At 41.2% G+C, this 50,659-nt stretch overlaps 1 protein-coding gene across 1 annotated transcript; it reads right to left on the bottom strand.

The window, feature by feature from the left end:
- Positions 1 to 14,919: 14,919 nt before the first annotated feature.
- On the bottom strand, positions 14,920 to 45,762 carry LOC104511016 (tyrosinase-like). The gene is made up of 3 exons (XM_010153458.1): positions 45,619 to 45,762; positions 24,529 to 24,710; positions 14,920 to 15,394 (listed from the first exon to the last, which is right to left on the bottom strand). The coding sequence occupies exons 1-3, from the start codon at positions 45,693 to 45,695 to the stop codon at positions 15,171 to 15,173; spliced, it is 483 nt and encodes a 160-aa protein (XP_010151760.1). The 5' UTR covers positions 45,696 to 45,762; the 3' UTR covers positions 14,920 to 15,170.
- Between the last annotated feature and the right edge of the window lie 4,897 nt (positions 45,763 to 50,659).

Here is a 50,659-nt window from a genome sequence, read left to right on the forward strand (position 1 = left end):
AAAACTGAATTTCCAATTCTGTAATTGTGTATTTTTTCCACTAGAGCTGAAATAAAAATAGTGTATTAAAAAGGAAGGCAGCATTTACTTTTTTATCTCGTTACAATATGCAAGATAACCATTTTGGAAAGTATTAGCATAAATGTCCACAATTTTGAGTACTCAATGTTCTTTTCAGAGATGCCTGTTTACATTAATGTAATTTCAATCTGTTCTTATGTTTTTATAGATCAGGATGTGGTACAATTCTTTGAAGAGAAATGTCTGCCTAGTTTCCAAGTGGAACAGAAAGCAAAATTTGGTCCTGAACTTTCATTTTTAATTTTTTTCCCCCCAGGCTTGACTTTAAGAACAAGAATAGTAATTAGTGGGTTCCTGCCCATAACAAGTCATACTCTTGTCATATGAAACAGCCTGTTTTGTAGCTTCAGCTTGCTGCCCCCCAACACAACAGAGGAACTATGTTTCACTGGCTGGAAGGATTTAAATAGGTCACTATTGTTAACTGCATGCCTCAAACCTTCAAAGAGTAAGCAATAAGCTTTTCAACTCTGCTAGTTCCCATCAAATGAAGCAAAGCTTTTACCAGTTAGCTGTATAATAAGGCAGAGCTAGAAAATTGATCATAAAAAAAACTTCAGGGTTTTTTTTCTTTGTCTTTTTCCTGAACCCTTTGGGATATTTTTTTTTCTTCTTCTCTTTTTCCTGAGTCATGTGCATAAATCTTTTCCCCTGGTATCCCTTTCTTAATTGTGAGGGTAGGTGCAAACCATGGACTAAAAAGGATCAGATAGGGAGCATCCTGGGCTCTATCCCATTTTCTTACAGTTTCTTTACAAGCCAGTCACTCTACTTAGGATTTTCAGAGCAGCACAAATAATTCAAGTTCACTGAGGTTTTGATACCCAGCTGCGTTGAGCTTCCTTCTAAGATGCCACATTCTTTTGGCCAACCTGTAAAATGGAGACAGTCATACCTGAAGAGAGTTTTGTGGATTTGCCTTAATTTCAAATTAGTACATTTAAATTGCAAAATCCTGGTTGCAGTATGGAGAGGATGCTTCTTTCCAAAAATACTAGACCTGATTACCTATTTTATCTTAATGGCAATCCTGAGAAGTAAAGTATTTGGCTGCTGAGTTCTGTTGCTGTTCAGATGTTATTTTTTCATCTGTTATATTAGCAGGATACCCTAACGTGAGTTTATGTCTCTTACTGTATTTGACAAAGCACCATACATTTATTCATCATGTAATTATGGCACTGTACTCTCAAGGTATTTTCATGACTTTGGAATAAACAACCATTCCAAGACTGAGCAAAACATGGTTGAGTTGCTGTTTGTGACCTGGTTTTAATTAACAACCCACTGCTTTAATCACAGAAGCATTGTGTGTGTGCATATGTGTCTGTGTATTACTTCTGGCAGGGGAGCTGGGATTTCACAGCTTAAACAGGTGCTCTGATACTGTTTGAGATGCCCTAAACTCTCCGAAACATCCACAGACAGATGCACTACAGGAGAACGAGGATCCTCTGGAACAACTGGAATCTGGATAGGATACCCAAACTACCAAAAATTGTAGTAGGCACCCTTATTTAGCCATCCAGTGTCATTTTCTGACTTAAAACATTAAGCACATTCTTACTTCATATGCCACCTTTTGAAATTTCTGATACATCCAGACCATTCAAAATGAAGGACTGTGCCACATCCATGACATCTCAGCCCACATCTCCTGGGCTGTATCCAGAGAAGTGTGGCCAGCAGGTCGAGGGAGGGGATTCTGCCCCTGTACTCTGCTCTGGGGAGACCCCACCTGGAGTGCTGCGTCCAGCTGTGGAGCCCTCACTATCAGAAGGATATTGACCACTTGGAGCGAGTCCAGAGGAGGCCACGAAGATGATCAGAGGGCTGGAGCACCTCTCCTATGACGAAAGGCTGTGAGAACTGGGCTTGTTCAGCCTGGAGAAGAGAAGGCTCTGAGGAGACCTCATTGCAGCTTTCCAGTACCTGAAGGGGCTACAAGGGGGCTGGGAGAGGACTTTTTACAAGAGCCTGTAGTGATAGGACAAGGGGTAATGGGTTTAAATTGAAATCAGGGAGGATTAGATTAGATGTCAGGAAGAAATTCTTCACAGAGAGGGTGGTGAGGCACTGGAACAGGCTGCCCAGAGATGTTGTGGATGCCCCATCCCTGGAAGTGTTCAAGGCCAGGCTGGATGAGGCTTTGAGCAACCTGGTCTAGTGCAAGGTGTCCCTGCCCATGGCAGGGGGGTTGGAACTAGATGATCTTTAAGGTCCCTTCCAACCCTAACCATTCTATGATTCTATGACTTCTGCAACTGTGAGACCATGTCAGCAGCAAAATATGTTATCTCATTCCCATACACAGTCATCCCACCACTGGAAATTAGAACCCGTCCTCTGTGCTCTGCATGTCCTCGTTTAGAGGACAGTGAAACAGAAAGCAGCACCTGACCCTAACCCACCAAAACCAATGAGGAGCAAAGTTCCCCCCCATACCAGAAGCGTGTAGGCGGGAACTTTGCTCATCCCTTGCCACTTAAGTTGAGCCCTTGAGAACCTGACTGAGTGAAACACAATCTGGGGGTGTTTGCTTTAGTCTGCTCAGTCTGGTAAAGTATTTCAGTGTGTTTTGTACGAAGCACCTGCTCCGACTACTGCTTTTGATAGATCTTACTGGAGAGCTGGTATTTCGTTGTGACTGTCAAGACACTGCTGATTCTACAGCAAATCAGAAACAATTATTTTAAAACTCATAATCCAGTTCCCTGTGATGTGGTTGAGGTCTTTCTGGTGCGCTGTGGACCAACAAACACAATCTTTATGTGAGACGCTGAATGTCCTGGTAGCCGTCCACCTAATAATTTCTGCATTTGGCAGGGTTGTGGGGTTTTTTTAGGAAAATTACTTGTGAAACATCGATTAATACAAACACTCAGAATTCTATGAGATTTTTCAGAATAGCTGGCAAAAGTTCTGGTTAATTATTTATTTTTTTAGAAGTAAGGATACCAAATTAAACAGCATAAATTAAACTCAAGGTTGTATTTTTTGCTTTCTCATTCCAGAGTGGTGGTGATATAATGATCGCAAAAAGTACCATTCCTCCAGAATGAGGCGTTTAACTACAGGAAGATGAGAAAAACCCCTTGTATATTCCTTCTCATTTATTTTTAGTTGTTAGGTTAGCAACATCTAGAGAAAGTTGATGACTCCATGTCAGAGAAATTCCTGAGCTGTGGAACTGTAAAAGGTGTTTATTTACATTTAGCACAGGGTTAGTGACACACTGGGCAGAACTATCAGAGGGAAAACTGATAACTTTCAAAAATTATTATGGCATTTTTCATTATGAAAAATATCCTTTCCCATTTGCTTGCCTCTGGCCAATTAATGGGGCTTGGCAAACTATGTTTTGGCTCATGAGCTTTGATTTTTTGTGTTGTATTTGGAGAGATTTTATGGGAAAAAATGCATTTCACATTGCTTTTGATCAAGAGGGAAATACCAGTCATTGTACAAGAAGAGTAGGGGAAGGGGAGCACAAAAACTGGGGGGATGGGGACGGGTGGCAGCATTTATTTTGACAAAACCTGGTTAAAAATGCTGAAGCAAAGAAACTCCTTACACTGGACAGCAGAGAAAGTATTGCAGCCTGCTCTTCTCCTAGCAGAAGAGAACATCTGTGCTCCAGCACTATGCAGGCATCTTTGATCATGACACCTTCTTGATAACACGGTGAGCAGGAGGGTGGGCAATGGCAGACAAAGACTGCTCCGGTTAATAAATGAGCCTTTCTGGAGAGAAAAACAGCCGCTGTGGGCTGAGCAGCAGCTGTCTGCCTGATCCAGACACCAATCTCTCATGAACTGCAGTTTTTTAATGAACCAAATATCCTCAAGTGCATGAACACCTTTCTGACATAATCAGTGGGGAGACATGCAAGCCTTTGAAGACCTCCAGGGACACCTGAGTCACCTGTCTTGGATTTTTTATTTCAAAAAATATGTTTCACAAACTCTTCTTTCCCCTCCACTGATGTTATAAGGAACATACTCATTTATTTGGAGAACACAGCATATAATGGGCTGCAAATGCAGGTGCTGGTTAGGTGTGAACTGGCTCCCCTGTCCTAGAACATCTCAGCTGGAGAACCACCTGAAAAAGTAGTGTATGTTACAAAATTGCGACCATCTGAGGAGCACACGTAGGTGATTCTTCACCTGTTCCTGATTCTGAATCCTGGGGTGAAAGGGATAGGTACCCTGTTGCTGGTCCCACCAGCCTCCTGAACGCTGGGGAGCAGCCGTGCAATCCAGCCAGAGCCTTGTTCACTGCAGAGAACATGCTGCTTTGCCTCAAACATTCCCTAAAGCTCATTATAGCCATGTGGATGTTACAGGAGGTCTGAGGAGTGGCACGTTGAAATAATTTCTAATCAATGCAACTTGGATTGTTTCTCCTGAAAATCCATAATAATTTTTGTATGTGAGATGACTTTGTGCTTTTCATCCATTTCTCTTTTCCATCTCCTCCAAAATTTAATTCTCATGAATTTAATGGCTCCATGATTTATCATTACTCTTTATGGTGTCTTGTTTAGCATATGCGTAAGCATTAGTCTGAGCTTAATAACGGTCCACTTTCTAATCTGAAGTCATGCATTGTGGACTGATGACTGATGGTCTGAATAACCAACAACTTGTCCTGTCTCCCTCCCCAGAACTGTTTTACTGGTTCTCCTGAAAATTAATTTTCTTAGGCAAAACTTTCTGATCTCTCTACAGATTAATTTTCCAAATGAGCCTTCCTGTAACTTTTTACAGTAGTATGTCTCCTTGTAGGAGAATGTCATCTTAATTATGGTGACTGCAGTAATTCCTTGTTCTGTCATCTGTGTCCAGACCTCTAAACACAATTTCTGAAGTGATAGCCTCCCTGCAGACATCCGTCGTCAGTGGTCCAGAGTGCCATGGCTCCTAGGATGAGACAAAAGGCCATAATTTTTAAGTCATGGTATCTAGACTTGTGGATTTAAGCATATTTGTTCAACTGAAAGGGAAAAGTCTTTCTGACTGAAAGTGATCTGATTTTCCAAAGCGACAAGCACCTTCTCTTGTAGCAGTAGGGAAGACACAAATGCCTCGTTTTCATTTAGGTTCTTAAATGAGAGTTGTCAAGAGCCTGATTCTCCCTGAATGTTAATAGGATATTTATACTTTGAAAGTCAACCCTCTGGATTAAATAATTGTGACCACAGGCTATAGAATGAAAAGACTAAAATGAATTTTGAAGAAGCATCTCAAGTCCATGGTGGTGTAGAATAGGACATGGAGCCTGGATTCTCTGGTGGTCTATCTTCCATGGTCCCTATGGCATTAATTGACAAGATCAAAGTAAAAACAAATTGCTGCTGTTCTGACTTGAGAAATCATATATTCATTTTCTCTTGATACAAATGTAATGTCATCCATATGAAAGGAAAGCAGGAAAAGAGTCCTTATCGGGCTTGTCTACACACATATACATGCATGGTGCACAGCTTTTGCTGCTGTAGTAAGAATAGAGTTATGTAGCACCTCTCTGTTGCCATAAATATACGTATATTGCTATCAGCTAATGGCTGTAGCTTTGTCACTCTGGGATGTGTGTTGCACTTATTGTAAAAAAAAGATAAATCACATTTTCTCAAAGTTATACTAATTAATTTGTATACAGATACTGTCATGATCTTGGTCATTTCATATTTTTCCAACTATTTAACCATGTATATATTTCATTCTATATAGGCAGGTCATCTGACAGTGAAATCAGTCCACAGTAAATTTAGCAGAGCACCATTAATGGACCAGTGTTTTCCACCCTGCCAATCACCCAGTAAATTTATGAGAAGACAGTCCAGGTCATCAAGTTCTTATTAGCAGATCTTCCCGGCATGTTCAGCTGTGTGACAAAATAACCAGCTCATTTTTGTAATGTTCTTGTCTTTGCATGAAGGAGTCACGTGCAAAGAACTTAATCTTTTAGCCCTTCTCCCAGAAACGTATTTTCTTCTGTGGCATGCAATAATAAATTGCTATTTACTTGCAATAGCATGCACAAAGGAACGAAGGTGAGTAATGACAGATGTTGCAAAAAAGCTCATCAGCATCAGTCAGTGGTGGAGAAAAAGAGAATCTGATTTCAAGGAGGGTTGTGTTGGTATGCAAGGCAAGGCAAGTCTGGTGCATGGCTCTGCCCTACGAGTTAAGAAGCTCTGCAGACTCCTTTATTCACACGTATGGCACTGCTCTCAGAAGTGCTTGGAAAGAGGTACAACACTTCGAAAATGCAACACAGTGAAATGGCTGTGCTTAAATTTTCCAAGAAGCAGTTTGAACCAGAAACATTTTAACATTGTTATGATTCCATGAAAATGTGTGAAAATGTGTCCATCATACATAAGCGACCTAAAAATACCTTATTAGCTTTTTATTGCCTGAGCATGTTTCTTTCACTAGAAAACAATGAGGAAAAACAGGGAGGTGTTTTTGGACATCCAAATTCCTTTGAAGCCTGTATGACACACTCAGAGAGCAACGGTGTATGTACCACCCTCTGTGGGCTGTTTTGCATTGCCATCGCTACACCAGCCTCAGCAATGTGGGACAATCCCCTCACTGAGCCCTCAAGATTCCCTTTTCCTGAGGGATAAAACAGTGCAGTGTGGGGTGGCAAGCAAGGGAAGTCAAGTAAGGCTGAATCAAGTGGTATAAAGGGAGATGATGCAAAGTGCCAAGCCACTGTTAGAGTCCAGAATTAATTTTTATTGCTGAATTCTTGTTTCAAAGGGGATTTTGCCTGTATGCAGAGAAAGAACTAGTTTATCCACATATTTTACTAATCCATCAGGTTTCCAGAACTTTTTGGCACCTTGTGAATTCTGCATGCCTGACACCCTCAAGAGAAGGCAGTAACAGGCAGACTCCTGGAGAAATGTCCATGTATAAAATGGAACATCAGAAAGCCTAATGGATGCAAGATGGATATACAGAAATAAGTTGGGTTTCTATAGTTATAATAGCAACTTCATAACTAATTCAGTGCTTATTACAAAAATTACAGTAAAAGGCCATTTTTAATGACAAGGTCTCATTGCTGCCAATTTTCAGCTCACTATGGAGACTGATTCAAAAGGACTTGCATCCCTGCACACATGTGTATACACAGATGGTGAATTACAGATTTAACTCGAGAGGACATGTGCTAAAAATACAAATTTGGGGAAAATGTGGGAGGGAGAACAGAACGAAAAAGACTGACAGCTGCTCATTGTCCTGCCTTGACTAAATGTGGTTCTTAACAGTTTGGAGAAGAAAGACACCAGGCTAGAAAACGACAAACTTCATGGGGGTAACAGTGTCCTCCAAAGTCCAGGGACAGACAATACTGAGTACATTTTAATGACGCTGCTAGATACCCTATACAGGATTTCTGAGCATCAGCCATACCGTATTTTTGTTTCGTTATGTGAAACCACACAGTTGCTGATACTGCAGATAACGTCCCTGGATGCTGACGGTGGTGGGATCCTCATCTGACAAGTGCTTTCAAACAAGCCTGACTTCAATGCCCAGTGGTATCAAGGTAGCATGTGGTGGCAGGGGCTACATGCACAGGATCTACATTTTTATGGCACCGAGCACTGTGATGCCCCATTTTCAGCACTGATCCTTACAGAATGGATGCCCCAAGCCTCAGCCAGCTGCCTAATGCAGCTTTCTTTTCTCAGAAGGGGAAGCACAGTGTGGCAAGTCACCTTGAACAGAGGAGAAAGTAAAGGCAAGGTTGCATTTAAGTTGTGCCCAATCTGATTTGATGAGGTTACATGGCAAACACATCCTGTAGCATTACATTATTCCCAATAAAAAATAAACACAGGATCTCCAGCTCCCATCTCAGGGAAACATCTTTAAAGAGAAGAGGTCCTGCAACACTTAACCTACATATATCAGAACCCAGAAGTAAGCACAAGCCTGAACATAACCTGAGAAGAAGAAAGATGTGCCATTGCTCACAGAAAGCAGAATGTCTCCTGTCAGTGTGGGTGAGGTGTGCCAAGAATACATTTAGTGCCATGGTGCTGAAAGAGTCGTCTCCCTCCTTCTGACCCATCCAGAAACTAGATGGCTAGTCGAAGTTATTATGTGGGGTCCCAAGAAGTCAGTGGGAAGGATTAGACACATCCACAGGACACTTTCTCCTCCCCCAAAATAGTTGCTTGAATATGGGTACATTAAATCCCCACCTGACAGTGGTGTTCACTTCCAACACTGGAAGAAACTTAACAGGTTGCTCAGAAAACAGGACTTGTTGGGTTTTCTTGTGCTCAGTCAGACACACTTCTGAAGAGTTTTAACTCCAAAATATCATCGTCAGTGGTCTAAGCAGAAACTCCACAATGGAGAAAACTGGCATGTGTTGCTTGTATCAGTTTTCACAGAATCATAGAATGGTTTGGGTTGGAAGGGACCGTAAAGATCATCTAGTTCCACCCCCCCTGCCATGGGCAGGGACACCTTGCTCTAGACCAGGTTGCTCCAAGCCTCATCCAGCCTGGCCTTGAAGACAGCCAGGGATGGGGCATCCACAACATCTCTGGGCAACCTGTTCCGGTGCCTCACCACCCTCTCCAGCAACAATTTTTTCCTGATATCCAATCTAAATCTCCCCTCTTTCAATTTAAACCCGTTACATTCCTTGTGCCCCAACCCAGGTGCAGGACCTTGCACTTGGCCTTGTTGAACTCCATGAGGTTGACAGTGGCCCACCTCTCCAGCCTGTCCAGGTCCCTCTGGATGGCATCCCTTCCCTCCAGCGTGTCAACTGGACCACACAGCTTGGTGTCGTCGGCAAACTTGCCAAGGGTGCACTCAATCCCACTGTCCTTGTCGCTGACAAAGATGTTGAACAGTGCCTGTTCCAATACTGACCACTGAGGAACGCCACTTGTCACTGGTCTCCAGTCAGACATTGCGCCATTGACCACAACTGTCTGAGTGCGACTATCCAGCCCATTCCTTATTCACCGAGTGGTCCACTCATGAAATCCATGTCACTCCAATTTAGAGAAAAGGGTGTCATGCAGGACAATGTCAAATCCTTTGCACAAATCCAGGTAGATGATGTCAGTTGCTCTTCCCTTATCCACCAACACCATAACCCCATCGTAGAACGCCACCAAATTTGACAGGCATGATCTGCCCTTGCTGAAGCCATGTTGGATGTCATCATTCACCTCCTCGTTTTCCATGTATGTTAGCGTGATTTCCAGGAGGATCTCCATGATCTTGCTGGGCACAGAGGTGTCCTCTGGTTCCCTGGGTCTTTCTTTGTTGCCGTTTTATAAATGGGTGTTATGTTTGCCCTTTTCCAGTTTGTCGGAACTTCACTGGAGTGCAATGACTTCTCAGATATGATGTGTAGTGGCTTGACAACTTCATCAGCCATTTCCCTCAGGACCTGCAGATGTAGTTCATCAGGTCTCATGGACTTGTGAACCTTCAGGTTTCTTAGATGGTCGCAAACCTAATTTTCTCCTACAGTGGGAAGTTCTTCATTGTCCCAGTCCCTGCCTTTTCCTTCTGCAACTTGGACAGTGTGACGAGCACTTCCCAGTGAAGACTGAGGAAAAATGTTACTGAATATCTTATCCATCACCATATCCTGGGTAAACAGGTTTTCCTTTTCCTTCCAGAGAGGGCCCACATTTTCCCTAGTTTTCCTTTTATCACTGATGTATAGAAGCTTTTCTTGTTGTCCTTTTGTCCTCGTTGCTAATATTAATATACACTGTGCTATTTATTCCCTGCCACAGATCATGCTGACTGTTTGAATAAGGACTGCTATGTTCTTTGTTTTCTCTCAAGGCAGACATGGTCTCCAGGTCATATGGTGAGTTGGAATGAAAGGGGAAAATTGCTTGGGGGAAAACTTGCCTACAAGTATGAAGAGGATACAAATTCACTGTCATGAGTTAGAGCTAGGTTGAGGTCTCTGTGATGAAACTTCTGGGGGAAGAATACAGGCTGTTAGATCCTCCACTGATGAAAAGGGAAAGGAAAAACTTGCCTGGGAACTGGTAGATGTTCTGAGAAGACCACAGAGACTTTCACTAATGGATCACAAGGTTTGGTCACAAGGTATGAATTATGATTCCATGCTTTTGGGAAAGAAGGGATGATCAAGAGCTGGGAAAAAATAGGATTTTAAAGACTTTATGAGCCAAAGCTCCACTTTCATTCTTCCACAGGTGATGAGTTGCTGTGATTAAAGGAAGGAGGCTCAGGGAACACTGGCACAGAACTTCTGTGGAGAAAACACCAATCAGAAATTAATTGTTGGCCATGTCCTTTGCAAGGGGATGACATTTGGTAAAAATGACCTGGTAAAAATGAGATACTGTCACCAGAGACAGTGAAACACCCATGGATTATTGCAAAGGCTGACATAAACTTGCTTAATATAGTTAGGATTTTTCTATCAGAACTTTTAAAAGGAAAATATCGCTTTGCTGACATAAAATATTTTACAAAAAGGCATTGTTTTCAACAAACTTCCAGTGAAACACAGAAGTTGTCTTCCTGAAAGGGCATCCATTCAACAAGGGATCATGTCTCTGCTGCAGTCTGTCTCAGAATGCTGCAGCTGTTCAGACTGTCTCAAAGCTGGACATTTGGGATTTTTAAGGTGCAGAACTCCAACATGTCCTGTAACATTCCAACACCAGGACTGGGGACCCCAAAAGCATACCGGCTACGGACTCCAGCAGGAAACACCCCTCTTCCTGGGAAGCCCCTGGGAGCTCGTGGAATTTCCAGTCTCCCTCCTGAAAGTCTTTGTATCTCAGCTACACTGTGGCTGCGGCTGTTTGTGTGTGCTCAACTTTTCATCTGGCACTGCAACTGGTTGCCCAAAGAAGCTGTGGATGCCCCACCCCTGGAAGTGTTCAAGGCCAGGCTGGATGAGGCTTTGAGCAACCTGGTCTAGTGGAAGGTGTCCCTGCCCATGGCAGGGGGGTTGGAACTAGATGATCTTTAAGATCTCTTCCAACCCAAACCATTCCATGATTCTGTATTTGATCAGTAGAATTGTGCAGAATAAGAATTATGTAATAATTTTAATATTTTAGCCAAATCATGGTTACTGAACACAACAAGCAAGGTTTTTAGAAGAATCCCTGAGCACCAAAGGTGTTTTACACCGTGTGCCTATCAGAGGTTTCTTCCCTCCTATTTTGATTAGTCCAGATAAATTAAACAAATAGTTACTAGTTGTAGAATTTGAGTGGAGTCTTCAAATAGACTGCATAAAAATCTTTGTGTTTGTCTGACTTTGAAACTAAGCAACATTTTTAAGTGAAAATTTACATGTGAGTGGGTTTTATTTATTTCTACCCAAAGAATATTCTGAGTATATAAAATATAAATTAAATGACTGAACTGACCACTTGAAATATTATCAACATATTCCTTTCTTCTTGCCTGTGCCCCAGTGCCAAGAAGCATTTAAAATCCCGTGCATTGTGTTTGTTTTTAATACTTTCTAAGATACTGGAGAACATTCATCTACTGGCATCTCAGATCATTAGTTAGAAACCATAGGAAAAGAGACAGCTCTTTTGGATTTAAGACCGGAATCTTTCCTGTGGGAGAACAGCTTCATTCAGCAAAAGGCCTACTCTTGGCTAAGCTGGAGGCAATGTTAGAACATGCTTTTCTTGAATCAGGGCAGTGGAGCAGATCAGCAGACACCAGTCAGGCACTTTTAGCTCCGGGGGATGGGATGTGGTTGGATTTGAGGGTGTAGATGGTGACATTTCCTTCTATTGCAAGTGGAATACACTAGTAGTTTTATTCCCACCTTCCATTTTGCCGGTTTTTGTGACTATTACTGTTAAGTCAAGGATAGCTGAGAGACGGCAAATGTCCTTGTATGCTCCTTGGAAGCAAGATTTCCACAGCAAACGAGGGATATGGACACTTAGATGTGAAAAATCACAGAAGGACACCTCCTGTAGAAACGTCTGCTCTAGGTGGACCCTTCCCAGCACACATACCTGTCCCTTATTGTCTTGTGCCTCTTCTGCTCTGTGAAGAGCTGTAATTTCTGTAGTTCAGAGTACGAATTCCAGTGCAATTGCCCTGAAATGGAAATGAATCCATATAGTTGGCCAGTTGAAAAACTCTAAAAACAATGCCTTTCAGTGCTCCATGAGGATGTTCACTGGAGGCAGTGGTGAGAGAAAATTTCTCACCTGAGAAGTCCCATGGCATTTGTTGACTAGGAAGGAGCGTTCAGACCAGTGGTCGAAGTACATGTTTCCCCTATTTTCAAATGATGCCTTATCACCCCTTCCTTTCCAGTCACCTTCCTTCCCTCAGCCTTCTCAAAGCTTCCCTGAACCCGCTCATGACTCCTTGCAGTCTTCAAAGTGTCCTCATTTGCAGTTCCCAAAGGCTGAATCTATCACTTTAACCACAAGATTATCCTAAATACCTGAAATAAATCCAGATGTCAACATTGCCATCAGTGGAGCAGGTCTCTCCAGCACCAAAGGCATGGCCCTTGCCCAGTTCTGTTAATTTTTAAAAGACGACCAAAAAGTGATGGGAACTCTGATCCAGACTAATAGTAGAGATCCTTGCAAGACAGCTGTAATTTATGTTTTTGGCTGGAGATGAGTTTTGGATATACTGAAAGCTAGTTGGAGTCACCATCCCAAAAAAGGAGTAATTCTTTTCAATTAAGGCATGTCATGTAATTAGATATCTTGTGTATTGGGCTTGCATCACAAGGTTTTGGTAGTGGTGGATTGCAGAGGTGGCTTCTGTGAGAAGATGCCAGAAGCTTCCACTGTGTCTGATGGAGCCAATGCCAGCTGGCTCTAAGATGGACCTGCTGCTGGCCAAGGCTGAGCCCATCAACAACGGTGTTAGTGCCTCTGGGATAACATGTTTGAGAAGACAGGAAAACGCTGCTGCACAACAGCAACTGAGAGAAAGGAGTGAGAACATGTGAGACAAACGACTCTGCAGACCCCCAAGTCAGTGGAGAAGGAGGGGAGGAGGTGGTCCAGGCAGTGGACCAGAGATTCCCCAGCAGCCTGTGGTGCAGCCCATGGTGAGGCCGGCTGTGCCCTGCAGCCATGGAGGGTCATGGGGGGGCAGAGACCTGCCTGCAGCCCAGGGAGGACCCCACATCAGAGCAGGGGGATACCCAAAGGAGGCTGTGACCCCGTGCAGACAGGACCCCAGGCTGGAGCAGGTTTGCTGGCAGAACCTGTGGCACGGTGGATAGAGGAACCCAGACTGGAGCAAGTTTGCTGGCAGGACGTGTGCACCCAGGCTTGTGCAATCTGTTCCTTAATGACTGCACCCTGTGGGAAGGACTCATGTTGGAAAAGTTGGTGGAGGACTGTCTCCCATGGAGGGACCCCACGCTAGAGCAGGGTCAGAGTGTAAGGATCCTCCCCTGAGGAGGAAGGAGCAGCAGAGACAGTGTGTGATGGACTGACTACACCCCATTCCCTGTCCCCCTGTAGTGGTTGGGGAGAGGAGGGAGAGAAATGGGGAGCAAAACTGAGCCTGGGAAGAAGGAAGGGGTAGGGGAAAGGTGGTTTTAAGATCTGGTTTTATTTCTCATTACCCTACTCAGAATTTTGATTAGTTATAAATTAAACTAATTTCCTCAAGTTGAGTCTGTCGTGTCTGTGACAGCAATCGAGTGATCTCTCCCTGTCCTTATCCTAGAATCATAGAATGGTTTGGGTTGGAAGGGACCTTAAATACCATCTAGTTCCAAACTAGACCAGGTTGCTCAAAGCCTCATCCAACCTCGTCTTGAAGACACCTAGTGATGGGGCATCCAAAGCTTCTCTGGGCAACCTGTGCCAGTGCTTCACCACTCTCCTCCTGAAGAATTTCTTCCTGATATCCAATATAAACCTCCCTGCTTTCAATTTAAACCCATTACCCCTTGTTCTGTCACTACAGGCCCTTGTAAAAAGTCCCCCCCAGCTTCCTTGTAGGTCCCTTCAGGTACTGGAAGCCTGCAATAAGGTCTCCCCGGAGCCTTCTCTTCTCCAGGCTGAACAAGCCCAACTCTCTCAGCCTTTCATCATAGCAGAGGTGCTCCAGCCCTCTGAGCATCTTTGCAGCCCTCCTCATTATCTCAGTGCACGACCCTTTCGTAGTATTTTCTCTCCCCTGCTCAGCTGAGAGGAAAGAGGGAGAGAGGGAGTGATAGAGCAGCTTTGATGGACCCCTGACATCCAGCCAAGGTTAACCCACCACACCTTGTTTTGTTATGTATAGGTTGCCTGTAGGGAATATATGCATACTGAGCAACCAGGAGTCAACCATAATATGGGCAATCGATAAGTCAAAGTGAACAGAGGTGGACACAGTGATTCTAGGTTTCAAATCCTAAAAAGCCTCTCAGCTCCCTAGATGAATGCAAGATGGTATAAAAGACTAACCCGAACATTTGAGACAAGTGAGAAGTGGTTTCCGAGAGCCTACTTTCTGCTGCTGATGGCATTTGTTCAAGGACAAACAGGATATTATGGGAGCTGGAAGGAAAATACTTCCATCCTAGAAGAAAAATGTGTCTATGGGTCATTCACCCAGCTCAGAGACATCATATATTCTGCTCAGTAAACTGAAGGGCTCTTTCTGCTCGTACATTTAGACACAGATTGAATGTAGCACCGATGGTGCAGTCATGTACTTCTCCCTAAATCCATGCGGCACACATGGATTGGGCTGAGGGATTGGAGCCTACAGTTCTAAAAGTGAAAATGAAAGACCAGACAATTATGCATTAAAGCCACCAACACACAAGCTGATCTGGTTTCATAGGAGCATTATTTAATCACGCATAGGAAATACACAGTGTTCTTTGGGTGGTGTGGTAAATCTGGGAGATTTTTTGTAGGAATGGTTCTGATAAGATTCTACAACACTGGAGGTTACAAGAGGCTTGAGGAGCAAGACTGCCCATCCTGCTTATGCAGCACACCTCAACAAGGTATTTGTAAACATGAATCAAAAAATCCATGCTTGATTAGCACCTTAGTAACACTGCTGAGCTACTGGGTGACTCTAGAAATTGGACTGATAAGATATATTGTTGTAATCTTCACTTTCTATGAGCAAGGGTTGTATCTCTGAAGAAGTTCCTCTTCTCTTCTTCCGGCAGACCAGAATGAGCCCTGTGAGCACAGCAGTAATGATGCCTCCAATCACAGCTGCTCCAACCAACCAAGCCCAGATCTGACGGGCTTGCTCAAGGTAGGGTATTAAAAAATCATGGAAAGAATCAAGTGCTGGAAAAAAAAAGGAAAAAAGAATGAGAGGTCCTATTAGATGATGCAATGTACTGTCAGTTGCATACAGATAATACTGGAAGACAGAATTAAAAAAGTGACTACATTGGTAGAAATTGTCTGAAGGTCAAAAAGGGCTTTAAACAAATCTCTTCAGTCCTTGTAGCCTGTTTCTAAATCTTCGTATTAAAGACAGGAACAGAGTTCACTGTCCGCAGTGCTTTCTACAGTTTTACCAAAACTGTAAGACTATAAACCAAGCAGTTTGATACAGTATCGCCAAAGGTCCTGCTAGCTCAGCATCCTGTTGGCAACAGTAACCGAAGCAGAGCATTAGGAAGAGTTTAAGAACATGTCAAGCCTATTACCGTCCTTTCAAAAAATACTTACCCAGCCTCTAACAATTTGCAACTCAGGGATTTCCTGAACCAGATGTGGTGTCATTGTGTGTAACAGTTATTGGAGGATTATTATTGGGTTATTTTCCTTCCATCAGCTTTCTACTTGCTCTTTGGACTTTTATCACAACTTCTTACAACAAGGATATCCCTGCCTTAACTGCATATTGGGTGGGGTATAAAAGCTTCCTTTCACTAATTTTGAACCTGCCCCTACTTATTTCATTCGATGGTTCTTGTGTGAGGAGGCAGTAGACAATTATTCTCTGGTCACTCTCTGCTCCCCTCTTTCTTTGGTGAAGCCAGGGCAGCTTCTCACTGGTTAATCAGCTGCCTTCTTGCTTTGTGGTGTGAATGTGTGTGTCTGTGTCTCTGCTTTTTTCACTATGGCTAATGACTTATGAAAACCCTGCCCTACAGGGCTGTCACTTCACGATAGAGGTTGGAAAGTGACCTAATCACAGTGCACCCAACAAAATTTTGGCTTGATTTTGAGAAATGGGAATACCTGTCCCCTTAGGCCAAGGAAAAATTGGAATCTACACCTCCTGATTACTACCTGTAATTACTATTATTAGCTGTAATTGCTAGCTATTAGGGAAAGGAAGGACCCCATATGGTGGTTTATTTTTTAAATAACAGACATGCCTCTGGACTGATTCAGATGTGCTCAACTATATTTAGTGTGCTATACCCCCACAAAGGCTATGAACGTCCACCTCCATGTTGCATTTTCACTGGTGCCCAGAAAAGTAATCCCATATATCTTCTTGGATCATGGTGCTTATGCTGTTATGTGCACTGTGCTCTGAAAAGATGCTTTTGGTTTGCAGCACATTTAAGGTTAAGCTATCCTTAGCACTTGATGTCTGAATCACCTTGTGAGATGTAATTCCATTTTAGACTCAGTTTAGGCAGAATATGGTTTGTTTGTCCTTACAACTCAGCTTCACTTTGGGGGATACTTGATTGCTATCTCTCTGGTTTTCCAGTTAGTCCAACTTTGTATTCTGAGATTTTATTTACAAGAATCTGCATGTTCAGGCTTCTGACCTCATTAGACCTATAAATGCTATATAACACTAAGAGTTTGTGTGACGAGGGGTTTGGGTTGGGAGGGGAGCAGCTACAAGGGTGGCTTCTGTGAGAAGCTGCTGGAAGCTTCCCCCATGTCAAGTAAAGCCAATGCCAGCCAGTTCCAAGATGGATCTACTGCTGGCCGAGGCCAAGGCCAAGGCTGAGCCCATCAGTGAGAGTGGTAGTGCTTCTGGGATAACATAGTTAAGAAGGTGGGATAAAACAGGGCAAGAGCAATTGCAGCAGAAAGAGGAGTGAGAATATATGAGAGAAACAACTCCACATCAGTGAAGAAGGAGGGGAGGAGGTGCTCCACGCGTCGGAGCAGAGATTCCCCAGCAGCCCGTGGTGTGGACCATGGTGAGGCTGTCTGTGCCCTGCAGCCATGGAGGGTCATGGGGGAGCAAAGCTGAGCCCAGGAAGAAGGGAGGGGTGAGGGGAAGATGTTTTAAAATTTATTTTTTTATTTCTCATTATCATCTTCTTATTTGAATATTAATAAATTAAACTAACGTCCCCAAGTTGAGTCTGTTTTGCCCGTGACCATATGTGAATGATCTCTCCCTGTCCTTATAAACCTCTCATTAGATTTTCATCCCCTGTCCTGCTGAGGAGGGGAGTGATAGATCAGCTTGGTGGGCACCTGGTGTCTAGACAAGGTCAACCTATCACAGAATTACAGAAAAATTAGGTTCTTGATGTTTGAGTGTGAACTCCACAAACCTCTGGCTATGAGGTACGTTATCTCTTTAATCCTTCATTTCTCATCTGTCAAATGAGGACAGTACCGTTCACTGAATCCTTTGTATTTTGAATATAAATTAATATTTCTGAAGGTCTCAGCTGCTGTAGTGATTGGCACCAAAGAAAGAGTTAGAGGACACATCTTCAGGATAACATTGTAAATGTGTGCAATAAATCATACATTAAGCTACATACTGCCTAACTGAGAAAATGAAAATCAAAAGTAAGAAGGATTGCACATCTGTTTTTTAATGAATTCTGTCTATGCTGTGCAATGAATGAGGTGGGGGTCTGTGGAAAAAATAATGTGCAATTAAAGGTAGTGCATACATGTAGAGAGGGAGAGTGAATTATGGCTATACAGACAACTTTAAAGCAGGCATTTCTTAAGTTTGTGAGCTTGAGTATGCAACTCCAATGTTTCCTAACTCAACCCTCTTATGTTTATATTGCAAACATGTCTAAATTAGAAACAATCTGGCTATTTAAATGAGAGTATGCATATGATGTAAGAAAATTGATACATAAAAGAAACTTGGCACTGGTTTAATGTTATGGAAAAAGAGATTTATCACAAAGTTCTCTTCCTTGTAGAATTTATCTGGGATATGAGAGTTTTCTAAGAGACATCTGAAATTCCTACTTTGTCCTTGAACCATCTCCCTTCTTCATCAATACTAGTTGGAGGTCTGAGCTATGTTCTTCCCCGTAAAACATGACTTGGACATGATGAGATCACATTTCACGGCAGACCCTCTAAGAAGGGATTAATCTGTTTTATTACATCCTGATAATCAGTCAAAAATGCTCTTGTTTTGCTTTCAGCCTCAGTCTGTACAGATTCTGTAGTTAGCTCAAAGCCAAAAGCCACCTTCTGGCATCTATCTCTGACTCCTTTTTGCTGCTCAAAAAGTATTTGACATCACTATCATCAAGTTGCCATGGCAACTCCTAGGTGTCAGAGGATGAAGCACCCCAGGACACCCCATAATCTCTTAATCTTTGACTCTGACACAACAGTAAACTCATGACTGGACTGTCTCCTCAGCCAAAACCATGCTAACTAGGATTTCAAGTATGCCATTACCATAACATTTTAATCTATAACTGCAAGGTCCAAGAGTAGAGCAAGTATGTTTGCTGATGACTACCTGGGAAAAGTGTCAAGGGAGTGGAAGTGATGAGGATGACAGATAGCTGCTTTGTGGGAGACATTAGCCAGCTCCAATTCCATTCCTTTTATATCAGTGTTTAGAGTCAGTTGATAATCACCTCTGGAAGATGCCGGGAACACTGATTAAAACTGCCCTTTCAGTCAATAGGTTCACGACAAAGTAAGACAAACCAGGTTAGAGTGGTTCTTGATATCTACTGCCCTATTAGTGACTAATGCCAACAATATCTCCTCACCTTGCTCTTTTCTGATAGGAAAATAGCAGAGATTAACCTCAGCCATGGTCTTAGTATTCAGCTCTTGACATACTCTTTCTTCGCAAGGAGAGTGTTAGCTCTAGGTAAACAGCAACAAATAATTTCTTACTCTTAATACATCAGATCATCATGCCAGGAAGTCCATTTTGTGATTGGGAGAGTAGGAAACCACAACAGTGCAATTTTAAGGTGAAGATATGTGTGTCTCCTATATTTAGGGTAATAATGTGGACTTTCCATGGTATTGAAGAAAAAATGTGATATGATCAATCTATTATTGGATATCCTGAGGTCTTCCTTTGTGTTAATGTCAGATTAAATTATTGATACAACGCATCCCAAGGATGAAAAAAATCCTTAATATTTAAAATTCTTTTGAAAGAATATTTATATACTTTAAATATTCCTTCTGTGTAAACTACAGGATGGCAAAGCCTTTCCAGGGTTGATTCCACAAGTCAGAAATAAAAACTTTGGCCAACCAAAGAAGAAACAAAACAGATTTTCTATCATTTATCTATTGTTATAGCCCCACTGATACGTTTGCAATCTTGCTATTCTATTTGACCTGCCTTTTTACTGCTAACATGGGTAGTTAATGGTCATTAAGTTTTAAAGCTGACCTTGAGGCAGCACAAAAATACCTTATTAGGTCAAGCTTGCAATTACTTTCTTATACTGGTGAGCAAGTTCTTTATTATTTGGTTTCTTCCATTTCTTGTGTGTGTATGGTTCACTGATTTTGTCCCTCTGGGTGATAAAAGGAAATACCAGTGAGACCTCCACAGTCCAAACTAGGAAGATGAGGTGGAACGGATTCAAGTTATTGAGTCCCTCAGTCTGTCTTAAGGCAGGATCATTTGTCCTTGCAGTGACGGAAAGCTCACATCTGCCACAGATTTCATCACTCTCCTCATTATTACAGCTTGGAGTCTTTTGTAGTGTTGTCTTCTGGCAGCAATAAGAGAAAGTCTGGAGAAGACTGTCAGCCATAGTCCACTATCTTCGGACTGCAAGAGATGCTGTGCAGTGGGTGGCAGCGGGTTATTTATGGTAGAGGTACAGTATCTAATGTGTAAACTCAAGCTGCTCCCTTTCAGTTCTGCCTTCACCTCAGGGTGGGTAAATCAGGAAACTATTACCCACCCTTCATTACGTGACTGTGTGTGGAAACAGTGAGAATCAGACCAATTCTGCATGGCTAACAACAGCTTTATGGTTCATTCCTCAGTGCTGAAGCTGATCAGAGCTGTCTCCTCTGGTTAGCTCTGCGTAGCAGCATCGCTATGGAGTCCTGCCCACTCGCTGGCAGTGATGGCACTTCCGTCGAGTGGATTACTGGCAAAATTGATTACTTTGGAGTATTGACAAGAGAGAAAACAAATATTCCTGACTATATTTGTAGGGCACTACAGGTTACTTTTTGTTTGACAACACTTGCACTTCATAAGCTTTCTGTCACAGTTTACTTACTTACGTGTATTTCTCAAAAAATAGGGGAGCTCTGGCTAATGGATATCTGATACCACCACACTTTATGCTATAGGATGTCAATAACTCAAAAAAAAAAAAAAAGTTTGTTACCCTTAAATGACTCCCAGGAAAGTGGAAAAAACCCCAACAGTTTTAAAAATCCATATTTCTGTTCCTCCATTAAGCCTCATTATATAACTATCAAAATGTCTGCTCATATTTTTTTTTCTGAGGAATATGTTTTGGCATCCTCTTTTCGTTGGTTCTCTCCTTCTGTTTCAATTAACCTTAATCTATACCTCCTTATCCCTGCCTGAAGAAAACCAGGGGACAAAATCCTCTCTTCCCATCTTTTATTTAATTCAGAAATGTAAACTGCTTCCCAAGCCAGCATTTCTCAAGTACTGTCACCTTTAGTTGGTTTCTATTGTCCCAGCATTCACATTTTATTGTGCATGTGACCATTTGATCATAGGCCATTTTATCATTTTATTATGTGACCATTTTATCATGTATAACATTGCCCTTTCACACTGTGGCCAACAGTGTGTGCTCCTGAGTTGGGAGACTTAGCAGAGTCCATCCATGGTGGCACCGTATTTGCTGGTTGCTCCATTTTCTACTCACCTGGTTGTGATTTTGCAACCAAATTGGTAATAAACCAGCACTAGAAATGAGCTGCAGTCTGACTCTGGATCTGAGGTGTCCTGCAGCATGAGCAACCTGGGCTTCTGTGTTGTAATCAAACCACTCTTATTCCTTGCTTTGCCCTGAGTGTCAAAGTTACTTAGTTAAGATGTCCAAAAATTGCAAGTGACAGTGTGATTCCTGCATTTATGATTGGGTAGCTGCCTACTTTTTTAAAAAAAAAGCATGAATCACCCGACTACACATGTAGTGGTCATCAACTTGTTCCCACTGAGAGAGGAAGATTTTCTGGGGAAAAGTCAGGGCTGTATCTACGGATTTGTCTTCCTATTTCTGGAAGAAAAAAAAAATTAGAAAAGATTGAGTCCAAGCCCTGAAATGTAAGTGCTTGGAATAGCTCTTGCCATGGGAAATTGTTTTGACAGCTATTGCTAGGTGGTGCCGTTCGTCTTCCAAATCTTTTTTATTGATGCTAACAAATACTCGTTTTCAGTAAGCTGTGTGGGTTGTGGTAGTTTTACAGTTCACGGTTCTCATGTCAAGGAAAACTAGGTGTCTGCTCTGGTTTCTACTCAGATCAGCTCCCCAGTAACTAGAGTCTGACATGTATCTTTGATTCCTGAGGGATGGATTTCCATGCACACTTTCTGTGACCACTTCTGCTTCAGGGCTGTTGTACATGTTAAAAATAAATGAAGCTGCAATTAAAATAACCGCATACTGTCACACACTGATTTGCTTTTCACTTGAAAGCAGGGCTCCAGGCGTCAGTTTTTCCTCCAGAGAACAGCAACAATATAATTTAGCATTAAAATGTCATTTTGTCATTGGATTCTTTCCAAGTTTTGTTTCTTGTAACTAGCCTCATCATGCTCTGTGTAGTCCTAGTCCAAGTTGCTGGTGCTGGAGCTCAGAGCTGCTGCCCTTGCTGCTTTCCTCCAGCTACTTCCTTTAAAAGCAAACAAGCCAGGTCTTGAGGACAGGATGGAGCCAGGTCTTGTGTGCTCATTCCTCCCTCTGTCTTGTCTACTTCCCCTGCCTTTTCCTCTTCTACCTCATTTGGAAGATCTGCAGAAATGCTGCCTCTTCTCGACCATCCAGATATTTACTGCTGTGATTTTTTTTCCTTTTAACTTTTTCCTATTTGTCTAGTAACTCCTGGCTGCCAGTTACACAATCTCTTCTCCCTTGAGTACACAGGAGCTTTCACAGAGAGTCAGCAGCCTTTCCTGTTTCAGCTCCTCTACCAACAGTTTCACTCCTATGTTCCTCTGAACAGGAATCCAGCATTCCTATCTGGAGAAAAGCCTGGGTTTATACACTGAAGTACTAAGAAAATCCATATCTGCATTTTGAGATTCCGGCCATTTTCCATTTGTAACTAGTTCTTCCGTCAGATAAGAAATAGCTGAAGTTCTCTTCTCAGTGAGATTAACAAGGGATTGAACAACATCCAAGGATTATATGGGCTTTCTAAACGGGGTTGAATTTCACTCTTTGTGTTGAACTTTCAAAATAATTAAGGAACTACATTCCTTACCTCTGTGTTAAAAGCATGGGCAGAATTTAATAAGAATTTCATTTTCTGAGGACTGTGTACTCCCCTGGGCAAAGGGAAGAGACCAGGAGGCAACAGAAATGAATTGTTAAATGCTAAATAGTTTACTATTTGCTACCTTTTGCAGTACCAATTGAGGGCTTCTGAAAGTATTTCTGTATTTGTGAAAGTCATGGTAGTTGGAACCTCTTTTGAGTGGTACAATTCCAGGAATGTAATGTGGGAATAGAAAACTAATGGCTTTCATTAAAAGTCATATAAATATTTCTTGTCTTGATCAGGAATTAAATTATGGCAACTTGACCAAAAAGGCAAAAATACTACTACTAAGACTGAAATAATAATATTGAGAATATATTTGAAGCACTAATTAGATTCTTTTTTGTCTGGGGTTGGCCAATTTTTTTTATGGCATGTTAGGAGAAATATTGACTTCTGTCTCTGGGTTATAATCCTGAAACAGCCTCAAACAATTATAGTGGAGATTTTTAGATTCCTTTCATTATACATAAAATAGTAAAAAAAAAGTTTTGTGGATGGCTGCAAATCACAAGCTAGAGTTTACTTGAGAAGAGAACAAACAAGATAAATGCAGTTTATCAAGTATGCAGAAACCACATGCTCCCATTAGTAAGCCAGCTCTAGCAGAAAAGCAGGGATGCCCTCAGATCTGATATTGTTTTGATAAAGACAAAAAGCAGGCTATGAGAATGTTAGCATTGCTAAAATGTCCCTGGTGCTTTTGCTATATAGTAATTGGACATTCAGCTCTTAATTGCCTTTTAATCAGAGACACATTCACAGAAAATTTTGTCTCAAAGCAGGGAAAGTAAACATGCCAGTAACCTACCTATTCAGTGGCCAATATTTTGCAAGGATAGTTTCTATCAGTGGTGAATGTAAGAGATCTGATCATTCCAATGGCCCAGTTTTATAAAGGATTGGACCAAAGTATCTGAGCAATCCTCAGTTCCAGGCAACGTTTTATCTTTGATGGAATTTAACTCTTCCCTTAAACAATAAGGAAACTGGTACTACTCAAGCAGAACTATGAGGTCTGTTACTATGAACATGAGACCTGGGCTACCTGAGGTTCCCCATCAGCTACGGCCCCAAAGACCTCTGTCCTCCTTGTGCCTGAGAATGGCCAAGAAGCCCAAGCCAAAACTGCATCTGAATAGCAATGCAAGTCAAAGCCATGACTACACAGAGTAAAATTAATTTGATTGAATGAGTATAATGAATGATTCAGCTACATTATGTATGAATAACCACAGGGCAAACACAAAGTCAATGGATCACTGTATTAAGTGCTGAACAGACCTTGTGTTGGGTTTTGGTACCGACGTGAATTTTACTCTGGGTATTTAAGAGATCAGATTACATTTTTAAACCAAAAAGAGATGTCTGTATCTGCCCTTCTTTAAACCATGTCCAGAAGTTGGAACATCCCACTGATTCCCACTTGTGTTGCACAGTAACAGCTGAGCTGGACAAACTGCAGACTCCAAATCCATCATTTTTCCCCCCCTGTTCTGATCATGAGCTGACCATTTGGATCAGATTATGCTCTTAATAGGCTAGGATAGATGTCAGTGACTGATACTTGGTTGGAACTTTTCTAATGGTGTCACGTTGACTCTACATTTCATCAGACAAGAAATGTGAAAACAAGAACATAAAATGTGGGACTATATTCAGAGAAAAACCTGGAATAGAAGGATTTTTTAATATCTTATTATTTTACAGAGGTATTCTAGGTTATCAGCAACAAATTTAACATTTAACCCAAATAGTAACGTTACCTGGTTCTTGCAGATATTCGTACTCATACCCCAGCTCTCTTGATGACTTAAAAAATTCTCCATTTCTGTAAAGGGGGATAAAAGGGACCATGTAATTTTCTCGATTGTGCCCAATGGGTGCGTTGGCTGCTGGGAAAACTTCTAGCATGGGCCTGTGTCTTCTTAACCATTGCTCAAAAATGCTGTAGAAGAAAAAGCACATAAATTAATGGTGGAGATTAGCAGAAATTTTCTTCTTGAAGATTAAAAAGAAGTGTCGCCACTTTTTTTTTGTGAACCTTGGGGACAGAGTGGCATGCAATGACTTATGCTCCTGTGCGTGTAATTCTTTCCAAATCATTTGAATTTAGCTCCTTCAGTTCTGAGTTTCTTTGCAAGCCTACAAAAAGCAAAGGCCTGCAGTGCTGCAGAGAGGCTGAATATGTTTTTAAATTCCCTAAATGCAATTCACTGTCTGACTGTGACCTGACTGCAATTTCTGCTCAATAAATCACATGGTTGTGAAGGCTAGAAAGGATTAAAGACCTCAGTCCTTCCCCCTTCAACTTCAGAAACATTTATGGCTGGTTGTAAATGGTCTTGTTTCCAGCTGCTCAGGCCTGTTCCCCTTCCTCTATCTTCTTACCAAGGGTTTTCATGCCTGCATTAATGTTTGACTATACTATAGTTTGTTTGACTTCACCAAGGAGGTAGAAATATCTGAGGAAAAGAAGTATAAGCTATATGAGTACAAAAACTTAGTAAAGCAGGTCAGCTGTCAGGCAAGAGTCTTTCTCCAGACATAGCTTCTTCAGTGACATTCGTGTCTACATAGTTTTACATATTCTCACTCCTCTCTCCCAGCAGCTGTTGTGCAGCTTGTTTTTACCCTTTCTTAAATATGTTGTCACAGAGGCTCTGCCACCATCGCTGATGGTCTCAGCTTTGGTCAGCAGTGGCTCCATCTTGCAGCTGGTGGAACTGGCTCTGTCCGACATGGGGGCAGCTTCTGGCATCTTCTCACAGAAGCCACCCCTGCAGCCCCATGGCTACCAAAACCTTTCCATGTAAACCCAGTAGAAGCTGTTACCCATGCCTCTGACCTCAGCTGCTCCTTTCCATTTTTCTTTGCCAGATTCTCCCATTAGCTGCCTGTCAACGCGGGGTTGTACGTCTGTTCTGTAACTTGGAGGCAGAAAGCTTACAGGCTGCAGTATAGGAAGTGTTTGCATTGACATTTTCAACTACTGCTGTGTTTGGAAAGCAAAATTAAAAACCCTCCAAAACATTCTCCTCCATTTCGGCCTGGGCTTTGTCTGCTCAATTCTTCACTTTGTTTCAATTCTTACATCCTTTCCCTGATCCCCTGCTGTTTACAAGGTGACCTTGGCTTGACAGCAGACACCTGGATGGTTGGAATAGGGAAGGTCGGAAGATGATGCAAAGGGAGCAGATGCAGGTATCTCATAAGAGAAGAAAGGGGACCCTGTGCTTGGGTATTGGTAGGAGGGGATTATCATCATCAGGGAGGGATCATTGAATTTATCAGTTATGAGGGATGGAAATAGTCTGAAGACACCTGTAGATTGTACTTTAATGGAGATTTTGGCTTTGACATCAGTTGCTGCTTCCCAACACTGGCCACTGCCTGGAGAACAGAGACTTCCCCCACCTCTAAGAAGTATTAACTGGCTGTTCAGGGACTTAAGTTATCTCAGGAACACAAACCCAAAGGCAAATGCTCAGCAGTATCAGGATGTCTGCAAGAGCATTGAGGGATTCTTCTGGTAGATTCTTACCTCTGGCCTTCAGATAGAAATGTTACAAAACACTCTACTTATCCCAACAAATTAAAGCCCTCTCTCACTCATCAAAACAGAGGTAGGGCCAAAGTCTTGGTTCTTTTTTTTAGGATCAGAAGATTTAATAGATGAAAACATCACTATGTTCATACACCTTGTCAACCCTTAACAATACAGGTATTAATCTTGATTAAAATCTTCATTTGTGGCTCTCATCTTCAGTTAATTTCATCATCCCTGTCTAGAAAAACTCTTGTCAGAATAATAACGTTCATCTGAAGCTTTCAGGTGAATAAATTTAAACAATGATATCAATGCTTCAGCTATCACAAGAAAGTTTGAACAGAAACCCTGTAATCAGATTACATCTTTGGAGAACAGTGTAGAGAAATCCAGTAATCATAAAAAAAAGGAAATAAGATATAAAGGAAACCATGGCATTAGTTTAATTTGAGGGGGAGGGGTAAGGAGGTGTGTTGGACTCTAATCCTTTCCCTGCCTGGCTTTTACATGTCTCTTGGGCAAGGCACCCTGATTATCAGTGCCTTGTTTTTCCAGCAGTTGTAGACGGGACCTGAGACAGCTCTTCTCTGCAGCACAGGACTGTTAGAGGTACAGGATACTTTTGGTTATGGGGACACTAATATTTTAAGAAGGCAGAGACAGGACTCGGATCAGGTTTTCAGTCTGGTGATGACCCGTACCCTAACTTTTGAATGCTCAATCTGAGGTACTTCTTGGGTCTGTTTTTTAGAAAATGCTGAGCAGCCACATTCTGAGAATCTAGAGGGCTGATGAGTGCAAGGTTCAGAGCTGGGAGTCGTCATTTGCCTGAAATAGCTTTGTATGACATGCCCTGAAATGCAGCATCCTCCCTCGATGACTTAAATTTTGTCGTTTCATAAGCAGTTTCAAAAAGAATCCTTAGGCTGGTAATCTCTCAAGCAGCATGCAAATGTAAGGCATTTCCATGGAAATGAACATATGTACTTTTGGATTGCTTCATTTGCAGTGTGGTTCCTACATTAGATATCAAGCTTTATTTTAGCAGTAACAGGAGCGTTGAAATGTCTGCCCTTGCAGCTGATCTTTAGATTTAAATGCAATCATATGCTTCTAATTACTGATACGATGAGTTGTGCTTGATGCACAAAATATGTTGCAAAATTCACTGAGTTGTTTACGAACTGTTCTCTCCTTTAGCCAGCATAGAATCATATAATCTCTACTGAAATCTGTTTCATCTGATGTATCTGTAGGTCTCTGTTGAAATCTCAGAAACATCCATTAGGGTTTTAAGAGTCACACTTTCCATATTCCCTTTAGAATAGCTTGCTCTTGGCATTTATCTTGCCTTTTTTTTTTTTTTTGACACTTTGAAAAATTAGAATCATATTCTGCTTGCTAATAAAGCAATTGGGTGAAGTTGCATTTATTCTCCCCACTTAAAGGCTTGTTCCCAGCTTGTTCAGTAATATGGGCTCACAATACTCATTCTGTCTTGGCAAGATAATGCATGATGCTCTGTATTTTTATGAGGATCTTCATGTTTTTCTTCTTTTGCCTGAGAAAACTGACAGATTTAATATATCAGTAGTATTTTTTATGTCATAATCTGTTAATATTTGTCATTTTAAAAGGGAACACTCCCATTTCCCTGCCTTACTCATATTTTGTAAGGAAAGTTATGAAAGAAGGAACCTTACCCTTGCCTTTCAAGAAAGGTTTCTGAGTGGAAAAATAAACCTCCCAGATGCATCCAGTTGGGGAGAAAACCCATGGAGAGGGTACAACTTAAGCTATATCTCTGTTGTGAAGTATGAATAGTTCTTGTTGGGCACCATCAGACATTTCATGTCAGAGCATTCCATTTTAGGACTGCGTAACTGAGGTTGTTAATAGCCTTCATACATTTTTAAGGAAAACTGAAATACTGAAGTAGCCTACGGCTTTTACTATCATCCAGGTAGTGATACTGGCACAGCACCCCTATCCCTGGGGACTTGTTTTAACTGAAAAGTCTTGGGGGAAAAAAAGTTGTGGGTGGTTTTTTTTTTTTTCTCTTGAGAAAAAAATCACAGTGTCTTTTATTTCAGAGTACTGGGACCACAGAATTGCACATTGTAGGATACTTTTTTCCTCAAATAAGATCTTTTCTCAATCCCTGACTACATTTGCCCAGAGAAGCTGTGGATGCCCCATCCCTGGAAGTGTTCAAGGCCAGGCTGGATGGGGCTTGGAGCAACCTGGTCTAGTGGAAGGTGTCCCTGCCCATGGCAGGGGGGTTGGAACTGGATGATCTTTAAGGTCCCTTCCAACCCAAACCATTCTGTGATTCTATGATTTAAGGCAGTTAGCATCACATGTGCTCTCCTTCATGCAGTGTTATCCTTTCTGTAGGCAAAGAGAACACATCTGAACAGCTACGATGGATCACCTGACAGTTCTTTCATGTGTCTTGGTCTACAGAAATGGTTGCTTTATCTGATAATGCGCATGTGGTTTCCAGGACAGACAGAAATCACTACTTCTACCATCAGATGTTGATCCACTTACTGTTGACTGATTTTTTTGTTTTCTTCCCTTAAAAGTAGCCATGTTCTAAGTTATTTACTTTTAGTACCTGGAAAATATATACTTCTTTTCTGCAAACTTGGAAGAGCTTAAGGCTGCAGAATTAGAGCTGCATGCAGAGAGACAAAATGCTGATGCAATTAGCTGGTCCCTTTGTGGAGTGACTAAGATCTTGGTAGAAAAGCCAGGATTGTGGCAGAACAGCAGAGCTGAACTACCTGGAATTGTTGGTTATCTTGGCAAACCACTGGTATTATGTTCTCTTCATGTGAAACTCTGTATTCTCCCCTAGCCCTGAAAACCTAACAAAGCAGGACTATGAATTAAATTACATCTGAAGGGCTATTTTATTCCACTTTTCCTGCCTTTTTTGACATAAAGAGACTAAATGGGTGGCTATAAACTCTTCATAAGGGATAGGCAAGGAAGAAGAGGTGGTGGGGTAGCCCTGTAATTTAGGGAGTGTTCTGACTGTCTAGAGCTTAATGATGGTGATGACAGGGTTGAGCATTTATGGTTAAGAACCAGGTGGAAGGCAAACAAGGCAGATATCGTGGTGGGAGTCTGTTGTAGACCACCCAACCAAGATGAAGAAGCAGACGAAATATTCTATTAACAGCTGGGAAAAGCCTCAAAATTGTTAGCCCTTTTCATTGTGGGGGACTTCAACCTATCAGATGTCTGCTGGAAAGAAAATACAGCAGAGAGGAAACAGTCCAGGAGGTTCCTGGAGTCTGTGGAAGATAAATTCCTCACACAGCTGGTGAGGGAGCCAACTAGGGAAGACATCCACTGGACCTGTGGTTTGTAAACAGAAAAGGACTTGTGCATGATGTGATGGTTGGAGGCTGTCTTGGGCATAGTGATAACAAAATGATAGAATTTTCCATCCTTGGAGAAGTAAGGAGGGGGATCATCAAAACTGCCACCATGGACTTCTGGAGGGCTGATTTGGCCTGTTTAGGAGCCTGGTAGACAGAGTCCCTTGGGAGGCAGTCCTGAAGGGCAAAGGAGTCCAGGAAGGCTGGGCATTATTCAAGAAGGAGATGTTAAAGGCACAGTAGCAGGCCACTTCCACATCCTGAAAGACAAGCCAGTGGAGAAGGAGACCAACGTGGCTGAACAGAGAGCTTTGGCTGGAACTCAGGAAAAAAAGGAGAGTTTATGAGCTTTGGAAGAAGGAAGGGGCAGACCACTTAGGAGGACTATGAGAACATGGTGAGGTTTTGCAGGGAGAGAGTTAGAAGGCCCAACTATAACTTAAAAAGGCTACTGCCATAAAAGTCAATAAAATTGTTTCTATAAATACATTAGCCTTTATTGGATGGCGGGGAGGTGGGAGGGAGTGGGGAAGGAGGGCACAGTGACAAAGGCTGAGGAAAAGGCTGAGGTACTTAATGTCTTCTTTGCCTCAGCCTTTAATAGTAAGACCTGTTGTTCTTCAATACAAAGTCTGCTGCGCTGGAAGACAAAGACAGGGAGCAGAATGAAGTCCCCATAATGCAAGGGGAAATGGTTAGCGACCTGCTACACCACTTAGACACACACAAGTCTATGGGCCTGATGGGATCTACCCAAGGTACTGACGGTGCTGGCAGAAGTGCTCACCAAGACACTTTCCACCGTTTATCAGCAGTTCTGGCTAAGCATGGAGGTCCCAGCTGACTAGAGATTAGCCAGTGTGACACCCATCTACAAGAAGGGCTGGAAGGAGGCTCCGGGAAACTGCAGGCCTGTCAGTCTGACTTAGGTGCTGAGGAAGGTTATGGAGGACATCATCTTGAGTTCCATCATGTGACATGTACAGGACAACCAGGTGATCAGGCCCAGTCACCATGGGTTTATGAAAGGCCAGTCCTGCATGACTAACCTGATCTCCTTCTATGACAAGGTGATGCATTTAGTGGATGAGGGAAAGGCTGTGAGTGTTGTCTACCTGGACTTCATTAAAGCCTTTGACATGATTTCCCATAGCATTCTGCTGGAGAAACTGGCTGCTGATGGTTTGGATGGGTGTGCCCTTTGCTGGGTAAAAAGCTGTCTACATCCCTGAGCCCAAAGAGTTGTGGTGAATGGAATTAAAACCAGTTGGCAAATGGTCACGAGTGGTGTTCCCAGGGCTCAGCACTGGGGCCAGTTTGGTTTAATATCTTTATCAATTAACTGAGTGAGGAGATTAAGTGCACCCTCAGTAAGTTGCAGATGATACCAAATTGGACCAAGAGAGGTTTAGATTGGATAATAGCAAAAATTTCTTTATTGAAAGGGTTGTCAAGCATTGGAACAGACTGCTCGGGGAGGTGATTGAGTCACCATCCCTGGAGGTATTTAAAAGATGTGTAGATGATATGCTGAAGGACATGGTTTATTGGTGGGCTTTGCAGCACTAGATTATCAGTTGGACTTAATGACTTTAAAGGTCTTTTCCAGCCTAAGTGATTCTATGATTCTAAAGCAAACAAAAAGATAGCTAAAGAAACATAGCAGAGCTCTGTGATATCCTACCTCCATATTTATTTTATACAATAAAAGTACTGTTCAGAAGTTCAGTGACAGACATATCTGTCTGACTCCTACAGGTAGATACAGGTTGATACTGACTCCTACAGTTTGGATACTTTCGTCTTCATCAGGAAGACAAAGAGTGGAAACAGTTAATTAGTTATTTGTATAGGTAGGAGTGATATTTTACAGAGACAGACTTTTTTAGCATTGTTTTCCCAGCTAGGCTGACATTGTTTGGGAAATGTTGGCAATGCTGAAGAGAGCAGGTGTGATATGAGAGTGGTGGAGAAGTCAAGGCAAGATAAAGAAGAGAAGAGCTAATCAAAAGTCATTGGGAATTTTATTAAGGGAATGAAAATGGGGAGAACCCAATCCGGGTTCTAGCAGGAGTAAAACATAAGTCCTCAAGGGTGACAACTCTTACCTAGAAGGGTCATAGGCAATCAGGACTTAAGCAATCAGAATCCAAAATACAGAAATGAACTGAAATGGAGATCAGTCTCCTGATAGCTCTAATGCCCTTTGTATTTCTTCAGCAGCAAGCAAAAGTGACTTGCAAGAGGTAGTTTTTTGTTAAAGGACGTGGGCAAATGAAAGAAGAATCCTATCTAGATTAGAGCAAAACCAGTTTGCTTGAAGAAATCGAAGCGCCCAAATTCTATGTCCCAAATAAGAGGCTAAGGAAACAAAAGGGATAGTGGAATATTTTGAATTTTGAGAGATATCGTGTCTCACATGTGGAGCTCAAAGGGTCTCATTCTCCCTATATTGCACTTCCAAAGTAGGAACTATTTTGTAGTGGGTGTATTATTAAAGTAAATATTGAAGGTATTAGAATTACTAGATTATGATGATCAATAGTCTATGCAAACATTATTATGATGGTAAGAAACAGTATTATAATAATGTAGAATATTTTGGATTTAGACAAATTTAGGCTAAAATAAGACTCTGTGTTTGTATTTAAACATTGGAAAAACTGATCTAGGGACATGACAAATTAACTATCACTTAAACTTTTTGTTTCAGTCAGAAGTCACATGCTTGATACAGGAATAGCTAAGGCAGGTTAGCTAGTCAAAAGGATTCCCAAAAAGTCATAAGGCAAAGAATATTCTTTCTGCATACTAAAGAAAGTTTAGAAAGTGTTAGAGGCCACGTTTTACTTTAGAGAAAATAGGCACAGATTTAAAATGACTTGCCTAAGTCCAGACTAGACATGCTGCAGTGGAATGGGACCCCAACTATGGGGCCACTTTGTGCCTCCCAGACTGTGATATCTCTTGGAATCATTACAAAGCATGGACTCTCTGTTTTATCTATGTGTTTTGCTAGGTATCTGTAATACGTATCTCTCTAACTGTTAATGAGTTTACTGCTTGTGTATACCAGCACTGATAGGTCTAAAGAGCTAGTATGTGGTAAAAAGTAATAAAGACTCCCACCTGGTATGGTGATGGTTTGATAGTTTAAATTTTCATTCTAGGGAAATATACTTTGCTTTCACAAAGAATTTTAGCGTGGTAAGGTGCTTTTACAGAGAAAATTAAAGTCATCTATAAAAGACATGGATATATCACTTCCATTTAATTGCATATAAATAGACTTGAATATTTTCCTTGTTCTGCTCCATACATACCAGATTACACAAAATGAAATGAAATGAGCCTTAGTGGAAAATTAATTTCAAAAAAACCCCTTGGTTTAAGGGTTGGGGGGAAAAATAAGATTGATTTGAGGATGATTAAAAAAAGCCACCAATATATATTTCAGAATTCATATTATACTATGAATAATATATGCAATGGGATTATAGCTAATGAAAGGATGAGTCAAGAAATAAATGGGCTTATGTTGCCAGTGGGAAATATCAAACAGACTATAAGAACACTGCTTTATATAGGCTGGATAACTTCATACTGTTCCAGGTAGTGTTGCGTGCTCTGAAAAAAGATTTTGCTCATAGAACAGAAATCTCAAAACCTAGAAAAAGTAGAGTAAAACAATAAGTAGGTATTTTCTTTATTATTTTGAAAAGCGTCTCTCCTAAGAGCTGTTTCTCAAGAGTGTGCCCCCATGGCGTGATCAGAGCTACACTTGACCGATTGTACTTTAGGGGAAGAAAACAGACCTTAAATAGCTGTTATTAAAGATTTCCTTGTATTGAACTACCATAGAGCTGCTGGCACGTAGTGCGAACCCAACTGCCCATTGAGGAAGGTTTTCTGGAAGTTTAATATAGTGTGTTTTACCTTTCATGTAAGGACAGATGGAGAGAAGATAAAGGGGAAGAAGAGGGTTTGGTACCTCTATCTGAATTCCTCGGCCATGCAACCAGGAACATGTGTGACACTGCAGGTGTCCCGAGTGGGAAGACTACAGTCCCCTCATGGTGAAGGTTCATGATTGCTCTAGGTCCATCCCACTACAGAGGCCACAGTCCTGCTTTCCTCCTATGTTCTTCTCACTTTCCTTGTTACATTTGCACAACCATGCCATAACCAGGATTGAGGAACTGATGTGGTTTAAAACCAAACATCTAATTTGTTTTCATTAGTTCTGGGATAGCTGAGATGAGATAAAATCACAGACCTGACTCATTATGCTTTTTCATGATGTCCAGCACTAGCCATAATAGAAGGGGGGGAACAGGGGTGAGCACCTCCGGGTGAGCAGAACTGTTTCTTCTTCTTAACCTATGTGTCAGGTTAAACTGACTTAAAGCAACAGTAAAAACTTCGTTTCTCAGTAAATCCATACCTCAGCTAAGGCTGCACACAGGCAGTACTAACAGTCCAGCTGCTAGATGGCGACTTTGTAAGCCACTAATAGCATTATCACATTCAAATATGAAGCCATGTCACTGGTTGTGCCAGATTTGACAGAGAACTTTGTTCCTCATCTACAGTTGTGAGCCTGAGGCTAGAGCAGGCTGACTATGGCAGAAGGAAGGCAGAACGTTGTGCTTAGAGCTCATTCATACAGTTTATTTCAGTATCATGAGATCTGACATTGTGTAAAAGAAATCTGGCATGAAACATGTATTTGCATTTGGAAAAAGAGGAAAAGGAAACAAACTGAGGAAAGCTGAAATGCGAGTCCAAGGACTGTGATTACACAGTAGTCATCACTTTAAAAGTTGGCACTAGTCAGTTGGTATTACAAAGTCACCTTAGGTAATTCCCATCCCAGGCATTTGGGAGAAACATTGGTGCTTCAGTCCTGGCAGAGCTGCTAATGCTGAGGTTGTAAAGTCAAGGCACGGTACTGTTTGCCAATGCATGCGGTTATATTGCAGTGTCATTTTTTTGTTTTAAGTTGGCTAAAGACACTACAGGGACTCTCAGGCAGGTTGTAAACAAATTACACATGTCATAATGCAAGTGTCTGATTAAAAATTAAGATGCTGCTCTCAATTATTGTGAGAAACCTATCCAAGGCCTCTGGGGCTGTGTCTTCCCTGCTGTTGAATCACCATGGTGGACTGTCCTGGTTTAAAGTGCTCACTCGGTGTCTAGTCTCAGATGCTGGGGAATGTCCAGGTTTCCACCATCACTTCCGAACTGCAGCATGTAGCAAGCATCCTTGGGCATAACACCCCTTCCATGAAGCCTTGCAGTACCACTGTGAAGTTACTTCTGTGCCACTCCCTGGACCAGCTACCAGAGACCTGTTTGGGCATGTGTGTGTCTGCCTGTGGGTGAGGCAGCTGGGAGACCAGGGCTTCTAAGGGCTTCTAGCGGTGTGTCTGTATGTAGTCTGATTGGGAATACATGCTCAGCTGCACTGCTGGTTTGACCTGATAACGTGAAGCTGTGGTAGCCATGCCTCTATCGGGCTACCAGTTTTGGTAATCCCTAACACTTTCCACAGAGACTTGTACAAAAAAGGATCTTCAGCCCAACGGAGTTGTTCCTTCATATAATGTTGGGATTCTGATTTTTCTCTTGGAGCATATATTCCCATGTCAATTATATGTCTCTGGAATATGAATATTAATTTTCAGGGAATATCTGGGCTACTTTATTTCTTCCCTTTACTCCACCTGAAGAAAATGTTTTTTTGTTTTTCTGGACTGCAGTGGACTAGACCACCTGTAACTCTGAGGGTCAATGTGCAGCTGACATGAAGCTCCTTACTTACCCAGACAGATGGACATCAACTGCACACTGCGTCCTAAGGGACCATTAAATGGATGAGGCATAATAACGTGAAACATGCCGACAACTTCACACCCATTACGAAGTACCACCACAGTTGGGGAGCCCTGTGGTGCCTGAGGATTGTGGCACCTCTTCATAACCATTATTGACAAAGCAAGCTAACTCCTGTGGAAGCTTATTCTGCACCTCTACTGGAAAGAAATTATGAGTTTAGGTAAGGCTTATCTGGGCTGAGATTTGGTCAGGTCTACAGTCTATATCACTTTTCTTAGTCAAGCCAGCCTTTGCTTTACACCAATGAAAGCTGACAATGACTTCCAAGACGAAGGAGAGAAATGGTTGTTCCTTAAAATAGCTGCGGTCATGTGTGTTGTTTCACTCCTTCCTGTCAAACCAGGGCAATTTTTGGCAAGAAGGATTTGTTTCTTATTCAGATTTAGGTCTCCAGTGCTGTCCAATGCTGCAAAACTCAAGATATAAATGAGACATGATGGTGTATCTTGTGTTCTTTCTAAATAAGGGATGCAATGATGTGTTGCATGGGAAAAAAAAGTTAACATTTGCTGGAGCCTATATCCTGTGTTAACTTTTTCAGGTTCATCTTTGCCATGGTTTGCAGCTGACAGAAAAACTTCACTTGAAGTAAGAGATAGTACAAATGTCAGCTGCTCCAGAGTTTAATAACTAGTTTCCTCTGAAGAGAGAGATAACAAGCAGATTAAAATGGACTGCTGTGGAGGTAGCTGGACTGACTATATAACCCACTCCTGTGCTCTGTAATTCAATTCTTTTGAGACTGAGAGATTGTCATTATTAAGGTTCACAAGGGCATGTAATATATAAATCACATCTACAGTAGTAAAGTGATAATTTCTTTTGATGAATAGAAGGTAGCTACACGTGGGTGAGAAAAGTACCATGTTTTCCTGTGATTTTTTACAATTTGAACAATTACGGCAGCTATTACTGCAGAAGTGCTGCAGGAAGGAAATTCAACACTATGCCAGTTGTCTGCATCAGAGCTTGTCTTGATCGCTGTGTCACAGAGAGAGCTTTCGCCTCCTCCAGCATTAAGAGTATAGGTGAAGACTAAGCATGAAACTCTTGCCAAGTTTCAGGGCAAAGTAAAAAACCACTAATTGCTTGCATAGTATGTAGCGTACAAAGTGATCCATTCTGTAACTGCGTTGGCTGAACTAAAATCTTGCAGTAAGAGTGATATGAAACATGCACTTTAAATGGGACTATTTGAACTGAACCTCCTATATTATTGCTTCTTAAGATCAGAATGGGTAATTACAAATATTTTGCCTGAATAATGACATGGCAGATGAGATTGCCAATGACTGTATTTAACATCTAATCCACATGTCTGTTTAACCTTTCTCTTGCCATTCCCCTAAAGCTAGGTGAATCAGCAGCAGTATAGGTTTTATGTATGCTTAATTGATAAAAGAATTTTTTTCTCTGGCACCTGTTCCTTGTCTTTCTCTCTGTTTCTGATTCTGTATGGTCTATCTGCATATTGCCAGAGGACTCACTTAAGAGTGTGGGTTACTTTAGGAGCAGATGCAACCTCAACTGTACTATATAGATTCAGCCTCTGTCTGTCCAATGGGAATAGCAGGGAGGTCTTCCGAGGAGGGTTACTGCAAGCCCATACTCCTTTGCTTTTGCTTCTGGCCACCACCTTAGCCATGGCACAGATTACATAGACCTTTGATGTGACCTCCAAGGCTGTTACTGCATCCCTTTGGGTGCTTTGCAATTGCACGATCAGGGACTGCCTAGGCTTACTAAAATAGACGTTAGAGTCCATCTCCACTATCTTGATGCCTTTCAACCCCAAACACAGGGGTATCAAAGGAGAGATACTGGGGAGCTGTGATTCTCAGCAACACCCCAACCTTCCCACTTACACTCTGTTTTCCATAGATATATTTATGTGGTATTTTGCAGTAGATGTGAACTCACTCTACCCACATACTGAGCCCACTTTGAGTGAGTCAGCTCCATCAAACAAGTGGAGTAGCTCTGGGTAACATGCTGCTAGGGCTGAGAGGTTAAAAGGGAAAGGTTAGCAGCTCCAGTTCAGTGCCAGCTGAGGGCTTGTGGTAACAGAGTAAGTGTGTGTCCTCCTGCACACTTGTAGTCATCCCCAAGGGGAAACAAAATTAGGACAAATCCTTTCCTGTTTTGATTTCTAAAAATTTCTGTGCTTGAGTTTCCCACCCCTTCAATACTGATATGGTCTGTTCCTCATACTTGTTGTAGGAGTTTGTGTGTGCCAATAGAGCTTGTGACCAAAGTCATTTCTGGCCCACCCTCACATGAAAAGTTTCTGCTGAAGAGCAATTTTCTTCCTCTGATACCCCTCCTGATAAACCAGAGCTGGTTTCTGTGACATGGTGGCTTCCAGCACAGCAGCTGCTGGTAGTGAGGTGATATTGTTAAGCATCAGAGAAGGGTGACAGGTAGGCTAGCTTGCTGCTGTGCTATGTAGCCTGGTGGTGGGATGTAGCTGTGCATGCAGATCAGAGGTCTCTTCCCTGTAAGAGCCACATAATGCATGGCTTTTGGCAGGGGGAAGAGGCAACTGCCAGCCAGCATGTATTGCAAACTTGATTAATTCCCCCACGGGCTTTGGAAGTGGGGAGATAACTCCCAGACTCAGTCTTGTTATATACAAAAGTAATGGGCCATATACCTTAAGCATTACATGTGTTGTGGGTGTTTGTATTATGGTTATTTCTAAACTTGATTTTAAACAAACCCTCTGTCCTGGGTATTAAGCTGAGATAAAAAAAAAAAAAATATTCTGAGTGGATTCATTTGGTCAAAAGACAAAAAATGTGTCTCAGCAGAGATGTTCGCATCTGAGCTGGTCGTTAGTCAGTAACCCTTTGAGTTATAGCCTTACTGACTATAAGTGAATCTCAAAAGGAGATGTCTGCATTGTAGCTCAAGAGAAATATAGCTTAGCAGGTGCTGGTGTGTTTCCTTAGAGGGAGAAGCAGCTCCACGGGCTGTGGATCTGATGCAGGCCTACATGTTCATAGGTAGTTGAGGTGTGAGCAGGTCATCAGTTCCAATGCTGACGCCCTCATTCTTCCAGGTGCCAGGAGACAGTGGAGCTCTCTGGGACAGGAGGATCAAGGCAATGTCCTACACAGTGCTACTCACTATACAGCTAAAATTGTTAATGGGGCTTCTTTGGATGTTGCACTGCTACTTGAGAATGGTCACATTTAAGTGCTTCTCCAGCTGTCCTTGTCTTCCTGCTGCCTTCTCTCTCTACTTCTGAAGTAATTTATTTTCCCTCTTTATCCATGTTGCATGCATTCAGCATAAATATACAGTCCCACTGAAACCATACTGCCTTCGGCAATACCCATCCATCCCATCTCTGCCACTCCATAAACATGTTTCCGGTTTTGGGATTTTTTTTTTTTTTTAACACTATAGTCCAGATGCTTAATTCCAAAAAGCAACCGCAGTGTTATGGACATGTATCCTGAGTAACAAACGACTGCAAAACCCATCAGCTTCCACAAGATTTCACTCAGCTGCCAAATATCGAAAGATATATTAGGAAAATGAAAAAGCTTTTGGGAGACAAAGTAGTATCTAAGAACATTAGGGAATGCCCTGCTACACACCATCACCTCAGCTCTGGTCTGGAAGTGGTGCAAAGCACCCCCAGGTCAGGAGAAAATCCATGGGTCTTTGCTCATAAAAACCTGTACTTGCTTACCCCTAAGCATAGCAGTAGCAGTGATGTTCATGGATTCATGGAGTGGAAGGACTTTAACCATGTTTCACCTTCATGCCAGGGAAGATGGAGATTACTTCACCTCATGCCTTTATGCAGGCACTTGGAAGAATACAGTGCCAGACACAGACAGTAAGATCCTGAGCAGAAGCGCTGTGGGTTTACTGTTACTGTGGGAGGAGGTATATTGCTAATGGCAGCCTCTTGAACTGCCTTCTTTGTCTAACAGATTTTATGTGGCTCCAGGCCATAGTTCATTGAGCTCCAGAAAAATATGACTTTTAGGCTGTGTCATTAGTTTTTGCAAACATACCTCTGAAAGCAATAAAAGTCTTGCTGTGCCCATATCAAGGGAGAAAATTAATCATATGCTTAGTGAATATGCAGTGATTTCTCCATTTTTATACTGTTTTATTATTAGCTGATATATCATCATATTACAATCTCCAATTCAGCTGTGCTTAAGTCCCTTGTTTTGGTGTCTCTAAGTTTCCATATACCAGACGGGGATAATACTTCCTTGGCCTTATGCTTTGTCTGTGTTATCTCCTACTGGAGACAGTTCAGGGTAAGGAATGAATCTTATTTCATGTATTAAACAAGTCTGGAAACCTACCGTTGCCTTACAAGAATTTCTAAAGATTTTTTTTTTTTTAATGCCTCCACTCCGAATGTTCCAAAATCTTGAAGAAAATAGTTTTTAACTGCTAAAAAAAATTTCTTGTTTCCTGTCAACATTTCAAAACAAGAGAACAACTTGGTTTTTCTCATGCCATTTTTTGGTTTAAAAAACCTGAGATGACATTTAAGAGAAAATGAGAATGTTCTGTTTCAAAACCAGAGTAAAAATAAAAAGCTTTTATTTTGACATCTCCTGGGAGTGAAAATCAAATTTCCTCTTGTTAAACTATTTTCCAACAAAATCACTTTTGACATGTTTTTTGGTTTTTGGTTTGTTGGGTTTTTTTAGGGTTTTTTTTTGAGTGGAAGGAGAAGGAACTGGCATGAAAGTGAGTATGTTGAGTCCACGTGGCAGCACATGGGCTGGCAGTGTCCATGAAGTTGGCTTAGAGAATGGGGCATTTCTGGTATGCAAACCAAGCTGTGTAGATTTGAGATTGTAATATATTTTTAAATAGGTTGCTCCATACATGCTTTTCAGTTTAACACTTTATTGTTAAGCAAAGTGATAAGGAACATTTTACTGTTAGATCCTCAGATAAGACAGTTCCTCAAGCTCCCAGCTTCAGCCTGCCACTGAAGCAGAAGGGGTTATTTTAGCATCCTGCAGAGGAGTCTGTGGCAGCTGATGTTGCTGAACAGCACAGAGACACTTGCCTTGATTAGGCAGTATTGGTGGCATTTTCACTGGGCTCTGAAGTTGATGCGTAGGAGAGTTTCTCCTGCATCCGTGTGGAAGTGTGTGTGTATATAAAGTGGCTGTGAGAGTGTCTCCATTCCCAGTGTGTCCTTATGCTTGACTTGGATTACTTTTCACAGAATGCCTGTGCACACAGACAAATACACACACCTCCACCCCTGAAAGGTTTGTCACTGTGATGCAAGAATTTAGTCCTGTGTGGTAGCAAGCCAAAGAATAACCGAAAGAGTAACATCAGTGTAGAGATGTCCAGCTGTCTCTTGTCATTGCCAGTTCCTATAATTGTAAAAGAAGCAATTGATGTCTCCTGTTCCTCACCTTGCTTTGATACCTCGGGGCCATCCATAGTCAGAGCCTCAGAATATGCCAGGCACTGTGCAAACCAGAGCAATTACAGTCCCTTAATGACAGAGCTTATAATTTACACATAGGACAAGGGACAACAGATGGATACAAACAGATTGGAGGAGGACTACACATCCATGCAGTGGTCCCACAACAGTCTACCCTTGAAGCAAAGGTTTCAGCTTACTAATGTCTGAGCCTTTTTGCAAGTGCCATGTTGAAGGGAAGAATGATGATTGAATCTGTGGATGTGTAGGGTGAACAAATCCCAGCCAGGATGGTTATGGAGGGACTTGTCTGAATGCCATGCAGATGTAAGATAGAGAATGATATCACGAATTTATTGGAGGGGTGAGTGAGTTCATTAGCAACGACTAAAGGATGATTTGGGGATAGGCAATGAAGGGCCTTGAAAATAGAGACCATTAGTTCATCTGATATGACAGAGAGCAAAGAAAAGGTATAAGCAGACAGAAACACCTGGGCAAAGCATTGGGTTAATGAAAGCTGGAGAAAAAGGTCCTGTACTGGTGGCACCACTAGAACTGACGATCTGAGTCTAGCTGTACAAATACTCCAACAAGACTAGACTTTAGAGATAGAAGAGATCAAAAGAATTTCAGTCTGCATCCTATTGTGTGTCTCTAGAAAATCAGGTCTAAATTGCTTGTTCTAAAATCACGGCCTTTGAAAGTCATCCATATTATTATAATAAACCATGTCCATTGCTGCAGAACTTAGAAATGAGATGAGAACTATGGCTCTACTGCATTAGCTGCTATACAGGTATGAAGTAGTGCTGAGATCTTTATAGGAAACTTATTTTCCCCATTGCTACTCAGTTTTTCTTGTTGTTTGCAAGGGAAACTGTTGGGATGTGATGTGGAAGTCAAGGAGGAGAGAGGTACATAAAAAATTAGAAGAAAGATGGAAGAAAGATTCAAAGGACAGAAGTGCAGAGAGAACAGGTGAAGATACCATGTGGCTATAAGGATGGTGGGTTGAAGGAGTTGACACAGAGGAAAGAGTTCCTTTTCAGAGCAAATAAAACACCCTAGTGAGCTGAAGTGGGACTGTGGGCCCTTGCTTTACTGCTTGTGCAGCTGCTCCTTCCAGTTTGAGTGGGTTGACTCCTCCCTTGTTATTCCCTTGTGCTGACTGTAGAGCATATCTGAATAGCAAAGAGATTTGCAATTAAGAGGAATGCTTCAGAGAGCTAAAAAAGCTCTCATTTTTGCTGAATGTATATTTTATTGAATCTTTTTTCTTTTTTTTTCCTTTTTTTTTAAGCTATTCAATTAACAATTAATAATTTTCAGGATGGTTGCCTGCTTTTGCCAAGCACTGAGGTTTGACCCCTAGGTCTTCTGGCCAGCAAATAAGAAGACGAGAAGCCGATGTTACCACTGCTAAGAAAACTGTTGCCTAGGTACCTTCATACTTCTGCAGTGCTGAAAGGGAATAACCACAAAAAAAAGGGTGTGTTTGTAAGCAAACGCTTTGCTTTTCATCTGAGAGATCTCAACTACACCTCTGCTCCATCCATCCTACCCTCATTTTGTGCATCAGGCCCGGGTAGGAAAGGCTGGGGGGTAGCAGATGGGAGGCTGACTGTTGCTCAGTTTGGAAAGCAGCTCCTAACATTTGGCTCACACCTGTCAGCAGACACCATATACACTTGTTTATCCTCCTCTGTACCATATGTTTCTATGTAAAATCAATTCCAATGATCTATTGCCTTACATCTATCACTCCTATTATGGTCGTAACTGAGCATTTCACAGTCGTTAATGCATTTACACCGACAGTGTCCCTGTTGCGTAGGCATCTAATATCACCCACTTTACAGATGGGTTAGATGAAGATCGGATCAACAGCTCCTCAAAAGTCTTTTGGCACTTCTTGTTGAAATCATTGAGAAGGAAACACATCTTCAGGAGATGTGATTTTGGGAAAGCCAACTACACACTCAGTTTCACCCAAGGAATTTCCAGTGGAGTCAGGAATCCCTCTTCTGGATTCTACTTGAGTGCTCAAAATGCTGGACCATTCTTAATTTCTTGACATAGACCTGTTCCCTGCCTTTGCAAGAACCCAGCAGACTTGTGGTTGATGGCGTCCAGTCTTTCTACACCCTTTGCCAGTTAAGCCTCCATCTCACAACTCTCCATGTCCTCACTAGGCCTGGAAGAGATGCTGTCCTTGGCAGAAGATTTGGTTAAAATGTTAGTTAAAAACCTATTCGCCCAATGTAGCGATAGCAATCAGCTCAAAAGTGTTCTGCCCAAACGACAAAAGTTGATAAGGACCAAGAAAGTACTTCTGCTGCTGTGGAGACTGTTTCTTACATTCCTTCTATTCTTTGTATTCTTGCTTGCCTCTCAGAAAAGAACTTCTTCGCAGCCCTTCAGATTTAAAGTCTATGTAGGAGAGGAATAGGGTTTTTTAAAATGTACTGTACGTACCTATCAGTCACCTACTTATTAATTATAACTAAAAGCATGATTAATCTGTCATGGATAAGGCTGCTAAGTAACCTTGATCATGCTAATGCATTTCTGTCACTTATACAAAAGGCAGCATTATTATCAGTTTTTATATCCATGTGTACTAAAGCTCACATATACAACAGCTGCAGAGCACTGGTAGTGGTCTTTCTGCCACAGATGGGATGCAGTTGCATCATGGATGTCTGTATTGCCCCCACAGTGCCTGTGCTGTGATTTATTTCCTCAACACTAGTAGGATATAATGATGTTATCTTTTGCCTTCTAAAATGGATAACAACTACGGTTATGAAAAGTATTTCCAGAGGCTTATAATGACAATGACTGGAATTCCTCTATGGGAGGGGTCAGCATGGGGACCAAGGTGCTACTTAAGCCCTGCTGTGAGTGGATGCTGAGATGCGTAGGTCGTATACGGATGTGAATGTCGAAGGAAAACAATTCTTTTGAAGAGCATAATGCTTTTCTTTCTGTGGGGTTTTTTTTGTTGTTTTGTTTTTTTTTTTCCCTGAATACTTTATTGATCCATTTTTTATTAGATTAGATGTTGGAAAGTTAATTTTCAGGTACCAAACTCAAAATTTGTAACCACACCTGTAACCCCTGTGCATCCATCATGTCAAGCAGTCAGTGAGTGGATATGCTAAATCACAGCTAAGCTACACTGTTTAACTTTTAAAATGTTCTGAAGAAAAGCTTTTCAAAGAGAAGAATGACAAAACTGACACCTCCAGAAAGCTAATTATACCCTATGGTATTAGGAGCAGAAGACAGGTGGGTCACCCTTTGAAGGAACCATTCTACTGATGCCTAAGTGACCTGTTCGGATTTGATGCCCTATTCTGGATTTGTAAAGTATGAAGAATACAACCATATATAAACTAAGGAGAAAAAGACCAACTTCAAATTTATCTTTTACACAGACAAGCTTTTTGATTAAATACAATAAACTTTTATATAAGAATTTTGATGTGAACTGCCTGAAACTAAGAAACTTCACTGCAAGATGATGTCTGCAAGATATAATCTGCATCCCTCCTGTGCTGCATGCCTCAGTGACCCAAATAAAGAAACTATTCTGGTTTTCATCTGAATAAGCACCTTGCTGTGTGCAGGCAGGGTCTCAGTCAGTAGGTTTCTGAGCATACAAAATTATGAAAAAGTCCTGAACGTTTGTACAGGGTAATAGTTCTATTGTTCTTAAGCATTGCAGCAGGCAAGTCATGGTCAGTGCGTGGTGGGAAAGTAGAGGAAGTTTAGTAAGAAAATATAAACTGCTGCAGAACAAGTATTGTTTGTGTGGCTTTGAGAGTCCTTTGCTTAGTTAACTTTCTTTTTTATAGCTCTTTATTTACCACAGTTTGGTGTAATGCAGTCCACAGCAAATTGTTTGTAGCCATTTACATATATTATAGTGACACGTAAATTTTTAAGGTCACCATTGAATTTTTGAATGCTGTCCTAACATAGCTATTTCACTCGTTGCTTGCAAAACTGTGCTCCCCAACCCTTTCTTATTAATAAACATGATATCCTTCTGTTTGCTTTCCTTTCATTCTGCACAGCTGTACCCTTCTCTTTCATCAAGAGACAGTCACAATTTTGTTTGTCACACTGAAATACGTATTTTTTCTTCTTTATTTATGAATAGCATGCTTGGATTTTCCTTATGGAATAGAAATTAAAACAGCACTGACATTTAGAATGTAAAGGAATTGCTCCAACTGATTATAGTCATGTTAAAATGAGTCAGACACTTTTGGTCCAAACTTCCTGACATACACATCCATATATATTAATCACTATGGCATCATTGAAGAACTATTTTTATCTTAGTAATAAGAGCTGAATGCATTTGTCAACTTTTCAAATTATATTTAATCCAGTGAACATACAGGCAGGTTAGAAAGACACTTGCTCTCTCAAATAATAGCAGAGCTCCATTGTACGTGTCTGAAAATGATGTGCATGTAAAGGCATGTAAAACATTTGCAGTGTAGGTGAGAAGCACACTGTAAAAGCACAAAATAAATGAGGTTTGCTTAAGAAGAAGTAAACTCACCTGTCAACAAATGCATGGTGTATTACAAAGATAGGATCATTTGCAGAGCCTTGTACTTGGGACATGGAGCCATTCATGTAGATGTGAAGTGCGTTATGCAAACCGCTTTGAGATATGTTTGATATTGCAGTCCGTGGATCAGCAAAGCCTGTATATTCAAGAGGAAATTGTATTCTGATATGACAATGTGTATAATTCTTTTTCCAGTAAGACTGAAGATCAAAGTACCTACTTTCACTTCATTTGCGTTCAGCTTTTTAGGCAAGGCTTACGAAAACATGTAAAGGAGTGCTAATATATTTCAAAGGCATAGCAAAGATGAAATTAGAATAAGCTAAATTAAAACTCCTGCCATGTAGCTAATGCAGCATGTCAGCAAATGTACTGCTTAATTGCTTTATATTTTTAAATTTCTTTGTCCATTATGTCTGGCTGTTAAAAGGCAACGTAATCCCTGCAGACATTTGCATGTGTATATTTATTCATGTTGAGAAAATGTATTAACTTTATTTTAATTTTTGATCTCTATACTTATAGGTTGTTAAGATAAAACTGACTATTATATCTCGTCATATAATCAGTCATTTAATATTGTTTGCCTCTATAGAACACATTCTTTTATTGATAGGAGCCAACACAAAACAAGCTATGATATTTACAAAATGACTTGATAAATAATCAATAATCTTCCACAATCAGACTTGTAGGATGGAAGTCTGTGGATTGCTGTTATTTTGGAGGGCTCTTAAAATATGAGCTTTGAGAAGAGGTCACGCAGTCCAACCCCCAGACACAAATACATGAAGATGAGTTTCTCCATTAATTTGTAATTTGGTAGCCTATCCCTACCTCATCTCTGATGTTAGGTAGTCATTATCAGCATCCTGACAGCCAAGCTTCCTCCCTTTTTGTAAGGACTTCTAACAAAAGTCAACTCAACCATCTGACCCTTCTTTGGGATTTTCCCGGAGAATAAAAGCAGAAACTTATTTTGTCCTCCCAATATAGTCATTAACCTGATGCTAGTTCTACTCTTTAACCCATCTTACAAAACCTGTCTCCTTTCTCCCTTTGATTTGATATATTTTCCTTTTAACAGTTGTACTGTGATTATTAAATGAAAATTATTTACCTGTATATCATTCTGAAACACCTCTTCCACTTATATTCAGCTGCATTATAAGTACATTTAAGGAAGACAAATTTTATGCAGAGTCTAATCTGTTTTATATCAGATTTGGGATAATTCTTAATATTTCTTAATATGTTGAAAACACTTGATCTAATAATTCATAGAAGAATATACAGAATATTCATTTTGGCTCTGGACAACTTTTCATGGAACATCTGCACATGAGCAATTTATCTTAATAATCAAAAGCGCTATACGTGGGACAGCTTCAGTAACCAAACCCTCCAGCTCCCAGTTAATTGGGTTGCATTCAGTCAGTGTCAAAATTGACATCATGTTTAACCATGCACATGAGAAGTTTGAAATGGGGTAGAGCCAGTTAGAAAGAAAATGTGAAAACATGAATATTTTTTCGGAGTATAGGAAACTTTACTGAGGTGGCTGCAATAAAATCAACTCTATAGAAAATGTGAGGCTACAGATCTACAAGCACAGTGAGTTGAAATAAGATCTTCTTGTCTCCAGACAGGGGAAACTGCGTTTTTGCCACGTGCCTTGCTCTGTGCTGTGCCTTCCTCTCCCATGCATTAACTGTACATCATCACCCCTTCCGTAAACGGATATAACTCTCTAGTCTGGCAGTAAACTACCCTGGAGCGTGGGATGTCATTTTTTCCCCAGGCTACTGAGATACAGTATCTCATGTAAAGGTATCATGACAACCAGTGTTGATACCAAAATTGGAAGGAGAGCACCTGACTGTTGGATGGAGGAGATCGCATAGAGAAGCAGAACCATCCTTGATGGCAGTGAGCTGTTAAATCATCTCGCCAGTATAGGAAGCTGTAACATTCAGACATCCTTCTAAATCCTCATGTAATTAGGTGGCTCTTAGAAATAGCCATTAAGGCATATATCACTGAAGGGAATGCAGGTTTTACCAGTGATTTTGAAAAGATTTTTAAGAGATCATAAACCTGATTCTGCTCCTGCACAGAGCCCTGTAAATCGACAACAGTGATCCAGTGGATCTGAAGTAGCTTTTCTGGAGCCAGGCCAAATTAAATCCGATAAGCATTTAGCCCAAATTTTATTTTAGGAGGAGCTAATGATGCCACTCAAAATTAAGACCGCCTGACAGTTCTGAGGATGATATATAGGTGGTTCTCATTGAACATGCAGTTGGGTTAGGTATATGTCTTTTAACAGAGTATATAATTATATTAACTGCAGATTTTACAATCTAATAAGAGACCACAGAAATCCATGTACAATCAGTCAAGTGCAAAGCGTTATATATATATTGAAAGGAGGTGTTTTCCTCATTTGCTCATTTGACACTGGCTTGTGCACTGTAAGTGTTCTTAGCAGAGCATATGCAGAGCTCAGAGAGCATTAGCAGCATTCGGTGCTACAGGGATGGAGGAACCATTCCAAAAGTCCTATCCCTTCTTATGGTCTCAGTGAACTGGTTAACATTTGTGGCACCCTAATATCACCGAAATATTCGTAACAGTTTTGCAGGTGGTTGTTTTAGCTGCAAAACTGTTTTTCTTACAAAATCTTAGTTTTGCATAACTTTCTAGGGCAGTGGTTAGGATATCTGGGACTTTAAAGGTCAGATTCTGCTTTATAAATTGCATGTTGAAGGGATCAAGTGCGCCCTGAGGGGATTGTGTACACCTTCAGTAAGTTTGCAAATGAGACCAAGTGGATCTTTCAGGGGGTAGGGATGCTCTACAGAAGGATCTGGATTGATATCAGGGGACTGATCTCACCTGATGCTTATAAACTGGGCTGGTTTTCTCTTCTTTTATCCATGAAGTGTCCATTGAAGTCAACAGTGTTCCCCAGAGAGGGCCACAGTTCAACAAACTTTGTTTAAAATAATTGCTTCCACTTCAAGGGGCAGCATGCAAACTGTTTTTAACCTGTTGGGTTTAAGTCAAAGCAGAAACAGGCCTGTCCCAGAGTGAGAGGGCAACCCATGTGTTCATTCTCAGTGGGGTGTTGTTTTATTGAATAATATTGACTTTTGCTGCTTATGGCTGTTGTGGTTACTCTTCAGTAACATAATTTCTGTGTCTATAGCAGCATTTTCTTTCAGTCAAACACAGACTGAGCCTGTATTCTTGGCATCTGCTCATAATGATGCTGATACCTACTCCTTTGAAGGGTGAAAAGGTGTTGCCTTTGTTCCAGTGCACTCAAGCACATAAAAGCATAAAATTTTACCCAGAAGTGGGTCTTCAGTGTGATGTTTCTTCTAAGTGATCACAGCTGTTTCCCATTACAGAACTAAAATCTCACTTTGGTGTAAATTAGGAGCTACTCATTTACAGCCTATGGCTTGGTTCTGGTCATCTTTTGTAAATTTAGAATTATTCTGGTAAAGGCAATGTACTTAATTTGCATTTACTTTGGAACTAAAAGACATTAGAATTTGACCTTAGGTGTATTGGCACAAACTTATGTAAGCAAGTAAAGAAGGATCAAAAAGCTTTTTTCTTAGAAAAAAAAGAAAATGTTAGAAACCATAGAGCATTAGCATGTTTGTAAAAATGCCATCATGCAGAAGTGGGCACTGGCACAATAAATGCAAGCTGGCAATTAAGCTTGGTGTCTTTACACAACAAAAAACGAAGTGGGCTATTTGAAAGAAAGAAGTGAACACAAGAGGTTTTTTGGGCAGTAAAATTAGTTTAAAAACTTTCCAATGTCTTTTTCAACATTAGCATGTATTGACTTTGCATTGCTGTTCACTGCCTTGTTAGCTATATAAGTAAGTTCACGGAAATGTTTATGGTCCTGTGGTGCAAAGCTGAGTGATGAAATAATTCAGGTAAAAAAAAAAAAAAATCCTCAAGCTTCTTGTCATAGAACACTGTGGACACAGTTTCACTCCAGTGAGCTCTGGCTCTAATGAAATATTCTTATGGAAATAAAGGTAACATCACTCTGTTGACATTTATTCTCTTCAATATCAGTGAGCACTGTGGATCTCCTTTAGCTAGGCTATAAATTTAGACAACAATAAAGAATCTGGTAATTGTACTGAGAGTTGGACTACAAGCAAACATGGTCACTTTTTAAACAGGATTTCCCCTAGAATAGGGAAGATCTAATGTTAGGTTGTTTTGTGGTTTTGTTTGTGGTTTTTTTTGTGGGTTTTTTTTTTTCTTTGTTTCATGTCTACAGAACATCTTAGAAAAGGACATTCATTACCTCAGTCTTGCCCTGCTGAGCTTTTACTCACTGAGCTACAGTTTTCCAGGCTCACTCCACATGGATCCTAAGACCTGCAACAGTCCCCTTTACTGCCAGGAGAAAAGGAGCTGCTCAGTCTCTTTTCTTCCCTGTTTGAATCACATACAAGGGGTTCTATGGATGCTCTGAAAGGCCTACACTGTGTGTCAGAGAGAACACATATGGGTATACTGATAAAACTGGCATGCTCTGACCTTGCATTGGGCTATATGGATGCAGAAGTAACACAGCATTATGACCAAGTGTGTTGGTTTTGGCTGGGATAAAGGTAATTCTCTTTATAGTAGCTACTATGAGGCTGTGTTTTTGATTAGTGCTGAGAAGAATGTTGATAACACTGATTTTTTTTAGTTGTTGCCAATTAGTGCTTACATTAAGCCAAGGACTTTTTCTGTTTTTCATACTGCCTCTGTTTTCCCAGCTTCTTCTCTATGAGAACCTAACCCTACAAGAAACTTCTCTACAAGAAATTGGGAGGAGACACAGCTAAGACAATGACTCAAACTGAGCAAAAGGATATTCCATGCCATAAGATATCATGCTTATTATATAAATTGGCTGGGGGATGTTGCTGCTTGGCAATGGGCTATAAATCATTGAATGGTGAGCAATTGTCTCATTGTGCATCACTTGGGTTTGTAT

The sequence above is a fragment of the Eurypyga helias genome, unplaced genomic scaffold (genome assembly GCF_000690775.1).
Source record: "Eurypyga helias isolate BGI_N326 unplaced genomic scaffold, ASM69077v1 scaffold6536, whole genome shotgun sequence".
Classification (NCBI taxonomy): Eukaryota; Metazoa; Chordata; class Aves; order Eurypygiformes; family Eurypygidae; genus Eurypyga; species Eurypyga helias.

Bases quoted from the DNA above. Each gene is read 5' to 3' on its own strand.
- LOC104511016 (XM_010153458.1), bottom strand. From the start codon at position 45,695: ATGAATGGCTCCATGTCCCAAGTACAAGGCTCTGCAAATGATCCTATC. The intron at 24,711-45,618 runs GTGAGTTTACTT...TTTCTTCTACAG, and splicing joins CACCATGCATTTGTTGACAG to CATTTTTGAGCAATGGTTAA. The intron at 15,395-24,528 runs GTAACGTTACTA...TTTTTTTTCCAG, and splicing joins CGAATATCTGCAAGAACCAG to CACTTGATTCTTTCCATGAT.